Source organism: Pleurodeles waltl, chromosome 9 (genome assembly GCF_031143425.1).
Source record: "Pleurodeles waltl isolate 20211129_DDA chromosome 9, aPleWal1.hap1.20221129, whole genome shotgun sequence".
Lineage (NCBI taxonomy): Eukaryota > Metazoa > Chordata > Amphibia > Caudata > Salamandridae > Pleurodeles > Pleurodeles waltl.
In genome coordinates, this window is record NC_090448.1 from 617,091,713 (window position 1) to 617,163,801 (window position 72,089).

The window sequence follows — 72,089 nt, forward strand, 5'->3', positions numbered from 1 at the left end:
CTCTGTATGACAGCTGTACTGGAGTAGTTTGAATTGCGCATGTCGGTTTGGTCATAGTACGGTAGCCAGCCAAACCAACATGCACACTTCAAACTGAAGTTACCACTCCTCACTGCTGCCAATCAGCAGCAGTGACACACTGGCCCTGCCCTCACAGTCTGTTTGTTGATAAAGAGTAAAAAATTAAATAACAATAAAATAATTTTGTTGCTATTTGATTTTCACACTTTCTGTGCAGCAGTGTGGGGGTGCAATGCTCCTCCGTTCCTATGGCGGAACCGCAGCTGGTTAGTTAGCAATATTTCAGAAGGTTCAGTGTCACAAGGGCCCAGGGAAGGAAGAGCTCACTGCACTCTGACTGCTTATTTGCTTTTTTTATTACTGAAGCAGGGTTATTCGTAGAAGTTTTGTGTTACAAAACCAGGGATTTAGCCTCAATATCCATCCTTTCTGCTCAGCCCCTGAGTCACAGGCTATGGGCTGCACTGAACACCAGGCTCACTCAGCTTTAGACTCTATGCATACCTCCCAAAGTTTGTACCTCCAGGTGTGGTGAGATTTAGAGGGATTCTGGTAGATAGAAGCAGGGTTGGGAGCACACTGCCTAACATCCCAGCAGAGTTCGCCGTTCTGTGTTATGGTAAATGTGATACACAATTAGCGCTTACTTCAGATTTGTCTGTAGTTTTTCACCATGTTGGTGCAGGTAGTGCAGTATATATCAAGATGCATATGCATGTTCCTGGATTTCGTCCTTCATCCGTAGATGGCAGTGAAATTTAATGTTGGGTTGCTGGAAAAGCTTCCTAAATCTTCACAGGTCACAGTGCCACTCACAGGCACACAGGTGCATCTCCACAGCTCATCAGCTTCCTGGCTCAGGTGAGCCTTATAAACAGAATGGGGGGTCAGGGCACATTGCCTCACAAACCTTCACAGGGACCCTCAGTTGTAAAGACTTTGGCAGCATTTCCAGCAACCTCAGATGAAAGTTTGCTTCTCTCTACAGATGAAGGAAGAACTCCAGAAACATATGCACGTGTCCAGAGACATACAACATTATCTGCACCAACATTGGAAAAAAACTACAGTTATTATTGAAATGAGTGCTAATTTTGTACCACATTTACCATAATGCACTGGGGGAACTGTGCTGGGATGGGAGACAGTCTGCCCCCAAACCTTTCACTTTCTCGAACTGCACACCCTTCGTATACCAAGACCTTATTTAATTGAATTCTTGCCAAATATCACTATTTTGATTTTGTTTAAGTTGATCTTAATTGCATTGTTATTACAGTATTGTGCCAGGGCTTTGAGAAAACTCTGTAAGCCTACTTCAGTGCGAGCTAGGATAACCATGTCATCTGGTTATTGGAGTATTTGAACCTCCCGATTGACCAACCATGGTGGGCGTGATCTGGGGCTGATCAGGTTGCTTTCCAAATCTACCACAAAGAGGTTAAATTACAGGGATGCTAAGATATATCCTAACTTAAGACCTTTATCTATGGGGATTTTCTCTGAAGTGGACCAGCCTGCCCCTTGGAGCATTGTTGAAGCTGTTAATGAAATCAATAAATGCTGTGTACAGTAACCATGCTTTTGGGCAAACAGCATCCTAAGTTAAACAGGACAAGGTGAGCAAATTGTCCTCATTGTGGCAGTTTCTTTGGAACCATAGGATCAATTATTATTCATAGGCCCACGCTTCTAATTCCTAATTCAGAAGTTGTGCATAACATTTCCCCTGTACATCCATTAACACTATCATTTCATAGCTACTCTGATTGTTGGCACTCCTTGTTATGAATTGGAACCAATCTTGAGTGACTGACTATGCACAAAACTTGCATCTTCCCAGCCATTGAGTGATTGTCTGTTGATAATTGTTAGAAATGGGTTCTTTGGTTGGCAGTCAAGTTACCCCATGTCCAAGCAAGGACCCTCACTCTAGTCAGGGTAAGTCACACACAATCCAAATTATCCTGTGCCCACCCTCCTGTAGCTTGGCACTGAGCAGTCAGGCTTAACTTAGTAGGCAATGTGTAAAGTATTTGTGCAATACATCATGCAATATCACAGTAGAACACCATAGAAATACACCACACAGTGTTTAGAAAAATCTATAATATTTATCTGATAAGATGCAGGTCAAAATGATCAAGATTCAAAAAGTATACGTTGAGATATCACTGTAAAAAAATTATAGAAAGTGTCTTTAGTCTTTGAAAAAGCAACATGTGTCTCTTGCAAGCACAAAGCACCTGGTTTGCTTTCAAATCCTCTGCAAGGGACCGCAGAGGAGTTGCGTGGAAAACAGGGAGGTGTGCGTCAACTTTTCTGGTGAACACAGGCGATGCGTCGTTGAGTTTTCACGCAGGGCAGGGCGTTGAAGTCCTGGGTGTGCAGGACGAAGTCACAGGGGCTGCGTCCATCCGGTGGGCATTGCATGGAAATTTCTGCTCCGCAGCAGGAGCTGCATTGATTCCTCTCAGGAAGTCGGGCTGCGTCGTTCTGACTCGGCTTTGCGTTGATCCAGTGGGCCATGCGTTGAATTTCCTGTCGCAATGCTGGCGCTGTGTCGTTTTCCTCTTCGGGAAGTCGGACTGTGTTGATCCAGTTTCTCACAGCGATGCAGGCTGTGTATCGTTTTTTGCAGGCTGTGCATCGATTTTCGCCACACAAGGAGTTTTTTTGCAGGAATTAAGTATTTTTGGTCCTGAGACTTCAGGGAACAGGAGGCAAGCTCCATCCATGCCCTTGGAGAGCATTTCTCAGCACAGCCAGAGTGCAGCAAGGCAGCAGGGCAACAGCAAGGCAGCAGTCCTTCTCAGAAAAGCAGTCCAAGTGAGTCCTTTGGGCAGCCAGGCAGTTCTTCTTGGCAGGTTGCAGGTTCTGGTTCACAGATTCTTCACTAGTGGTATTTTGTCCATAAGCGTCTGAGTTGGTAGGGTCAGAGACCCTGCTTAAATACCCAAATGTGCCTTTGAAGTGGGGAAGACTTCAAAGAGTGGCTTGGAAGTGCACAAGGTCCCCTTTCAGTTCCATCCTGTCTGCCAAGGTCCCAATAGGGGGTGTGGCAGTCCTCTGTGTGAGGGCAGGCTACTGTCCTTTGACATGTAAGTGTCAGGCCCTCCACCCTCCCAGCCCAGAAAGACCCATTCAATATGCAGGTGTATGTAAGTGTGACTGAGCATCCTGTGTTTGGGGTTGTCTGAGTGAATGCACAAGGGTGTTTCAACTAAACCTAGCCACACGTGGATTGTAAGGCACGGAAGGATTTAAGTGCAGAGGAAGGCTCAATTTCTAAAAGTGGCATTTCTAAAATAGTAATATTAAATCCAACTTCACCAATCAGCAAGATTTGGTATTAGCATTTTGGCCATACTAAATATGACCTTGTTACTCTTTTCAGATCAGAATCTACCACTCAAACAGTATATGAGGGTAGGCCTATTGTTAACCTATGAAAGGAGCAGGCCTCACAGTAGTGTAAAAACGAATTTAGGAGTTTTACACTACCAGGACATATAAACTACACAGGTATATGTCCTGCCTTTTATCTACATAGCACCCTGCCCTATGGGTTACCTAGGGCCTACCTTAGGAGTGACATATATATAGATAAAGGGGAGTTTAAGGCTTGGCAAGTACTTTTAAATGCCAAGTCAAAGTGGCAGTGAAACTGCACACACAGGCCTTGCAATGGCAGGCCTGATGAATTGTTAAGAGGCCACTTATGTGGGTGGCACAATCAGTGCTGCAGGCCCACTAGTAGCATTTAATCTATAGGACCTGGGCACATGTAGTGCACTTTTCTGTGGACTTACAAGTAGATTAAATAAGACAACTGGGTATACACCAATGTGACCATGTTTTAAGGGAGAGAGCATATGCACTTTAGCACTGGCTAGCAGTGGTGAAGTGCGCAGTTCTAAAACCAGCAAAAACAGTGTCCAAAAAGTGTAGGGAGGCAGATAAAAAGTTAGGGGGGCTACCCTAAGGCTGTCAGGTCTAAAAGTAGTCCTCACCCTCTTTGACCAGCAGTAAGCAGACTCCAACACCCCAGTTTCTCAAGGGGCAAAGTAAGGATTTGCTTGAGCACATTTTTCCAATGAGTGACTACCTCATATTGACAACCCTCATTCCCACTAATAATGTTTGGATTCCCAATCCAATGGATAATTGGGTTGATAATAAGTTTTGGACAGTCTTCACTCAAGAGTGACACGCCAAAGGCAGAACTCATACCAAGGTGACAGGCTGTCGACCAACCTTCCAACCCTGGTAACAGGTTACAGCAGGCATCATGCCTGAGTGACATGATATGAGCAGGTCTCACAACTAAGTGGCAGACTATGGATAGGCCTTTTACACAACACATGGGGGGTGATTCTGACCGCGGCGGCTGGCGGGCGGACTTTCGGCGGTCGCCCGCCACGCGGTTCCCGCCGAAAGACCGCTCCGCGGTCAAAAGACCGCAGCGGTCATTCTGGCTTTCCCACTGGGCTGGCGGGCGACCGCCGAAAGTCCGCCCGCCAGCCCAGCGGGAAACACCCTTCCCACGAGGACGCCGGCTCAGAATTGAGCCGGCGGTGTGGGAAGGTGCGACGGGTGCAGTTGCACCCGTCGCGAATTTCAGTGTCTGCTAGGCAGACACTGAAATTCTTTTTAGGGCCCTCTTACGGGGGCCCCTGCAGTGCCCATGCCATTGGCATGGGCACTGCAGGGGCCCCCAGGGGCCCCGTGGCACCCCCTCCCGCCATCCTGTTCCCGGCGGGAGACCCGCCAGGAACTGGATGGCGGTAGGGGGTGTCAGAATCCCCATGGCGGCGGAGCGCGCTCCGCCGCCATGGTGGATTCACAAGGGCAGTGGAAAGTCGGCGGGACACCGCCGACTTTCCGTTTCTGGCCGCGGCTGAACCGCCGCGGTCAGAATGCCCAGCGGTGCACCGCCAGCCTGTTGGCGGTGCTACCGCCGACCTCCGCCATGGCGGTAATTACCGCCAGGTTCAGAATGACCCCCATAGCCTGTAGACAGGCATTGTTCCCTGTACAAGCCTCATACCCTTGTGACAGGCTAGGGATGAAGAAGAGGACTAGGATGAGGAAGAACAAGAGGAGGAGGATGATCAGGAAGAGTAGAACAAAGGGGAAAGAGGACCAGAATTAGATTCAGCAGAACTAGGAGGCGAATGAGGCAAACCATCAAAAAGAGGACCAGGATCCCAGGGAGGACCAGAACTGTCAGGGGGCGGAATCCAGGCAGAAGAGGACCAGAGGGACATTTAAAAAGACAAGAAAAACCAGCACGAGAAGTAAGAGGATAAGCAAGTCGAGTATTCCTAGGACCAGGAAGATGACCAACAGGTGGACCATAATGGAAGATGCACCCATTGCACAAGACTATAAATCAGCAGCAGTCCTGTTGCTGACTGTATTTCCCTATGGCCAACCCTGTAGTCTGGTAGTTGAGTCCTCGGGTCTGCCTGGTGGGTTGTGAGATCCCCACATGAGAGTCCTGAGGTCTAACACAGATCCTGAGGTCCAACAGGGGGTGCAGCAGACAACAATAATAAAAGTGTGGGTTATCTTCTGGGCTACAGTAACTAGCTAAAGCAATCTGTATTGCCCCAGGAGCAGACGCAAACAGTAGCAGTCACAGCTGCCCTTGAAGTAGTGTATGGTGACATAGGGACTGAAGATGTTAGCAATGGCAGTATTTGCTGAGATAAGGCCATTATCAAGTATCCATTAAAGCGGGTGCTGGCCAGGAGAAGTTACCAGCTGTTACGGTTGTGGCTGAAGGAGGAGCATAAATGGCAATAACATAAATAGCATAAAGAAAGGCATGCCCTAAAGACTTCAATGTCCAACTATAAAGTGTGTGTGTAACTGTTTACTGCCATGTGAACAGCAGTCACCAGCAATAGCACTGCATGCTGTTTTTGGGGCAGCAGTCCCCTTCAGCTGTTATGATAACTGTCCTGGGGGCAGTAGTCACCAGCACTGGCAATGGTCCTGGAGGCCGGAGTCTACAGCGATAGTATTATATGCTGCTTTGAGAGCAGTAGTGCGAGCCATTATTGCAGGTTCTGTCCTAAGAGAAGCAGTCGCCACACTTGGCAGAGGTAACTGCCCTGGGGGCAGTGGTTACCAACTATGGTTGTGATAGCTGCCCTGCAGGCAGCATCACCGACCACATCACTGCATGTTGCCCGGGGCACCAGACACCATTCCTGGTAATGGCCTTGGGGGTATAAATCATCAGTTATTGTTACAGGTTCTACCTGGAGCAAAATAGTTACCAACTACTATAACTTCCCTGCTTCTAAGGGCTGCCCTGGAGGCACTAGTCACAAACCATCACTAGGGGGAAGCTGTCACTAATCATTGCACTGCAGGCTGGTCTGCCGACAGCAGTCATCAATCATGGTTGTGGTAACTGCCCAGGGGCAGCAGTCCCCAGCTATAGCACGTTACCCGGGGGCCAGCAGCCACCAGCCATTGTTGCAAGTACTGACTGCCCTTGGGATAGAGTCAACACCCACAACACTGCACGCTGCTTTAGGGGGCTACAGTCACCAATTATTTTGGGGGTACATGCCCTTGGGGCAGCAATCAACAGCCATAGTACTGCATGCTGCCTTGGGGGCAGCAATCCATACGCACTGCTGAAGGGTCTGCCGAGGGAGCAGCAGTCACCAGCTTTGGTTGTAGTAATTGCTCTGGAGACAGTGGTTATCAGCCATGGCTGTGGTAGATGCCTCACCAGTCAGAGCACTGAATGATTCTTTGGGGGCAGTAGTCAGTACCCACTGTTATAGGTTCTGTCCTGGGTGCAGCAGTTACCAACAATGATTTTGGTAGTTGTGCTGGGAACAGCAGTCACCAATCATAGTGCTGCATGTTGCCCTGGGGGCAGCAGTCATCAGCCATTGTTATGGTAGCAGCCCTCAGGGCTGGGGTCACTGGGCTTTTCGTTGAATGCTGCCCTTGGGGCACCAGACAACAGCCATTATTGCAGGTTCTCCCATAAGGGCAGCAGACTCCAGTCATGGGTGTGATTACAACGTGAGGGCACCAATTATCAGCTGTAGTTGTGGTAACTGGCCTGAGAGCAGCAGTCACGAGCCATACAAATGCAGGCTCCCTCAGGGGCAGCAGTCACCAGCAATAGCAATGCATGCTGCCTCGGGCCAGCAGTCACCAACCATAGCGGTGGTAACTGCCCTTGGGGCAGCAGTCACCAACCATAGCGGTGGTAACTGCCCTTGGGGCAGCAGACCTCAGTTAATATTACCGGCTCTGCCAAGGGGCAGCAGTCTCCCCTATGGTCGCAGAAAATGTCCTGGATACCCCAGTAACCAACCAAGGTTAGATAGGTGCCCTGGGGGCAGAGGTCACCAGCAATAGCACTGGTTGCTACTGAGAGGCAGCTGTTACCAGCCCCTGTTGCAGGTCCTGTCCTGGGGCAAGAGTCACAGTTACAGAGCCGTGTGCTGCCCAGGGGGCACCACCCATTAGCCATTGTTATGTGAGCTTCAATAAGGACAGGGGTCATCATTCAATGTAAAGGTGCTGCTCTTAAATCGTAAGTTATTTACGGGCCTGTTGACAGCCCCTGCAGTCGCAATTGAATGCAAGAAAACAAGCTTTGGAAACGCGAATAGAAATGGAATTAGTCGTTAGACATTAGGCAATTCTTGTTATGTTTTTGAAAATTATTATTCAAGAAGCTGCCAGTCCTTCATCAATCTAAATAAATGGTTAAAGGCAAAAATGTTTTTGGTCTCAAAAAAGCACAAATTACCGTAGTACTCCCTAGCACTGAAGGGGTACTTTGTGTGAGGATGTGCTCCTTCTGAAAGGGCAGTATGCCGCAATTCATGGTGCAGTCAGCCAACGGCTAAAGTGGGTTGACGCAGTGCCCCCTGATGTATGCTGGAGTGGATGGAAGAGAAATCTAAATGAAACAACCACAGACGAATGAATGACATGTGACTGAAGCCCCCTATAAGTAATTGTGTTACATTTATAATTTTATTAAAATCCAAATGTTTTGGCTAACGCAGACCTAAAAAAGCCGATCATTCTATAGCCTCTTGGCTTTGAGAAAGAAAGACTGCAAGAGAAAGAAAGAACATGAAAAGAATTAAGGAAAAAAAAGAACTCAAAAGTAAAAGAAAGAGAAAGACAGGCAAAGCGTTACAAGTGCTGCAAATAAAACACAATGAAGGCTGTTTTCTCTGTGAGCAAAGTTTATTAAAGAACCTTTGGTGAAACTGTGCAGATTAAAAGTGTTCTGAAGAATTGTTCGCTTATGAATTCACGTGGTATAATATTGAAGCTTTCGGTTTATGTACTGCATAGGTAGTGAAAAGCGGATAAATTAATACAGAACAGTTTCAAGTGGCAGCAAACTGTTATTCATTGGCTTGAGAAAGAAACTGATAAAGATGTAATGTGCCCTGTGCTGTCATCTGGAAGAAAGTGTCCTGCTATCACATCAGGCTCTAAACACAATTGCAGCATTGAAGTAATTACAAAGTACAAACCAAAAACGTGCACTGAAGGGACCTACCGCGTCTGTGGATGTGCTCATTGGGAGAGAGCAAAATGCAGTCACTCAAAGTGGAGTTAACCAGTGACTTTATTAATCTGACCCACTGCCTCCTGCTGTATGCTGTACTGAGTATGAGTGACACAACAGACTAATGGATGAAGAGATGTGGCTGAAAGCCCCTTTAAGTAAGTATATTAGACATATAATTTTAGAAAAGTCAAAGGTTCTTGACTAATGCTAAAAAGTGAAACTTCAGTATCTCAGGCCTCAGCCTAGTGGCTCACCATACCTACGTGGCCCAATGACAGAAGGGCTGGGCGACTTTGCGAGGTTGCTCACATTTTTGGAACCAGTCAGTAAGAGACACCAGGCTGCAGCCAATCCGAGCCTGCGGTGCTCCCAGGGCACAAGTGAGGGAAAAAGACCCCAGCCCCTACCCTCACAGAGTCAAAGGGTTGGTGTAGGAGGCTGGCCTAGCTTGTAGTGGGTACCAAGGGGTACTTACACTCTGTACCAGGTCCAGTTATCCCTTATTAGTGTAGAAGAGGAGTTTCTAGCAGCTTAGGCTGATAGAAGGTAGCTATAGCAGAGCAGCTTAGGCTGAACTAGGAGACATGCAAAGCTCCTACTATACCACTGGTGTCATATGCACAATATCATAAGAAAACACAATACACAGATATACTAAAAATAAAGGTACTTTATTTTTATGACAATATGGCAAAAGTATCTCAGTGAGTACCCTCAGTATGAGGATGCCAAATATACACAAGATATATGTACACAATACCAAACATATGCAGTAATAGCAAAAGGAAGTAATGCAAGCAATGTATAGTTACAGTAGATTGCAATAGGAGCACATAGGTATAAGGGCAACACAAACCATATACTCCAAAAGTGGAATGCGAACCACAAATGGACCCCAAACCTATGTGAGCTTGTAGAGGGTCGCTGGGACTGTAAGAAAACAGTGAGGGTTAGAAAAATAGCCCACCCCAAGACCCTGAAACGTAGGTGTAAAGTGCACCTATATTCCCCAGAGAGCACAGAAGTCGTGATAGGGGAATTCTGCAAGGAAGGCCCACACCAGCAATGCAACCAAAGTGGATTTCCGGATGAGAGTACCTGTGGAACAAGGGGACCAAGTCCAAGAGTCGCTACAAAGTCGAGATTGGGCAGATGCCCAGGAAATGCCAGCTGAGGGTGCAAAGAAGCTGCCACCGGATGGTAGAAGCTGTGGATTCTGCAAGAACAAAGAGGGCTAGAAACTTCCCCTTTAGAGGATGGATGTCCCACGTCGTGAAGAAGCTTGCAGAGGTGTTCCCACGCAGAAAGACCGCAAACAAGCCTTGCTAGCTGCAAGGGTCGCGGTTAGGGTTTTTGGATGCTGCTGTGGCCCAGGAGGGACCAGGATGTTGCCACTTGGATGAGGAGACAGAGGGGGCGTCCAGCAAGTAAGGGAGCCCTCACAGAAGCAGGCAGCACCCGCAGAAGTGCCGGAACAGGCACTACGAAGAGGAGTAAACCGGAGCTCACCCGAAGACACAAAAGGGAGTCCCACAACGCCGGAGGACAACTCAGGAGGTTGTGCACTGCAGGTTAGAGTGTCGGGGACCCAGGCTTGGCTGTGCACAAAGGAAATCCTGGAAGAGTGCACAGGAGCCGGAGCAGCTGCAAATCATGCGGTACCCAGCAATGCAGTCTAGCGTGGGGAGGCAAGGACTTACCTCCACCAAACTTGGACTGAAGAGTCACTGGACTGTGGGAGTCACTTGGACAGAGTTGCTGAGTTCCAGGGACCACACTGGTCGTGCTGAGAGGGGATCCAGAGGACCGGTGATGCAGTCTTTTGTTGCCTGCGGTTGCAGGGGGAAGATTCCGTCGACCCACGGGAAATTTCTTCAGAGCTCCTGGTGCAAGAAGGAGGCAGGCTACCCCCAGAGCATGCACCACCAGGAAAACAGTAGAGAAGGTGGCAGGATCAGCGATACAAGGTTGCAGTAGTTGTCTTTGCTACTTTGTTGCGGTTTTGCAGGCGTCCTGAGCAGTCAGCGGTCAATCCTTTGGCAGAAGGTGAAGAGAGAGATGCAGAGGAACTCTGATGAGCTCTTGCATTCGTTATCTAAAGAATTCCCCAAAGCAGAGACCCTAAATAGCCAGAAAAGGAGGTTTGGCTAACTAGGAAGGAGGATAGGCTAGCAACACAGGTAAGAGCCTATCAGAAGGAGTCTCTGACGTCACCTCCTGGCACTGGCCACTCAGAGCAGTCCAGTGTGCCAGCAGCACCTCTGTTTCCAAGATGGCAGAGGTCTGGAGCACACTGGAGGGGCTCTGGGTACCTCCCCTGGGAGGTGCAGGTCAGGGGAGTGGTCACTCCCCTTTCCTTTGTCCAGTATTGCGCCAGAGCAGGGCTGGGGGATCCCTGAACCGGTGTAGACTGGCTTATGCAGAGATGGGCACCATCTCTGCCCATCAAAGCTTTTCCAGAGGCTGGGAGAGACTACTCCTCCCCAGCCCTGACACCTTTTTCCAAAGGGAGAGGGTGTAACACCTTCTCTCTGAGGAAATCCTTTGTTCTGCCTTCCTGGGCCAAGCCTGGCTGGACCCCAGGAGGGCAGAAACCTGTCTGAGGGGTTGGCAGCAGCAGCAGCTGCAGTGGAACCCCGGGAAAGGCAGTTTGGCAGTACCAATCGTGTGTGCAATTTTGATGTGCATTATATTGGGAACCTCACACACGGGACCAGGAGTCTTTTCTCCGAATATCCCTTTCTTTTGCCCCTCCTTTGTTGGTTTTTGATAGTTTGGCAGTACCCCAGTCTGTGCTAGAGACTCGGGGGATCATGGAATTGTCTCCCCAATGCCAGGATGGCATTGGGGTGACAATTCCATGATCTTAGACATGTTACATGGCCATGTTCGGAGTTACCATTGTGACGCGGTACATAGGTAGTGACCTATGTACAGTGCACGCGTGTAATGGTGTCCCCGCACTCACAAAGTCCAGGGAATTTGCCCTAAACGATGTGGGGGCACCTTGGCTAGTGCCAGGGTGCCCACACAATAAGTAACTTAGCACCCAACCTTTACCAGGTAAAGGTTAGAGATATAGGTGACTTATAAGTTACTTAAGTGCAGTGGTAAATGGCTTGGACGTTATTTCACTCAGGCTGCAGTGGCAGGCCTGTGTAAGAATTGTCAGAGCTCCCTATGGGTGGCAAAAGAAATGCTGCAGCCCATAGGGTTCTCCTGGAACCCCAATACCCTGGGTACCTCAGTACCATATACTAGGGAATTATAAGAGTGTTCCAGTATGCCAATGTGAATAGGTGAAATTGGTCACTAGCCTGTTAGTGACAATTTGGAAAGCAGAGAGAGCATAACCACTGAGGTTCTGGTTAGCAGAGCCTCAGTGAGACAGTTAGTCATCACACAGGGAACACATACAGGGCACACTTATGAGCACTGGGGCCCTGGCTGGCAGGGTCCCAGTGACACATACATCTAAAACAACATATATACAGTGAAATATGGGGGTAACATGCTAGGCAAGATGGTACTTTCCACCAGTTGGCAGGTCTATTTTATATTCTCAACTTTAACAAAATGTGTCTGAGAATAAATCATGATTTTAAACTTTAATATAATGTGTTAAATATATGAACTTTTTGCTTCCAGGGACACAGCAATGCCGCCCCCAGTGTCAGTGGAATGTGTCCCTTGGATGGAATGCTCACGGCTGCGTCACAAAGACGCCATGGCATTAGCCTCAAAACACATTCTGTTGTGAGGTCACCAGCTTCCTGCACACACTGAAGCCTCCCAGGGGGATGACGTCACAAGTGACATCACAATGGCTGCAGTTTTTGAAAGCGCTCAGAAGCAGCAGTTAGTTCTTGGCTTTTCCTGAGTGGAGCTGGTCAGGAGAGGCGACTCTTGTGGCTGGTGACCGGTTATTTCTGTTTCACGTAAGTTTTATGACCCTTGTCTTTCCTTTTCTGTGTCTTTTGAGTTGTAGGGTGAACTTCTACTTTTAGTCTTATTTTGATTTTGATTTCGCCTTCATTCCATCTCTTTCAGCTTTAAATCTCTAAAAGCAATAACCAAACCAGTGCAAAAGTAAGAGAACTCGACAGATAGTGCGAGGAGGAGAGAGAGGAAGGAAAGAGTGGGGTGGTCCCACGTGTGGGGCGGTCCCACATGTGGGGCCCACGGCTGAGTACAGAAGAGGAGCAGGCCAGTCAGAGCATGTGAGTGGAGGGTTTACTAGAAGCTGGTTAGTGCTTGGAGGGGAGAGGGTGTTGTTAGAGAGAGAGATGTACATTGTGCAAACAGCAGAAACGTGAACATGTATTTTATTTACACTTCTGATCAGTCCTGACTGTAACCTGCAATGTATTTCTTTTTAAAATATGAACTAATATGCAAAAGTGACGGAAGTGTTTCAACATTTAGTATTAATGAGAAAGGCCTTTGATAACCCGGCTCCTCTTGTCTGAAGCCTCGTGGGAGTGTTTGAGCCATTGTAACCCGGAGCAAGGCTGCCCCCTGGGCTGAGGAGTACTTGTGCTCCACACTAGAGGGGCTCCACTCATGCAGGGCCGGACTGGGACCCCAAAGCAGCCCTCACCAACCCCCATAGGGTGCATAGGGAGCGAACCTGACCAATACAATGGGGCGTGGGGGGGTTCTCCCCTCAAAAACAAATCGGGAAAAGTGGCAAAAATGGTGCCTTCTACAACATATTTTTCATTATATATTTAATTGTATTCGTTTTTAAAACATACTAAATGATGACCTTACAGGGTACCAGGGTATGGCAGTCTTTATTGGGGTTCTTTGATGGTTCCCTCACCATCACCCTGTGACGGTGCCCCTCATCTCTCCCTAGCCCCTCTCTCATGCATTTAATTTGTTTAATAGCACCTCTCTAACCAGCGTAGGGTGTGGGGCACTTTACTTCATTCACACATAGAGACAATGGATCCTACAGGTGTAAATCAGTGAATAGAACATGTTACATAAGACAAAGGGGCTGCAAGGTGTAGGATTCACGTCATCCTTTTAAGAGTGCTTGGTCTGGGGAAGCATAAACTCCGGATTCAGACCATCGCACAGTGGTTAGGGTTGACTTTACTAATAACCATTTATTTCTACACAAACAAACCCCTTTCAGCAAAATTAGGATAATCAAAGACTAGTAAAAACATAACCTGTATCACGCAGTTTGCACGCAGCTCTTTGTGGCAGTTCATAGCTCACTCTGCTATATTATGATTGTAACTTATAAACTGCACAGTAGCGAAAGGTGTGAGGGACAAGAGGTAAGACATGACGGGGAGGGGGTCACTGATGAGGCTTGTCTAAGGGGTAAGAGGGTCAGAGGAGACACTGTCAGTGAGGAGGGGGACAAAGATGGGGATTCTCTGGACCAGAGATGAGACGGGACAGTGGGGGGGGGGGGGGTTGTGCTGAGACGTGGCTCCTGAGGATGAGGAACCAGAGGCAGGGGCGTAGCTTCGGGGGCGGGGGCATTTAGGGTGTTACAACACTCTAATAAATGTATGTTCTGATAAATAGTTAGGCATTGTGCGATATCAGTGTGATCTGAGCAGGATTTTTTGCATACACACAGACAGAAACATGCACATAGTTTTTCAGTCTATGTCTTGAAACTCCTTAAAAATAAAGCTTATTTGACAAAATACAAAATATTGTGTTTTGTCTCTTGCGACTCCTACCAATCCGCATTCCTTTCCCTTTCCACTGCCCCTTAGGCCCCTCTCATGCACTTTGCTTGTCCTATAATTTATTTAAACATTTAATGCCAGCCTGTCAGAACATCTGAAGCCCCCCATATTACTGACCAAGCTACGCCCCTTACCTTACTAGAGGGGAGGCAGGGTTAAATGGGGTGGGCAACAGGAAGTGAGATGAAGCTACAGTATAAAGGTGTCAGACAGGAAGTGAGGTGGGCCCGCATTAGGAGCATGAGCTCAGGAGCCAATGAAACCCCTGGGATATATCACCCCAGAGTCTGGAGTAGGGGGGACTCAGGGGGCAGTATCCCTAGATGACGCTCTGAAGCTAAGCTGCACATCTCCAAGTCTTCCTGAAGCCTGTCCCAGAAGCTCTGGGGCCTCTGTGTTTTGTTAATGATTTCACTGCAGTCACTGGAACCTTGAGTTTCTCCTACAGTGGTCTTGGTTGTCAGGCCAGATGAGAAGGCCGGGGAAGCAGCGATGCCATTTTATGTTACTGGTACTTCTGGCTCACCTGAGTAAAGAAAGAGGATGATTTAGGAGAGGATCGACACCCCAATGGCTGCAATTAAATAATTGCCAAAAAGCAAAGAGGCCTTGCGGTCCCCACAGAGCTTCCTCCCTTGGGTACAGCTCTTCTCGGAGACCCAAGAGAAGTGCAAGATGGCTTCAGACCGACGAGCTCTGTCGCTGGGATTTATCTTCATTACAAATAGAAGAGCCCACCTTTCAGTCTCATGGCCGCTCGTATGGTTGTCTGTGAGTGTTTAGTGTCAGCTTGAGTTAAGATGTGATAAGTGTATTCATTGCACTCCATGTACTAACACACGTTTATGAAGTAACTGAATACAAATCCCGACCACTGGCGTTAAAGAAGAGAGACGGATGTTACCCTCCAGTGGCTGAAGTGTACAAAGTGCACCAGGATACCTTGTCTCAAATCCCAGCCTCGCACTGGACCATCTTGTGTGATGATCCGTCCATCACTTTATTACACTTTGCATCATTTCCCTTACTCAGTCAGTCTGAGAGCACACTGCGGTATTTCAGCCGAGGATCGGCGCTCTGGTAATAATTCTCTTGTATATGATTAACATAAAATAATCTTGCGTCACAATTAATAACTATATAGACTACATAAAAAGATAGAACAAACTGACCAAGTTTTAGGGTAACTCGTCTCAAAGATGATAGGGCATGTGGGTACTGAATGTTTCTTTTTAAAAAGAATATTACTTTCAATAGATGTTACTCAGTGCAGTAATATATAATGTATACTTAACAGATGAATGTTGATATTATAGTCTATCATATTTTGTTATGACATTTGTTGCCTGAGTTACCTCCTTTGATCTCGTGGCTCGTACTTTGAGTCTTAGCGCCAAGACCGGCCCTGACTCTCTCTCCCCAAGGCCTTCTGTCCCACCAGAAACGTAATCACTCCTTCTGCAGAGGATGGCAGTGGGTGGGAGAAGCTACAGGGACAGGGGGCAGAGGTGAGAGGAGACAGCGGGGTAGGAGGGCTGAGATGAGCAGGGGCAGCAGGGGAGGGGGCAGAATCAGGCTCAGGGCTGAGGAGGGTGGCAGCGGTGAGACTGCTCTATGGGGGAAGAGAGAGCAGAGGTGACAAGAGAGAGGGAGGCCAGAGATGAACTGTGACAGCACAGGGGGTGGGATGCGAGGTGAGTTGGGGGAGGATGACAGGTGGTAAAATAGGACAGTGGAGCAGGGGCCAGAAATGACACAGGGCAGAAGGGAGGGGCAGAGATGAGACTGGGCAGCAGGGGAGGGGGCAGTGATCAGCCGTTTGAGGTGGTGACAGGACCGTGGGGGCCGGAGGTGAGACGGGCAGTGGAAGGTGGGTTCAGGCGTGAGACAGGTCTACAGGGGTGATGGCCGAGGAGGTACAGGACTATGAAGGGAGGGGGTTCAGAGGTGGGACAAGGATATGTAGGGGGGGTCAGAGGAGACCGCTCGGGAGGGGTGGTCTGAGGTGAGGCGGGGCAGTGGGAAGAGAGGGGTGAGAGGGCAGACAGGGCACCAGGGCAGAGACAAGACAGGGCAGAATGACGAGTGGCAGAGGAGACAGAGGGCAGTGGGGGCAGTCAGACATAAGACAGCAAGGAAGATAGCGCCCAGAGGTGCGAGAGGAGCCAGAGGTGAGACAGAAGAGTGGGGTGATGAGGACTAGATGTGACAGGGGATGGGGTGGCGGGGAGGCCCGAGTTGAGATTGGGCTACTGGGGAGGGGGAACCACAGGAGACAGAGTCAGACTGAGAAGGGGTCAGAGGTGAGACAGGGCTGCAGGAGAGAGGATGGGCAAAGATGAGACACGGCGGCAGGGGTGTGGGCCCGGTCTGAGTCGGGGCAGCAGTGGAGTTGGTCAAGACCTTAGCTGGAGCAGTGGGTGGATGGGGTCAGAGGTTAGAGGGGAGGGCACAAGAGGGGAGTCAGGGCTACAGAGCGACGTGCAGAGGAGGCACAGGGCTACACGGAGGAGACCAGAGGCGTAACAGAGCGACATCAGGTTAAATAATACTGGGACAGTAGGTGGGGGCTCCAGTGACACAGGAGGCAGCGGGGGGAGGAGGACAGAGTGACAGGGAACAGAGAGAGGGGACCAGCGGTGAAACAATGTTACTGGGGTGGTCAGAGGAGACAGAGATGAGAGGAATTAGATGAGGGCAGGGTATGGGCAGAGAGCCGGAGGTGAGCGGGGACAAGGCGGGTGCAGAAGGGTAGCAGGGCAGTGGGGAGAAGGAGGTCAAAAGTGAGGGATCCAGAGATGAGTAAGGACAGTGGACTGAGGTGACAGAGGTGAGATGAGACAGCGAGGGGGGTGGACGACAGGAGGCTGTAGGGGGCGGGAGGTGATGTGGGACAGTGAGGAGGGGATCAGAAGTGAAACAGGCCTGCAGGGAAGGCGGCCAGATAAAAAGGTGAGACGGGGCAGTGGGAGTAGCGGGCTTGAGGTGTTATGAGCAACTGTGGAGGAGGAGTCGGAGGAGACAAGTGCTGAGTGGAGGAGGGGGACAGAGCAACTGTCTCCTACAGCCGGGTGTGGTGTGATGGGACCGCAGGGTGTGATGGGACAGTGGGTGTGATGGGACAGTGGGTGTGATGGGACAGTAGGGTGTGGTGTGATGGGACAGTGGGGTGTGATGGACAGTGGGGTGTGATGGGACAGTAGGGTGTGGTGGACAGTGGGGTGTGATGGGACAGTAGGGTGGGGTGTGATGGGACAGTAGGGTGTGGTGTGATGGGACAGTAGGGTGTGGTGTGATGGGACAGTATGGTGTGATGGACAGTGGGGTGTGATGGGACAGTAGGGTGTGGTGGACAGTGGGGTGTGATGGGACAGTAGGGTGTGGTGTGATGGGGCAGTGGGGTGTGATGGACAGTGGTGTGTGATGGGACAGTAGGGTGTGGTGTGATGGGACCGCAGGGTGTGATGGGACAGTAGGGTGTGATGGGACAGTAGGGTGTGGTGTGATGGGACCGCAGGGTGTGATGGGACAGTGGAGTGTGATGGGACAGTGGGTGTGATGGGACAGTAGGGTGTGGTGTGATGGGACAGTGGGGTGTGATGGACAGTGGGGTGTGATGGGACAGTAGGGTGTGGTGGACAGTGGGGTGTGATGGGACAGTAGGGTGGCGTGTGATGGGACAGTAGGGTGTGGTGTGATGGGACAGGGGGGTGTGATGGACAGTGGGGTGTGGTGGGACAGTAGGGTGTGGTGGACAGTGGGGTGTGATGGGACAGTAGGGTGTGGTGTGATGGGGCAGTGGGGTCTGATGGACAGTGGTGTGTGATGGGACAGTAGGGTGTGGTGTGATGGGACCGCAGGGTGTGATGGGACAGTAGGGTGTGATGGGACAGTGGGGTGTAGTGTGATGGGACAGTAGGGTGTGATGGGACAGTTGGGTGTGATGGGACAGTGGGGTTGTGGGGGCGGGGGGAGTCAGAGATGAACCATGAAAGCTTGGGGGTGGGGACCAGAGGTGACAAAGGTTGGGAGGTTGGGTAAGATGTGAGCTGGAGCAGCGGGGGGAGTACCAGAGCTGGGAAGGGGAACGGGGTGGTGAAGACTACAGGAGACAGGGGTCAAAGAGTAAATGGGGCCCGAGATGAGAAAGGGTGGCAGAGTGAGAGGGGCCAGAGGTGAGACTGGTCCATCAGTGTGAAGCTGTAGGAGACAGCTTCACGAGGGGAGACCATGAATAGTGCAGAGCTGTGGGGTGAGCGGGAGCAGTGGGCGGAGTATCTAGAAATAAGGTGGACAGTGCAGAGGGGGCAAGAGGAGGGTGGGGCAGAGAAGGAGGGGGCAGAGGTGAGTCAGGGCCCGGATCAGGGACAAGAGGAGACGTGGGAGAGCGGAGGGGCATCCAGTGGTGATCAGGGCTGCGGAGGACCAGAGCTGAGCTAGATGAGAGGGGGGCGAGAGGTAAGAAACGGCTGATGGCGGGAACCAGCCCCAAAGACCAGGATCTGTGGGTAGAGGAGGCGAGGCACAGAGGCAGAGGTGGTGCCTGGAAAGAGGGGCTCAGTGGTGAGGAGAGGAGAAACAGCAGGGACGGGGGCTACAGTGACACGGGACAGGGTAGAGGGGCTAGAGGGGAGAAAGGGCAGCAGGAAGTGGGGGTTCAGAAGGAAGACAGAGCAGTGCGGGGTCATAGACTAGAGGGGCAGATGAGAAGGGGCAGATGTGTGGCCGGGCAGCAGAGGGAGAGGCGCTGGAGTTGTGCGGGGCAGTCACGGGGAGAGGGGAAGAGGTTAGATGAGGCCACAGTCGAAGGTCAAAGGAGACACCAGGCGATGGCCGAGATGGACACGAAGTGGCAGAAAGGTCGGGGGTCTGGCGGCTAGCAGGGGGCGGGGGTGGGAGGGGGGGGGGGGTAGAGCAGAAATACTGCAATATCGGGAAATTCACCATCAAAACATATCTGAATCCGAATTCGAGGATGTAGAAGACACCGACGACAGCACCACCGCCGATCCCAGACCACAGCACAACCCCACGAGGATGGCGCCAGTTGAAAGACACTAAGTGCTCCACCCGATCAGAGGACACAACAACAAAGGACAACAAACAAGCGGGGGACAAATGTGAAGGTGGGGTGGACTCCGAGAGGAAGGCTGAAGGCACAAGAGAGGAAAGGCGGTCGTACGATAAGGGGTGGGCACGAACTGCACATGGAAAACTGTATTCTGAAGATCTCAGAGTGACGTCCCCATACCTGCTCAGTCTGGTGTTCAAGGTATCAGAGGTGGGGCAGTGAGGGGACCACACCGGTGTGATGGTGTAGCAGGGGGGGTGGTAAAGAGGTGCGATGGGACAGGGGACAGAGGGGAGAAGGAACAGTGAGGCAGACGAGGGCCAGGAGGCAGCAGGGCACAAGTCGGGGTACACGTGGGTGGGCAGCATTCACCCACTAATTTCACAGCGAAGATGCCGCCCACTGCGTGGCCAGTACTTAATTTGTGATTGTTATTTCCGGTGCTGAGCACCGGCTCTTATTTTTTAGGGCCGACGCTTATTCTTCTGCCTCAAGCATTTGCTGCGAGCAAAAGAGACATATGGCAAAGACGAGGAAGAGAAAAACTAAAAAGCGTCACAAAGGTGGAAAGCAGAAAGCTGCAAGAGTGAGCTGAAGGGGCAGGGAGTGGCTTTAAATGGACTGAAGAGGCCCGAGATGGCTTCAGGATTATGCTGCCTCAGTATTCCGTGTTCGCACATTTAAGTGCAGCAGCCACGTGTTTAACAGGAGGGCTTTGGGCACCGGCACGTTTTTATTTACAAATTAAGCACAGGTTGGGCCTCAGTAAAATAATTGTCCACGTGTAATTTGCGGACGCCGGACCCAGCAGCATCTGCACCTTGTCTGTTTTCCCTTCACAACAGCAACGTACTGGCAGGAAGGGGGCGCCCATGTTTAAAATTCCAGCTGGGCCCAAGCCAAAGATGGCATTTAATGGGCCATAAGCTCTGCTGCTGTTTCAGACTGATCCTGGATGGGAGCTACCGGGACCTCACACATAGGTGCCACTGCAATTTAGAGGAAACAGAGGCACAGGATATCTTTCACAAGTAGTTCAAGAAGCTGTGATTTGGTGGCAAGCTTTTGACTTTGTTCAATTGCTGTGCATATTGATGTGCATGCACCTTTAGAATGTGCAATGCATTCCACTGGACCAGTATTTACACACACACCAACATTTTTTAAATAGCACTATTTTTTTACATTATCTTTTTTACATCACTACTCATCCCACCGAGGGTGTCTGGCTGCTTTACTTCACACACACACACTTTAAATGATCAATAAATCATAGAAGTGTGTAATTCAATGTGTAGAATGTAATTGTAATTATATTTATATAATGCTTACTACTCCTGACAAGGCGTCAATGTGCTTTTCAGGGAGTAGCACGCTACTGTGGAACCCCAAAAGGATTAGTGGTGGATTAGTATGGGGAAATATCACAATGTTACAGACTCTAAGGATCACAATTTGAACGAGTCACATGTCATTCATAGACCATTGTGCTATATTAGAAGGGTTGCCATTTATGAACTGCAGGTAACATAAGGATCTTTGTTAAATTTAGTAACCCACTTACCTTTTTACATAAAATAAAAATCTGTCATCTGCATTTACAAGGTGTGCTTTGCAAAAAACACATGAACGCTATATGCTGCTTTGAGTCAAAACTGTGACTTGACAAACTTTGATCTCTCCAGCAAGTGCATTAACCACCAGAGTTATCTTACCATTACTATTATGCCATTAGATTTACCGGACACACAAAGATCTCTGCGCAGGTGCCTTAAACCCAGCAAGATATTTTAAAATGTAGTCTTTGCCACCAATTAAGCCAGAATTGATTTACTGTCACGTTTCTTCTTGTTGCCATTTTTGTTGTAGCAGTTTAAAAAAATAAAGTATAAGTTGAATGTTAGACTCCATACCATGACTCTGCCACTTGTGATTCTACCCCATTCCATTGCCACATCTTGATCCCAAACATATGGGTGTCCAAAGTAAAGATTTTCAAACTCCAGCTCTGCTGTAAGAATTGCACGCACAGCAGTCGCAAAGCTGCAAAGCCGTTTCAGCAGCGGGACGTAGCTTCAGGGGATGGAGTGGGGTACTCCTTTCATTAGTTTTTAGTCAGATCTTGGCCTGATAGTAAAAGTGGGATCCACCGTGCGCTGCAACAGTGACAACAGTGACCTCAAATTACTACAGACCGAGTATTGATGGGCGAGTCACTATATTAAAAGGGACAGCTGAGCAAAGAGTCTGGCTTGGCTCTTGGAGCCCAGCATGAGCAGAGCCATGAAAATATTTGCCATGTAAATAAAGCAATATAAAATTGTGACAAAGTTGCCTCAACATTTCAAAACAGTGCATTTTTGTAACATATGGAGGCTTTTCACCTTCATATTCAGATTAGATTAATGAAGTTCTTAACAGTAATAGTTTAAAAACTTGAACTTAGACATATTGAGTTCATCCCCACATGCTGATAATGCCATTAGTGAAATCACACTGAAGTTTACGAAAAAGTGATGGATGGAATGAATGCTTGTGGGTATTCTGGTGGTACAGATTACAGGGAGAGCTATCCTTGGGTGGATTAGTGAATGTGAGTTTGGTTTACCTATAGTTATGCCAAGAATAAGAACAAGATAAATATCTGCTCCTAGTTGTGGGTGACAACCTTTTGGGGGCAGTGTGTGTGCCTAGCTTTCAGCACTTAGTGGTTTATCTACTGTAGGTAGTGAGACACCAAATGTCATCCCAATGTGAGATGTTATTTCCTTTAGACAGGGAACTCAAGTCACAGGCTTAAGTAGTGATCAGCTTTCATTTGTTGCATCTTGTGGGGGACTCAAATGTACTCATGACATACCTGCTAAAGATATGTGCGAGGTCTTAAGCTCTGACGTCACTTCTTATGATATCACTTCCTCTGAGGTTATGGGTTGTGATGCCACTTCCTGTAATGTCATGCTCGATGTAGCAGGTCCAGAGGTGACACAGAAGAGCAGGGGAATGGTGAGACAGGGCTGGTGATGGGCGAGGGGCTAGAGGTGAGGCAGGACTACTAGGACCAGTGTGCAAAAGCCGCCTCAGACCTATTGGAGGAGCAGGGCCAGTAACAAGATGGAGCTATAGGGGCCTGAGAGTACATGGAGGGGTGGGGGTCAGAGGAGTGACGGCAGTGGTTGGAGGGTGGATGGGATAGGAAGCAGGGGAGGGGCCCTCACATGACATAGGACAGCACCGGAGGGGCCCAGAAGTGAGAGTGAGCAGCAGGAGTGGACGAGAGTTGTGATTGGGCATCAGATGTAGGAAGGCTACATAGAAATGGAGACAGTGTAAAGAGGGACCCGAGGTGAGACGGGCAAAAGGGTGAGTGGGGTCAGAGGTCTGACAGGTCTGTGGGTGTTCTGATCAGACAAGGCGGAAGGCTATGATGGGTGGGCAATAGAGGTGTGACAGGACTATCGGGCAAAAAGGGACCAGCGACGGAAAGGGACATTGGGGGAGGGGCACAAAGGTGAAATGGGTGGGAGAAGCTGGCAGGAAGGGAGGACAGTGGGGGAGAGGGCACTCATTGGTGACCAAGGACTGGAGCATTTCTGAGGTGAGAGAAGGCAATGGTGGGAGGGGCCTAGATGGGGGTGTAAGATACGAGGGGAAAAGAGGGCAGAGGAGACACAGCACTATGGAGGCGGGGTAAAGGTGTGATAGTTCCGCTGGGGCAGGTATGCAAGAGGTGACATAAGGGGAGGGGTCTCAGTTATGATTGGTCATTAAGGGGTGGGGCCAAGGTGAAATTGGTCAGTGGGGAGATGGGGACACCGGTGACAGGACAGAATTTTGAAGTGTCTAGACATGAGAGGGCAGGAGGAGGAGGAGCACAAGATTCAGAGTGCTGTTGGGGGGCAACACCAGTGGGGAGAAGGTGCTGGTATAGGAGTGGGGCAGGGGGAGGTGGACTAAAGGAGACAAGGGATGGAGGGACCAGAAGTTAGATGGGACAGAAGTGTGACGGGGCTCCAGGTGGATCGGTGCCTAAGGTGACGTGGGACTGTGAGTGGAGGGGTCAGAGGCAACACAGGCAGGGGATGGACTGGGACAGAGTTCAGAAGAGGCTTCAGGTGGAACACAAGCACTAAGGAGCAGATGGCACAATGGGGAGCTAGACGTGAGAAGGGACAGTGGTTGGAGGGTGAACAGGACTGGTATGGAAAGGTGGAGAGGGGGCTAAGAGAGGAGGTAGGGCAGAGCGGACGTGGTGGGGTGGATGCCAGTCAAGACAGGGTGCCAGTCCTTTTCCTTCTTGCCAGTGCAGGCTTGGGGTCACACCCACCTCAAGTTTCTTAGCATGAGCAAGGAACATCTATTCAGTAAATGGAGTAGTTGTGTGCTGTGTGCGACATAAATTATATTCATTCATGCATTCAATTATTCATTCATTAATTCAGTGAGAGGTTAAGACCAGAAGTGAAACAGGACGGTGTTGTAGGGGGGGCAAATATGAGAAAGGTTATTAGAGGGAGTGGGCCAGAGGGGGCATGGGGCAGTAGAAAATGGTAGCCAGTGGTGAGGTAGGGCAGTGGGGGATAACTATGAGACATGACAGCAAGGTAATGGGGAGTCTAGAGGTGAGGCAGTACTATGGGGGAGGGTAGATAGAGCAAGGTAGGGCTACTGGGGCAGGGGGGCAGAGGTGACATAAGGAGGGAGCTAGAACTTAGACAACACAGCAAGAGAGAGGGAACAGTCACAAGATGGGTCACCGAGGTGGGGACACCTTTGAGGGGGACCAGGAGATACACTGAGAGTAGCGGGGGAAAGTGGAGACATTCGATGTCGGACACTGGGGAAGGGAGAACGCATTTGAGACTGAACACCAGAGCAAGAGGAGCGATGGGGCAAAGGGAGTTGGAAGCAAAAGGTAAAATGGGACAGTGGGGAAATGCAGTGAAGATGTGGATTGGGGCTGCAGTGGGACAGGGTCCAGAGGAGAAACAGGGCTACAGGCTCCAGAGGTGAGACAAGGCACGGTGCACAATCACAGGTGACACTGCACAGCAGGGGGCAAAGGAGAGACAGATCAACAGAGCCGTGGGCTCTAGCGAAGAGATAGGGTGACAGGGGAAGGGCCACACTAGACACAGTGCTCCAGGGGAGGAGTCAGAGTGGGAGGGCAGGAGTTGGGAGAAAGATCCAATATGTGAAATGGGAGAGCAGGAAGAGCCAGAACTTGAGACAGTGCAGCGAGGGCTGGGGGGGGTCAGACATGAGGTGGCGCTGTGAGTGAGGTGGAGCCAGCGGTGGGGTGGGACAGCAGAGCAAGGGGTCCAGAGATGATGCAGGACGGCATGCAAGGAGATCGGATTGGTGGCAGCGTGCAGCATGGGTAGGGGCTGCAGGTAACAGGACAGTCGAACCGCCCAGAGAATAGATCATCCTATGTGAGAGATGCCCCAAGAAGGCGCAGTGTAAGAGGGAGAGGGGCCGGAGGTGCAACAGGGTTACTGGTAGGGCAGGACTAGAGGTGAGAAGGGGTTGAGAGAGGCCAAAAGTGAAATGGGACAATGGGGGATGGGCCAGATGTGAGAAGTGAAAGCGGAAGGAGGGGTCAGATGTGAAATGGCGCAGCGGGCAGGGGGAACCAGAGGCGAGCTGTGACTTCCAGGGGAGGGGACAGAGGTGTGACACAACAGTGGTTGCAAAGGGTGGTAGAAGTGACGCAGCCCACCAGGGAGGGGCCCAACATGAGATGAAACAGTGGGTAGAATGGAGCTGAGCTGGGAGAGGCTTCAGAGGGACAGTCAGAGCAGCGAGAAGTGGAGATGAGACATGGGATGCTTCTTTTGGGAGCCGGGGCTAGAAACATTTGTCATGAGAAGTGTACTCGATGTGAGAAGGCGCTACTGGGGGAGTGGGTCCAGAGATTTGACAAAGCTGTAAGAGTGGAGTGGGGGAGCTGAGAAGCGGGATATCAAATATGAGCTACAGTAGGGGAGCGGACATACCAACTTAATTAATAAAATATTTTGCTGTGGTGGGGTGGAGGGACCTTGGGGCTTGTAGCCTCAAGCTGAGAATTACCTAAGAAGCACTTCCTCCCCCTCTCCCTACTAACCAATCTCCTCTCCTAGAAAGAAAGCTTGCTGAGGTTGGCACTGATGTCTTGGGGTGTTTTCACACCACTTAATGGTCACTGACTTTTCAAAGATTATGAAGAGGAGCTGGAAACTCATTCTGTGCAGTGGTTTCCGGCTCATCCTCCCTGCCACCGTGTAATATCAGCTGTCCTCTGTTTTTCCACAGGTCACTCATGAAAGCAGGGAGGGAGCCCAAAGGTGAGGCCGGGCAGCTGGGCGAGGGGGATTTGAGATAACTTGAGACAGTCCGGGAGGTGGGCTGGAGGTGAGACATCTACTGGGAGAGGGGGCAGCGTTAGATGGCCTAAAGACCAAAAAAAGAGACATGGGACTGAACTGAGGGGGGCTGGTATCAGTGGTGAGACTGCACAGTGGAAACAGGTAGGCTAGAGGTGAAACAGGGCAGCGTGGGAAGAAGGGGCAGAGGTGAGACAGATAAGATGGGCAGGGGGCAGGAGTTCACATAGGGCTTCTGGGTGGACGGAGCCAGAATAGAAATGGAGGTACTGAGGGCACGAGAAGAGCAAAAGAGGGGACAATATTGACACCTATTTTAAGCATGGAGAGGGAATTCTAGGCTGTGGGTGGTGTGTGCAGAGGTGAGGGGGTTATAAGCTGAGGAGAGGGGCAGAAGTGAGAAAGGGTGAGAAGGAGCTGCTGGTAGGAAAAGAACCAGTGAAGTCACAGAGTTAGAGGGGTGAGAGGACAGATGGATCTACAGTGCTGGGTAATAGAGTTGAGGCTGTACAGCAGTGAAGGTTGTTTAGGGGTGAAGGATAGCAAGGAAAAGCAAGAGTTGGAATGGGGGCTAAGGGGAGAGGGACCATAGGAGTTACATGTCTCCTAGTGGGCTTGCCTGGTTGGGCGGTGGCCTGCCAATATGTGCATGGGTTGGTGTTGGGTAACTGTATATTGAGGCAGGGCCGACTGTTGAAAAATGGCCTCTCTGAAGGGTCACCCCAAACTTTTTGTCTTTCTCCTCTTCTTTTTGTCACCTCGATTTTGCTGGCTTTAGGATTCTGGATGCTTTACAACTGCTAACCACTGCTGAAGTCCATATGCTCCCTCCCTAAAAACATGGCAACATTGGATCACACCCAATTGGCATATTTAACTTAATTGTAAGTCATTACTAAAGCGCACTACATGTGCCCATGGCCTTTAAATTAAATGCTACCAGTGGGCCTGCAGCACTGATTGTCCCACCCATATAAGTAGCCCCTTAACCATGACTCAGGCCTGCCATTGCAAGGCCTGTGTGTGCAGTTTCACTGCCACTTCGACTTGGCATTTAAAACTACTTGCCAAGCCTTAAACGTACCTTTTTCTACATATAAGTCACTACCAATGTAAGCCCGAGGTAACCCATAGGGCAGGGTGCTAAGTAGGCAAAGATAGGACATGTACTTATGTGTTTTACATGTGATGGTAGTGAAAAACTCATAAATTGTCCACTACTGTGAGGCCTGCTCCTCTCATAGTCTAGCATTAGAACTGCCCTCATATACTTTTGAGTGGCAGTTTCTGATCTGGAAGAAGTGGCCCTGTCATGTTTGGTATTGCCAGAATGGTAATAGAAAATCCTACTTATTGGTGAATTTGGAATTAATATTGCTATTTTGGAAATGCCGCTTTTAGAAAGTGGGCATTTCTCTGCACTTACTACCATCTGTGCCTTACAGTCTGTCTCCAATCCACGTCTGGTCTGGGCTGGTTGACTGCCCCCCTTGTGCATTCCACCCAGACAACCATAGACACAGGACACTCAGTCACATCTGCATACTGAATGGGTTTTCCTGTGCAGGAAGGGTAGAGTGTCTCCCTCATACATTTTACAGGCCAGTGACTTGCCCTCACACAAAGGACTGATAACCCCCAACAGGGATCCTGGCAGGCAGGACTGGGCTGAAAGGGGAACTTATGCACTTCAAAACCACTCTTTGAAGTTTCCTGCACTTCAAATGCATTATTGGGTATGTAAACTGTGTTTCTGACCCCACCAAATCAGACACTTCTGGACCTACACTTGCAATCTGTCAGATGAACTGCCTTGCTGCCCAAAGGACTCTTCTGGACTGCTTTGCTGAGAAGGACTTTTACCTTTCTTGTTGTCCTGTTGCCTTGCTGTTCCTTTGACTTTGCTGGAAGGACTCTGCCTTCCTCCTGAAGTGCTCTCCAAGGGCTTGGATTGAGCTTCCCTCCTGTTTCGTAATTCTAAAGGGCCAACAATGACTTCACCTCTTCAAGAAAATCCTTGTGTGTCGAAAACCGGTGCAATGCCTGCAGAAATCAATGCAAAGCCTGAATCGTGGCTGGGAAATCGCTGCATCGCCGACCGGAACAACGCAGCATTGAATCCCCGATGGAAAAGTCAACACAGCTCCTACCTTGGAATGGAAAATTCTACACATCACCTACTGTAGCAATGCAGCACCTGCTCCTTTTACTAGCACGTGAAGGATTTTCAAGGCATTGTCCCTGGGCGTCAAAATATCCCTTCATCGCAGTGAGGAACCAAGCCTGCGTGCCTGAAAAATGACACAACCCCTTGCAGCGTAGAAAGAAATTACGTATCGTCTATGCCATGCCGGAAAAACCAACACAAAACCTTATTTTTCCACGCATCGCCTCCTCTGTGGTCTCCATGGGTTGTTATTATTGATGCCTTGCAGGTACTGTGTGTTACAAAGAAACAACTATAGATTTCTAAGGATTGAGACTCTTTTAAAACTTTTAAATGTGATATTTCAATTTGTGCTTATAGGATTTATGTCGTTTTCACCTTATTTTATTCAAATAAATATGATCTATTGCTCCAAATCTGTGGACTGTATTTTTGTGGTGTTTTCACTGTGTTATTCTATGGTTTATTGCACAAATACTTTACACATTGCCTTCTAAGTTAAGCCTGACTTCTCAGTGCCAAGTTATTAGAGGGTGGGCACAGGATAATTTGGATTGTGTTGTGACTGGCACTGACTAGGATTGTGGTCCCTACTTGGATAAGGGGGTACACTTCTGCCAACTAGAGACCCCATTTCTAACACCAACTAACACCTTAGAGGTCCCTGTCCCTGACAGCAAGTGAAGCGGAAGAGCAGCCGGTGGTTGCCAGCCCTGTCAGCCCTGTCAGGGCAGCGAATGCCCCAGGGCCCCTGCTCGGCTGATTGCGGCCTGTGGGGGGGCAATGAGATATTTTGAGCCTGCACGCAAGGTTGTGCTGTTCTGCAGGAGGAGCTGCCCAGATACACAGATGTGAACTGTTCCCTGATGGACAACTGGGGCCCTGAGGTGAGTGACTGGACCTGTCCTGCATTGCAGAGGAGTGGCCGACTGGTGCTGGTTGAACCTCTTGAGGGGGTGCTTGACTGTATTGAGGACTTTATTCCTTGGCGCACAAGGGGAAGAATAAGCAGCAGGGGACTCCTGAGTGCAATACAATGGAGCATTATGCGATTCTAGCCTCTGTATCGCAGAACACTAAGCGCCTTAGCTCTGGCCGGGGTGGCTCTCAGGAGGCACTTCGCGTTTCGTTGATATACCTGAGGATGTGTGGCAGTGGCTGGAGGCATGGGATAAAGTTCCTAATGAGTGCAATTCTACATGGAAAACTGGGTCACGCAAACCATCTGCACAGGAAGGTACTGACCTGAGGACAGGAGAAGCATCGGAGACGGCCCTCCGTCAGTACACTGGGAGGCCTGAACCTGGCAGAGTGGGTATACAGGTGGATGGTATCATGGCCCTTCCCTGCCACTTCATCGGAGGAGACTGCACTCCAGACAGAGTCCATTGCCAGAATACTTACAGACCCATAATACTTACAGTCGACTGGGCCTTTTCCTGGTGGGAGGATTTGATTGTCCCCGGATAGGTGCAGTGCTACACATGACAAGGTTTCTCTCAGATCATGCACCTGCTTTATTGACTTTGAATTGGAGTGGGAGGGTTGCCAGAACGTGGACATGGAGCATGCCATCGGACTTACTCTTTGAAGTGGCCTGTAAGGTGGACCTTGGAACTGCTATAGATAATTATATGGCCACAGATTGGGGAACCAGGGACACTAGAGCAGTGGAGTGGGAGACATTAAAGTAATCCGGGGAGAGTGCATAGGTACAGTCTGTGGAACGCGCAGACGACTCATAGGAGACCTGAAAAAACAAGAAGACCAGTTGGCTGATCTCCCCAAGACAGGAGCTCCATACGGCTGAGGTGTATGGGGAGATGTAAGGAAATGGCTCCCTGTTGCAGTTACCCCCCACTTTTTGCCTGATACTGATGCTGACTTGACTGAGAAGTGTGCTGGGACCCTGCTAACCAGGCCCCAGCATCAGTGTTCTTTCACCTAAAATGTACTATTGTCTCCACAATTGGCACAACCCTGGCACCCAGGTAAGTCCCTTGTAACTGGTACCCCTGGTACCAAGGGCCCTGATGCCAGGGAAGGTCCCTAAGGGCTGCAGCATGTCTTAGGCCACCCTAGGGACCCCTCACTCAGCACAGACACACTGCTTGCCAGCTTGTGTGTGCTGGTGGGGAGAAAATGACTAAGTCGACATGGCACTCCTCTCAGGGTGCCATGCCAACCTCACACTGCCTATGGCATAGGTAAGTCACCCCTCTAGCAGGCCTTACAGCCCTAAGGCAGGGTGCACTATACCACATGTGAGGGCATAGGTGCATGAGCACTATGCCCCTACAGTGTCTAAGCAAAACCTTAGACATTGTAAGTGCAGGGTAGCCATAAGAGTATATGGCCTGGGAGTCTGTCAAAAACGAACTCCACAGCTCCATAATGGCTACACTGAATACTGGGAAGTTTGGTATCAAACATCTCAGAATAATAAACCCACACTGATGCCAGTGTTGGATTTATTAAAAAATGCACACAGAGTGCATCTTAAAGATGCCCCCTGTATTTTACCCAATTGTTCAGTGCAGGACTGACTGGTCTGTTCCAGCCTGCTGTTGAGAGACGAGTTTCTGACCCCATGTGGTGAGGGCCTTTTTGCTCTCTGAGGACAGAAACAAAAGCCTGCTCTAGGTGGAGGTGCTTCACACCTCCCCCCTGCAGGAACTGTAACACCTAGCAGTGAGCTTCAAAGGCTCAGGCTTCGTGTTACAATGCCCCAGGGCACTCCAGATAGTGGAGATGCCCGCCCCCTGGACACAGCCCCCACTTTTGGCAGCAAGTCCAGGGGAGATAATGAGAAAAACAAGGAGGAGTCACCCACCAGTCAGGACAGCCCCTAAGGTGTCCTGAGCTGAGGTGACCCCTGCCTTTAGAAATCCTCCATCTTGATTTTGGAGGATTCCCCCAATAGGAATAGGGATGTGCCCCCCTCCCCTCAGGGAGGAGGCACAAAGAGGGTGTAGCCACCCTCAAGGACAGTAGCCATTGGCTACTTCCCTCCCAGACCTAAACACACCCCTAAATTCAGTATTTAGGGGTTCCGCATAACCTAGGAAACTAGATTCCTGCAACCTAAGACGAAGAAGGACTGCTGAGCTGAAAAACCTGCAGAGAAGATGGAGACACCAACTGCTTTGGCCCCAGCTCTACCGGCCTGTCTCCCCACTTCCAAAGAACTGCTACAGCGACGCGTTCCACAGGGTCCAGCGACCTCTGAAGCCTCAGAGGACTACCCTGCATCTAAAAGGACCAAGAACTCCCGAGGACAGCGGCTCTGCTCCAAAGAAGAAACATCTTTGCAACAAAGAAGCAACTTTGAAAGAACACACGTTTCCCGCCCGAAGCGTGAGACTTTGCACTCTGCATCCGACGCCCCCGGCTCGACTTGTGGAGAACCAACGCTACAGGAAGGACTCTCCGGTGACTGCGAGCCCGTGAGTAGCCAGAGTTGAACCCCCTGAGCCCCCACAGCGACACCTGCAGAGGGAATCCAGAGGCTCCCCCTGACTGCGACTGCCTACTTCTAAGAACCCGACGCCTGGTAAGGACACTGCACCCGCAGCCCCCAGGACCTGAAGGATCCGACCTCCAGTGCAGGAGCGACCCCCAGGTGGCCCTCTCCCTTGCCCAGGTGGTGGCTGCCCGAGGAGCCCCGCCTTGCCTGCCTGCATCGCTAAAGAGACTCCCATTGGACTACATTGCAAACCTGATGCCTGTTTGCACACTGCACCCGGCCGCCCCCGTGCCGCTGAGGGTGTACTTGTTGTGCTGACTTGTGTCCCCCCCGGTGCCCTACAAAACCCCCCTGGTCTGCCCTCCGAAGACACGGGTACTTACCTGCTGGCAGACTGGGACCGGGGCACCCCCTTCTCCATTGAAGCCTATGCGTTTTGGGCACCACTTTGACCTCTGCACCTGACCGGCCCTGAGCTGCTGGTGTGGTAACTTTGGGGTTGCTCAGAACCACCAATGGTGGGCTACCTTGGACCCAACTTTGAACCCTGTAGGTGGTTTACTTACCTGCAAAACTAACAAACACTTACCTCCCCCAGGAACTGTTGAAAATTGTACTACGTGTCTAGTTTTAAAATAGCTTATTGCCATTTGTGTGAAAACTGTATATGCTATTTTGCTAATTCAAAGTTCCTAAAGTTCCTAAGTGAAATACCTTTCATTTAAAGTATTGTTTGTAAATCTTGAACCTGTGGTTCTTAAAATAAAGTACGAAAATATTTTTTTCTATATAAAAACCTATTGGCCTGGAATTGTCTTTGAGTGTGTGTTCCCCATTTATTGCCTGTGTGTGTACAACAAATGCTTAACACTCCCCTCTGATAAGCTTACTGCTCGACCACACTACCACAAAATAGAGCATTAGAATGATCTCTTTTTGCCACTATCTTACCTCTAAGGGCAACCCTTGGACTCTGTGCATGCTATTTCTTACTTTGAAATAGTACATACAGAGCCAACTTCCTACAGGAGACCTTAGTATCTTCTAGAGATATCTATTCCCTTTGGGATACCCTAGACAAGACTGGCCTAAAATCGTATTGCCAAATGTTGCACAGGGATGGAGATAAATCAAGCAGGCTGCTAGTGTGGCTACTTTGACGGGAGATGGAGATAACCCCCATCTTGACCATATGTAATGCGCATATTGCTCTAGGCCCAGTTACTGGGTAGGTTTCCATGGGACAATGACATGACCTGTGGGGAGGGATCAGAGGGGGAGGGTTGATACCCCTGAGATTATTGACCTGGTGAGAAAACACTATGGTTAAAAGGAGGCCAGGGGACCCTCAGGGCAGTTATGAGAGTGGGCCAAGGTCACTCTGGAGAAAAGAAGCTAAAAGTGAGACAGGACAGCAGCTTGAGCAGTGCCAAAGGTGAGATTGGATTGCCGTGTGTGAGGGGGGCCAGAGGTGAGATGGGGCAGCGGGTGGAGTGGACTTGACGGGAGATGGGACAATGATGGTCCTAATATGAGATGAGTCAGTGGGGTTGGGGCCTAGAGGTAAGACAAACTAATTGGTGGCTGGGGGCAGAGGAGAAACAGGTTTGGGGGAATCGGGCCGACTATACAATGGGACTACTGGTGGAGGAGAGTGTCAGACCTCCGTTCATGGGCCACATGGCAGTCAGGGAATACTAGGCCTCAGCCACACTGGCTGGTGTCATTTGCGTCTTACATCCCAGAGCCTGTCATACTGTGGCTCTGCAAACGGGGACAACTACATCCCTTTCCACACTTGACTCTCAGGGTGTTAAAGGTGAGGAGTCACAGGCTTCTCAGGGAGGCAATGTGGGTGTGCTCAAGGTGAGAACTCAACAATCATTCAGCAACACCAGACTAACTTAGGACCATATGTACGAACACATTTTCCCATAGACACAGAATGGGCAAAACTGCTTGCTACATCTAGCCCTTAGTTCACATCTTTTCTAGAAAGAATGTACTTCATTTGCTCAATGGTACTCAATATTGCACTCTACTAGTAACAAAACCAAGTCAGAGTTTCACTACTCTGGAAGGTGCTGCACACTCCCTGCTCCCCTGCAGTCCCTCCACTGTGCACAGGCTCTTCTATCTCTATGGGAAAACAGGAGCAGCATGAATTTAGTGCAGTTGCAGTTTAGTCACTAACAGTTTGTGCGCTCAGTCATAGTCTCTTACCCTGTTACAGGTGAATTAGAGTCTTACTCAGGCTGCCCAGTAGCACACCCACATGCTCTGAGGAGTGGCAGTGTGCTGCCAGGCAGCTCCGGAGTACCTTTTGCCAAGGGCATTGGGCTGCTTTGGGCTATGTGCCCATTATTATTCTTTATCACTGGTGCCTGAGTTAGCAGTCCTGAGATGGTGAAGACCTGTCTGGAAGGGCAGTGAGTGCCATCATTCAGGCCGCTTTAGTTGACAGTTGAAGCCCATGCCAGGCCAGTTGGGACACAGAGTTTTGCAACATTTGGCAGGCGCACCCACCACAGTTTGCCCTGAATAAGGCCAATGCAGTCACCAATTGGGCTAGTCACAAATTCTGTAATTACAGCACTGCATGGGCTGAACGTAACCCGTAACCCGATCCCTGGGCTATAGAAATGATATCATTATGAAGTCATGGTACCTCCCTGGAACCATCAGGAAAGTCTGGGCAGACTTTCTGAAGCATGGATTAGCAAGATCACTCTCTTGCAACTGAACCTCCTACTGTCACTGGGGATGTTCTGAACCTTACTCTTTCCTGGACTGTCTCTCCTGCAGGATGGACAGGCTCCTTTCTTCTCTCAGCAGACTGCAGGCTTCTAGACACTGTAAGGTTTTCCTTTCACGTGTCATTTCCAGACTCTTCTCCCTACACAGCCCCTGTGCAGAGTGATGCTCCTCACAGCAGAACTGTCTCCATCCTGGTACACCAACAAGAGAGGCACAAATGAGATGTGAGGTTTCTTTACCTGGCTGTCATTAGCCCCATAGAATGGGTACTCTGGGAAGGAAAAAAGGGGCAGGCCACACCTAAAGGTTTAATCACCTTTGACAACATACTCTACTGTACCACCCTTGACCCTACCATTCAGAAACTGGCACTGTTCAGAGGACTATTCAACAGCTACTTGTTAACCAAAAGGTCTGATAGAATATCTAAAGGAGTCTTGTTGTCTCTATCCATGTGCCAATGTCGAGGTCATGTTAGTACAATTCATATGCAGGATGTTAGTGCAAAACTTTGGGCAAGCACATAGAAGCAGAATGTCGAAGGATTGGTTCAGTAGGCCTTCCCTCCAATGATTTAGATCTGGTCACACTATTAATTCTCAAAACAAGAATGCTGCCACCACCACTCTCTATGCAAAACCCACAACAAGGAGAGTAGCAATCTATCAGCTAATTAGGGGGTGCTTACTGAGCTCCTCCAGGTCACAAGAGACTTCCAGGGCCTACTTGTAGTCATAGAACAGGCCTGGGCATCTGCACCTATGGTAGATTAGCATGACTCCAAGGCCAAAAATCAATAGTCGGGATACCAGATACATGCAGTCAGGTACTGAGAGCTCAGGAATATACCCGTTTATCATGCAGGGATATTCCTTTCCCAAAAGAGGACCAGGATTGACATGGGGATACAAAGATGAGACCGTATAACTAGTGGAGGTCTCAGGGTATATGAGAAAGAAAGGGGAGGGTGGTCAGAATGGCTGGGTAGAGCAGGGTGCTAGAGGTGAAACAATGCTGCTGATGGGAGTGGGGCCAGCAGTGGCATGGGCAAGGAAGCCAGATGTGTGATTGGACAGCTGGGCGAGAGACCATAGATGAGATGTGAGACAGCTGGCAAGTGGTCCAAATGTTAGACAGGACAGCAGGGGAGGAACTAGAAGTTGGATGTGGCAGTGGGGCCCAAGGGAGGGTACATATGAGATAGGGCTGCAGATAAAGGGGAGATTGAGGTGGTATGCAACAACTGGAGGAAGGTGTTAAGGGGAAACAGAGGCTTATGGAAGGAGGGGTACAGAGGTGAGAACATGCTATGGGGAGATGGCAGCAAGAGGTGACACAGGGCAGGAGGAGTAGGGGGCCTCAGGTAAGACAAGACAGAAGGGGAGAATGCTGCCAGAGGTGAGATGGGATAACACAAAGAGGAGGCAAGATGACAGATGGGACCGCAAGGGGAAGGAGGGGTAGAGGAGGAGGCAAAGGTAATATTGGACTGCAGAGTAGGGGTTCAGTAATGAGAAACGTTTATAGGGGATAGTAGGAGACTGGGTGGGCACAGAGGTGAGATGGGCTAGCAGGGGCCAGGAGGGGTCAGAGAGGAGACAGTGTGAGAGAGGACCTGCATACGTGAGATTGGACTGAAGTTTCTTAGAGATGGGCAGGAGTGGAAGGAGGCCAGAAGTGAGATGGGCCATCAGGGGGAAGAGGTGGGACAGTGCACCTGTGGGTCAAGCTGCATAGAGGTGAGTTGGGGATTGTTTTAGAAATGAAATGGGACAATACAGCAAAGTGTGCCAGAGGTGACATTGACCAACGGGCACAGGAGGACTGTGGTGATAAGAGTTTACAGAGGAAGGGAGTTCAGAGTAGTTACAGTTCTAAAGAGGGTAAAGGGTGCAGAGATGAGAGTTGTCAGAGGTGTTCCTTGGTGTACAAGGAATAGCTCAGGATGGTGGCCTGAGATGAGACATGGCAGCAAGGAAAAGACCAGACAATACAATGGACTTGGAGAGGATTGTGTCCTGTGGTGATCCAAGACAGTGGGGGCAGTGGTGAGATATGACAGCAGAGGCTCTGTAGGTAATACTGTACTGTTAGAGAGGGTGGCCAGATATTACTCAGGGGAGGGGATGCAGTTGTGAGATGAAAATCCTGGGGAGGGGTGCAACAGGGGAGATGTGATAGTATGGGGATGAGGACCAAAATAGGTCAGGAAAGCAGTAGTAGTAGTTTGTTCCTGAAAGCCCAGGGGTGATAGCCACCTTCCTGGAACTCACGCCTTGTTAGCTGAGGTGGTATACATACCTTGCCTTACACTTTTTGGGCCAAGCAAGGGAGCAAGTTTCGTTAACTATCAAGCCCCCACAACGTGGATCCATGGATCCAGGGGGACCAACAAGTGGCATTTAGCTGTGACTTCTGGCCCTCCAGTCACCTGGCCCTCTACCCACTGACCAGATGGTTCGGGCCTGCCACCGACCATATAGACAAGTCCAACCAATGACCAGTTGGCCCATTCCAACAACTAATTTGGGGGCCCATGCAGCCTCTGATCAGAGTGCCCAGGGACATGGGCTTTACCAACCAGAGTTGAAATACACATTCCAGACAGTAATAGGAATCCCCCACCCGTTCAGGACCTTCTTCAAGCCAACAACTTGCTTCATGACCGTCATAACCCCTGCCAGAGGGCCATGGGGGCTTGCAGGGGTTTCTGGGCCCAACTGTGGTGGTTGAGGTCTTTTAGTCCTCATGTCCCAATGCCAAGCCTGCTATAGATCCTAAGCTGCGAGGCCAAGTATCTTTCTGCACTTGACTCTCAGTGATAGCTGTGGACAAGCAGTCAAAGGCTCCGTTGGGAAGGGGAGGAAGTGTAGATACAGATTAGTGAATAGGGCTCATAACTCCAAAAGAGCATAGGAGTATCAATAAAGCAATGTCCATTCAAATACTTATTTTTGTAATAAAAAATAAGTATTTTGTTTCTAACTCTGTGCGTTCAAAGAAAAATATGACATTCATAAGCAATAACACAAGTCCCCTTGAGGTTGGGGGTTATAGTGTTCCACTACAAATCCCTGTCCCATTGCTACTCGTTGTAATGTGGTTTGGGTTATTCCCGACTCACAGATGTCTGCATGGAGCGAGTGCTCACTAGCAGGCCTTTACTCAAGAGTCCACTCCAAAAGTGTCTTTGGCGCAGCAGCAATCTTAGCAGCAAGTTGCACCCCCTTCCACCCAGCCATCAGGGTCTGAAAGCCGGTAACTAGTCTGACGCACTCCAGAAGCAAGTATGTTTGCAGTGTCCCAGAGGGTGCCCTTTCCACAAGCACTCGCAAAGCTCCAGGCCAGCTTGGCCTGTATTAAGAAGAAACAGCAACACCTGGGAAATGCAGGCACTCCTTGAGCTTACGCAGCTGGCTCCAGCTGTGAATGGAGGTGCTCTGGTGCTTCTCCTACATGGTATGTTTTGTGTTCCCCATTGGGAGAGGATAGTAGATTCCAATACTCCCAGTGATATGAGGATGCACCTACACATTCCTCCTCAGTTCAAAGGGGCAGGCCGGGTGCAATCGGTGATGCCTCCTTTTACACATGGAAACAAACACAAATGATGGACGGAATGCGGAACTAATCAAACATTCACCCCCAGTCACAGATCTGGGTTTAATCCGTCAATTCTTTTGCTCACCATGCCACCCTAGTTTGGACCCAGCCATATGCAAATCAGTCTTGACCCTGTTCCCCATGGGAATAGTCCAGTGTGAACTGCCAAGCCAGGTCATCCCTGAACCAGAAAGAAGCATTCTGGGACCAGTTTCAGGGTATCACCCTTCATCAGCCAGGCTAGCTTGAATCCAGTGTTACAGTGAGCCCGGGACCCACGTCTGGGCGTACCCGGTGCACTTATGGCGACAAAAACAAATAAACATAAATGAAGGGTCACAGCTTTACAGTTCTCTGGAGACAATCTGATTCCCACAGCACATTAAATAGTGGCAACTCCTCCTGCCATTTGGGGTTGCTGCAGTATTTCCAAATGAGGCACGCGCCTTTACCGCATGGGAGGCAGGGTCGCTGAAATGGTGCTTCACAGGCTTCACTCTCCCTGAATGGCAATTAGTTCATGGCTATCTTTAGGATGCCCTCTCCTGGCATATGGGGCTTGCTGACTTGGATTTGCCCTTGTCCATTTACCAAATTGATTCAGCAGGCATCTACTCACACCTCACACCAGGAGAACTCTTAATAGGGCTCCCCACTGGACCTTGCTCCCTCCCACACTCTCCTCTTCCTCGCAGGGCACACTAGTGTTGGAAAATAGACACTGGTGCTCCAGAGCAGGTGGTCTTGGTTTCCCAGAGTGGTGTCCGCTCACCTACCAGGAATACTAGCAGGCCTTGGGCCCTTAGTCCTGGTATCAGGCAGAAGTCTTGCAGAGCTATCCCTCCTGACACAGCCCCTTTGGCTGCTTGGCAGATGGCCAATTCTTGGGGTCTCAACCTCCTGTTCTTATAGCCATTTCCAGACAATGGGCCTGATTCTAACTTTGGAGGACGGTGTTAAACCGTCCCAAAAGTGGCGGATATACCACCTACCGTATTACGAGTCCATTATATCCTATGGAACTCGTAATACGGTAGGTGGTATATCCGCCACTTTTGGGACGGTTTAACACCGTCCTCCAAAGTTAGAATCAGGCCCAATGTATTTTAGAGTCTGGGTCTATATAGGTTTATGTTGGGGTTCTGCTTCCTTTGAAGTGTACACGTCTCCTCTCCCTCTTAAAATGCCTTCTGCCACAGCAGGAGAGATTCTGAAGCTGATGGTCTCACAACACAGTCCATGGAAGTGACTAGAATTCACATCTGGATGTCAGCCACAGTGATATGTGCATCAAAAGGTTAATCCCGGGCTCCCAGCCCTACTCTTTACGATTCCCATATTACGCCAATCTTCTTCCTGAGATGTGTGCATGCAGCTTTCCTCAGTGAAGCAAAGAGCACCCTTTGAAGTGAAGGGACGTCTCTCTCTCCCTTCTCCAGTGTGCCCCACCGAGCTCACAAGAATCCAGCTATACACACACCTGTCTGGGGGATTCCTCTGCCTCCTCATGTTTTCATCAGGCAGGCTTGGGCTTCTCAAAATTGATCCCAGGGTCCTCCCTGTAATATACTATTACACGCACAATTGCAGTCTGTGTATGCACAAGGCATTCACAAAGTCCAGCACTGTTACCTTAATGTATTGTGCCACCTCATGCACATATAAATTTTACATACACACTCACTCTGCACACACTGCTCAGTACTGTAACCTTTCTGCATTGTGTCACTTGCAGGCACACATACAGTCAGCATGCACATTCCCCTTGAAGGCGCTGCACAACACTACACTCATCATGTATTTACTCCTCGCAAGTATACGTACACCTTTTACTAGCGCTCACCATGCATGCACCGCCTAGCTTTACATCTCACATGTCATGCACTTCTTGCAGGTTCACATACACCCAGTGCATGTCCTCACCATGCATGCACTGCACAGCAATATATCTCTCATGTATTGTACTTACCGCTGGTACACATACACCCAGAATGAGCACTCACTGCAAGGGACTGCTATAACTCTCTACTGTACAATACCTGGGCACACATACAACCACTGCAGAGCCACCTCTCCTGCACTGCAAAGCACTTCACATCTAACCAATGTAGACCTAGGGTGAGTTAAATACACAGCAGCAAAACTTTAAAAAGTTGAGTGAGCCCTTAGGCGGCACTTTAGTGACACAGGTTAAAAAGGACCTATTCACTTTACACTGTATGCTGCGTATGCTGCCACCTTTGCTCTTGTGCTGCTTAACTCCTGGTGAAGGTAGTGTCCTTCCACCACTTTTAGGGTAGAGCTTTGGGTGCCACTTGTGGTCCATTAAGACCACAATCCGTGAGACGAGCATATGTTATGGCTCACACGCACAATCCGTGTTAGCCAATGAAAACAAAAATCAGCATAAGGGATGCAGACAATAGTACACTGGGGCACTCAGGAAGGGTGAACAGGTCCAAAACCATGCAGAGGACTTTTCCATCCCAACACCTGGACCTCTGCTGTCCCTTGCTCAGGCTATGTGGTCAACCCACTGACCTGAAAAGAGGGGTGCCCCAACACTGTACCGGGCAATGCAGGGTGGGAGGAGAGGTGACACACCATAGATCACATGAAGGAATCCCTATCTTTGGGGCCATGTGTCCTCACCAGCAGCAACAAAGGGACTCCTGAACACAGATGCCCACTGATAGAGACAAAAGCTTGGCTCAGTTTGGTCGCCATGCCTGAACTGAGATCTTAATCAGATGCAAAAGCATGGGGAGCCAGGCTGATCCTCTGGACACAGGTGCTCCTGCGTGGCAGGCGGCAAAACCTTTTGCAGGTTAGAGGCCAAGGACCATGCCTGGCCCGAGCAGAAGCAGACACCTAAGACCTGTGCATTCAGGCAGTCCTGAGAAACTACATGTAGGAAGTTGGCTCTGTATGTACTATTTCAAAGTAAGAAATATCATGCACAGAGTCCGAGGGTTCCCCTTAGAGGTAAGATAGTGGCAAAAAGATATAATTCTAATGCTCTATTTTGTGGTAGTGTGGTTGAGAAGTAGGCTTATCAGAGGGTAGTGTTAAGCATTTGTTGTACACACACAGGCAATAAATGAGGAACACACAGTCAAAGACAATTCCAGGCCAATAGGTTTTCACACAGAAAAATATATTTTCTTAGTTTATTTTATGAACCACAGGTTCAAGATTTACAATCAATACTTCAAATGAAAGGTACTTCACTTAGGTATCATAGGAACTTTGAATCAACAAAATAGCATGTACAGTTTTGGCAAAAATGACAATAAGCTATTTTAAAACTAGACAGTACAAATTTCAACAGTTCCTTGGGGAGGTAAGTATTTGTTAGATTTGCAGGTAAGTAAACCACCTACAGGGTTCAAAGTTGGGTCCAAAGTAGCCCACCATTGGGGGTTCAGGGCAACCCCAAAGTTACGACACCAGCAGCACAGGGCCGGTCAGGTGCAGAGGTCAAAGTGGTGCCCAAAACGCATAGGCTTCAATAGAGAAGGGGGTGCCCCGGTTCCAGTTTGCCAGCAGGTAAGTACCCGCGACTTCGGAAGGCAGACCAGGGGGGTTTTGTAGAGCACCGGGGGGTACACAAGTCAGCACAAAAAGTACACCCTCAGCGGCACAGGGCGGCCGGGTGCAGAGTGCAAACAGGCGTCGGGTTTGCAATTGGTTTCAATGGGAGACCCAGGGGTCTCTTCAGCGAAGCAGGCAGGCAAGGGGGGGGGGGCTCCTCGGGGTAGCCACCACCTGGGCAAGGGAGAGTTCCACCTGGGGGACGCTCCTGCACTGGAGGTCGGATCCTTCAGGTCCTGGGGGCTGCGGGTGCAGTGTCTTTACCAGGCGTCGGGTTCTTGGAAGCAGGCAGTCGCGGACAGGGGGAGCCTCTGGATTCCCTCTGCAGGCGTCGCTGGGGGGATTCGGGGGGTCAACTCTGGCTACTCACAGGGTCGAGGTCGCCGGGGAGTCCTCCCTGTAGTGTTGTTTCTCCGCAGGTCGAGCCGGGGGTGTCGGGTGCAGAGTGGAAAGTCTCACGCTTCCGGCGGGAAACGTGCAGTCCTTTAAAAGTTGTTTCTTTGTTGCAAGTTGTAGTTTCTTTGGAACAGGGCCGCTGTCCTCTGGAGTTCTTGGTCCTTTTAGATGCAGGGTAGTCCTCTGAGGCTTCAGAGGTCGCTGGACCCTGGGGAGCGCGTTGCTGTTGCAGATTCTCTCGAAGTGGGGAGACAGGCCGGTAGGGCTGGGGCCAAAGCAGTTGATGTTTCCGTCTTCTCTGCAGGGCTTCAGGTCAGCAGTCCTTCTTCGTCTTAGGTTGCCGGAATCTATCTTCCTCGGTTCTGGGAGGCCCTAAATACTCAATTTAGGGGGGTGTTTAGGTCTGGGGGGTTAGTAGCCAATGGCTACTAGCCCTGAGGCTGGCTACACCCTCTTTGTGCCTCCTCCTTGAAGGGAGGGGGGCACATCCCTAATCCTATTGGGGGAATCCTCTATCTGCAAGATGGAGGATTTCTAAAAGTCAGAGTCACCTCAGCTCAGGACACCTTAGGTCTTGTCCTGACTGGCCAGTGACTCCTCCTTGTTTTTCTCATTATCTCCTCCGGCCTTGCCGCCAAAAGTGGGGCCGTGGCTGGAGGGGGCGGGCATCTCCACTAGCTGGGATGCCCTGTGGCGCTGCACAAAGGGGGTGAGCCTTTGAGTCTCACTGCCAGGTGTTACAGTTCCTGCAGGGGGAGGTGAGAAACACCTCCACCCAGTACAGGCTTTGTTCCTGGCTACAGAGTGACAAAGGCACTCTCCCCATGTGGCCAGCAACATGTCTGGTGTGTGGCAGGTTGGTAAAACTAGTCAGCCCACACTGGAAGTCGGGTATGTTTTCAGGGGGCATCTCTAAGATGCCCTCTGGGTGTATTTCACAATAAAATGTACACTGGCATCAGTGTGCATTTATTGTGCTGAGAAGTCTAATACCAAACTTCCCAGTTTTTAGTGTAGCCATTATGGAGCTATGGAGTTCGTGTTTGACAGACTCCCAGACCATATACTCTTATGGCTACCCTGCACTTACAATGTCTAAGGTTTTGCTTAGACACTGTAGGGGCATAGTGCTCATGCACTTATGCCATCACCTATGGTATAGTGCACCCTGCCTTAGGGCGGTAAGGTCTGCTAGAGGGGTGACTTATCTATGCCATGGGCAGTGTGAGGTTGGCATGGCACCCTGAGAGGAGTGCCATGTCGACTTAGTAATTTTCTCCTCACCAGCACACACAAGCTGGTAAGCAGTGTGTCTGCGCTGAGTGAGGGGTCCCCAGGGTGGCATAAGACATGCTGCAGCCCTTAGAGTCCTTCCCTGGCATCAGGGCCCTTGGTACCAGGGGTACCAGTTACAAGGGACTTACCTGGATGCCAGGGTGTGCTAATTGTGGAAACAAAGGTACAGTTTTAGGGAAAGAACATTGGTGGTGGGGCCTGGTTAGCAGGCCTCAGCACACTTTCAAATCATAACTTGGCATCACCAAAGGCAAAAAGTCAGGGGGTAACCATGCCAAGGAGGCATTTCCTTACACTACAGAAGTATGCTACTGATCCAGGCATACTTCTTTCAGACAGTGAAGCTTGAGCATCTGCTTGGTGCTCTGCAAGGTCCTCTGCGGACCCCTATTTGGGCTGATCTGAGGACCTCACTAAACTATCCAATTATTAGTAGCTATGGGAGGTGCATACAAACTGCAGTGACTTCATCAATGAGAGCTTATAACCCCCACACACTGGGAATTCTTTAGTCACAAGAAATAATTGTAATCCTCAAGCCCCTATCATGAATGGGGGTCAACAGGATACCCACACCTGTCTGTTAAGGGTAGACTTGTGTTAATCCATTCAATTAAGCCATTGCAGAGCCCTAACATGTAAGAGCATCATAAACCTATTATTCGTGATTACATATGGCTAAATGCCTCTTGTCCCTCTAAGACTTTCAACGTCAACCACTTTGGGGTCGCATAACTTGTTAGCTAGAGGTTTCTCACTTGTTATCGGAACTAACCGGACACATTTTTCCACCAACTATGAACAGCCATGCACACCTCCCACAGAACTGAGAAAGAAACACCAATCTGCCAACACTTCTATGTGCAAGCTCCAGGAAGCTGATTGATGGGTCATAAAAATAAGACCACTGGATTGCTTTGTTGTAGGAGGATGGCCTGGTTTATAGTGGGTACCTGATGGTACTTACACCTTGTGCCATGTCCAGTAATCCCTTATTAGTAGATTAGTAGTGTTCTAGCAGCTTAGGCTCATAGAGGTAGCTGTAGCAGAGCAGCTTAGGCTGGACTAGGAGACATGCAAAGCTCCTACTATACCACTTATATTATATAGGTACTATATCATAAGAAACATAATACGCAGGGTTACTAAAAATAAAGGTACTTTATTTTGGTGACAATGTGCCAAAAATATCTCAGAGGATATACTCCCTTAGGAGGTAAGTAAAATACACAAAATATGCACACAAACCAAAATCAGGTAAGTAAACAGTTAGAAAATAGTGCAAACACTGTAGAATACACTAGGATGCAACAGGCCTAGGGGCAACACAAACCATATATTCTGAAAGTGGAATGCGAACTACAAATGGACCCTAAGGCTAGTGTAGTGTGTAGAGGGTCGCTGGGAGTGTAAGAAAACACTAAGGGTGTCCAAGATACCCCACTCCAATACCCTGAAAAGTAGGAATAAAGTTACCCTACTTACCCAGAAAACCACTAAAGTCGTGATAGGAAGTTCTGCAAAGACAACAACTGACTACAAAGCACTGAAGATGGATTCCTGGACCTGAGGACCTGCAAAGTAAGGGGACCAAGTTCAAGAGTCGTAAAGGTGTCGGGGGGGGGCAGGAGCCCACTAAACCCCAGATGAAGGTGCAAAATGGCTGCCTCTAGATGGAAGAAGCTGAAGATTCTGCAACAATAAAAGGTGCTAGGAACTTCTCCTTCATGCACAAGATGTCCCATGGAGTGCTTGAGGATGCAGAGTTGTTTCTTTGGCAAAAGACTGCAAATAAGCCTTGCTTGCTGCAAGATTTGCAGTTGAAGAAAAAGGATGCTTCCCACGCCCAGGAATTACCAGGATGTCGCCACTTGGGAGAGGAGACAGAGGGGGCCCTCAGCAACATAGAGAGTCCACGCACAAGAAGGTAGCCCCCAAGGAAGCACTTGAACACAGGTTCAAGAAGTCTGAACATGGTGGTCACCTCAACGCTGCAAAAGAGGGTCCCACGAAGCCGGAGATCAACTCAGGGAGCTGACCATTGCAGGACAGAGTGCTGGGGACCTGGGCTTACCTGTGCACAGAGGATTTCATGGAACTGTGCACAGAAGCCCTAGTAGCTGCAGTTCACATGGTGCACGGGATTACTGTCTGGAGAGGGAAGGCAAGGACTTACCTCCTCCAAATTTGGACAGTTGGACCACTGGACAGTCTGGGTCACTTGGGTCCACCACCTGTGTTCCAGGGGCCACGCTCATCAGGACAAGAGGGGTCCCAGATTACCGGTGACGCTGAAGTTTGGTGCCTGCTGGAGCAGGGGGAAGATTCCGTCAACCCACGTGAGGGTTTCCAGTGCAGGATGAAGGCAGGCAGCCCCCAAAGCATGCACCACCAGGAAACAGTCGAGAAAGCCGGCAGGATTAGGCGCTACAATGTCACTGGTAGTTATCTTGCTACTTTTTTGCAGTTTTGCAGGCATCCTGGAGCAGTCAGCGGTCGATCCTTGGCAGAAGCGAAAAGAGAGGTACAGAAGAACTCTGATGAATTCTTGAATGTCGTTATCTGAGGAAAAGCCCACGGGAGAGACCCTAAATAGCCCTCAGAGGAGGATTGGCCACCTAGTCAGGTAAGCACCTCTCTGGCCAGTGCCAGCTGGTGACGTCAGAGAACTCTCCTATCAGAGGCCTCCATAGTGCCCTCACACCTCTGGATCCAAGATGGCAGAGGTCTGGGACACACTGGAGGAGCTCTGGGAACCACCCCTGTAGTGGTGATGGACAGGGAAGTGGTCACTCCCCTTTCCTTTGTCCAGTTTCGCGCCAGAGCAGGGACTAGGGATTCTCTGAACAAATGTAGACTGGCTTATGCAAGGAGGGCACCATCTGTGCCCTTCAAAGCATTTCCAGAGGCTGGGGGAGGCTACTCCTCCCCAGCCCTTAACACCTATGTCCAAAGGGAGAGGGTGTAACACCCTCTCTCAGAGGAACTTCTTTGTTCTGCCTTCCTGGGACTGGGCTGCCCAGATCCCAGGAGGGCAGAACCCTGTCTGTGGGGTGGCAGCAGCGATAGCTGCAGAGAAAACCCCAATGGACTGGTTTGGCAGTATTGGGGGTCCATAGTGGAGCCCCAGGGATGCATGGGATTGGCACCCCAATACCAGATTTGGCATGGGGGGACAATTCCATGATCTTAGCCATGTTACATGGCCATATTCGGAATTACCATTGTGAAGCTACAATGTAATGGTAAGCGTGTAATGGTGTCCCCGCACTCTAAAATACCGGGGAAATGGCCCTAAACTATGTGGGGGCATCTTTGGTAGTGCAAGGGTGCCCTAACACTTAGTAACTTTGTACCTAACCTTCAGCAAGTGAAGGCTAGACATATGGGTGACTTATAAGTTACTTAGGTGCAGTGAAAATGGCTGTGAAATAACATGCACGTTATTTCACTCAGGCTGCAGTGGCAGTCCTGTGTAAGGTTTGTCTGAGCTCCCTATGGGTGGCAAAAGAAATGCTGCAGCCCATAGGGATCTCCTGAAATCCCAATACAGTGGGTACCTAGGATCCATACACTAGGGAATTATAAGGGTGGTCCAGTGTGCCAATTAGAATTGGTAAAAATGGTCACTAGCCTATAGTGACAATTTTAAAGGCAGAAAGAGCATAAGCACTGAGGTTCTGGTTAGCAGAGCCTCAGTGACACAGTTAGTCACTACACAGATACACACATTCAGGCCACTAACTATGAGCACCGGGTCCTGGCTAGCAGGATCCCAGTGAGACAGGCAAAAAAAAACTTACATACAAGATAAAAATGGGGGTAACATGCCAGGCAAGATGGCACGTTCCTACACAACCACCCCCCAAACAAGGGACAATAAGGCTAACCTTGCCCAGATGAGTCTACACTGTTTAAGTGGAAATATCTGGAGAGTCCATCTGCATTGGAGTGGGTACTCCCATGTGCATGTTCCATGTGTAGTCCATTCCCTGTAGGGAGATGAACCACCTCAACAATTTAGGGTTTTCACCTTTTATTTGTTTAAGCCATAATAGAGGTTTGTGATCTGTCTGAACAATAAAGTGAGTACCAAACAGGTATGGTCTCAACTTTTTCAGGGCCCAGACCATGGCAAAGGCCTCCCTCTCTATGGCAGACCAACGCTTTTCTCTAGGGGTCAACCTCCTGCTGATAAAAGCAACATGTTGATCCTGACCCTCAGTGTTAAGCTGTGATAGAACTGCCCCTACCCCTAACTCAGAAGCATCAGTCTGGACTATTAATTTCTTGGAGTAACAAGGGCTTTTTAGGACAGGTGCGGAGCACATGGCCTGTTTAAGCTCATCAAAAGCCTTTTGACAGCTAGCTGTCCATAATACCTTTTTAGGCATCTTTTTGGATGTGAGGTCATTAAAAGGGGCAGCAATGGTGCCATAGTTCTTAATGAACCTCCTATAGTACCATGTGAGGCCTAAGAAGGCTCTCACCTGGTTTTGAGTTGTAAAGGGAGTCCATTCCATAATGGTCTGGATCTTCCCCTGCAGTGGTGCCCAGATAAACCACTTTCCCCTGCCCCATCTGGCACTTTGAAGCCTTGATAGTGAGGCCTATCTTTTGCAGGGCCTCCAAAACTTTCCATAGGTGGACCAGGTGATCATCCCAGGTGGAGTTAAAGACAGCTATATCATCTAGATATGCTGCACTAAAAGCTTCAAATCCTTGGAGGACTGTATTCGCCAACTTCTGAAAAGTGGCAGGTGCATTTTCCAATCCAAAGGGCATAACAGTGAACTGATAGTGCCCTCCAATGGTTGAAAATGCTGTTTTGGGTTTAGCATCTTCTGCCAACTTAATCTGCCAATACACTGCAGTTAAGTCAAAAGTGCTTAGATACTTGGCAGAAGCCAGTGTATCCATCAGCTCATCTGCCCTGGATAGGGTGAGCATCAGTTTTGGTTACTTGATTGAGACCTCTATAGTCCACACAAAACCTCATTTCTTTTTTACCATCTTTACTGTGAGGTTGGGGGACAAGCACCACTGGGCTAACCCAGGGACTTTCAGAAGGTTCAATCACTCCTAAATCTAACATTTTCTGAACCTATTGTTTAATGCAGCCCCTGACATGGTCAGGTTGCCTATAAATCTTACTTTTGACAGGTAGACTGTCACCAGTGTCGATTATGTGCTCACACCAGGTAGTTGTACCTGGAATTAGTGAGAAGAGGTCAGAGAAGTGATCTAAGATATTTATACAATTGTCCTTCTGCTCAGCATTGAGGCAATCTGCAAGCATGACTCCCTCCGCTAAGCAATCAGTTTCAGTGGTGGAGAAGAGGTCAGGGAGAGGGTCACTCTCTTATTCCTGCCCCTCATCAGTGGCCATGAGCAGGGTTAAGGCTGCCCTGTCATAATAAGGTTTCAGGCGGTTGACTTGAAGTACCCTAAGGGGTACCCAGGTCTACCAAATAGGTGATCTCAACTTTTTTCTCCACTATGAGATGGGGTCCACTCCATTTGTCCTGGAGTGCTCTTGGGGCTACAGGCTCCAATACCCACACCTTCTGTCCTGGGTGGTACTGAGTCGGGACAGCCTTCTGGTCATGCCATTGCTTTTGGAGCTCTTGGCTGGCCTGAAGATTTTTCCTGGCCTTTTTCATGTACTCAGCCATTCTAGATCTTAGGCCACGTATATAATCCACAATGTCTTGCTTGGGAGCTTTTAAAGGTTGTTCCCAACCCTCCTTTACAAGAGCAAGGGGACCTCTTAAAGGGTGCCCAAAAAGGAGTTCAAAGGGGCTAATGCCCACTCCTTTTTGGGGGTACTTCCCTATAAGCAAAAAGGAGGCATGTCAACAGGACATCCCATCTCCTTCTGAGCTTTTCAGGGAGTCCCATGATCATGCCTTTGAGAGTTTTATTAAACCTCTCAACCAGACCATATGTCTGTGGATGATAAGGAGTAGTGAACTTGTAAGTTACACCACACTCCTTCCACACAGCTTTGAGGTAGGCAGACATGAAGTTACTACCTCTGTCTGACACCACTTCCTTAGGGAAACCACTCTGGAAAATATTCCCAGGAGGGCTTTTGCCAAGGCAGGAGCTGTAGTGGTCCTTAAAGGTATAGCTTCAGGATACCTGGTGGCATGGTCCACTACCACAGGGATAAACCTATTGCCTGAAGCTGTTGGAGGGTCAAGGGGGCCGACAACGTCACTCCTACCCTCTCAAAGGGCACCCCAACCACTGGGAGTGGAATTATTGGCAGGTCACACAGGAGCGACAAAACTCCTTAGTGTCCTCTGACATATGAGGCCAGTGAAACAATGGAACAAGTCTGTCTCAAGTTTTACTCTGGCCCAAATGCCCAGCCAAAGGAATATCATGAGCCAAAGTCAGAAGAAACTCCCTATACTGCAAAGGGGTGACCAATCTCCTGGCAGCTCCAGGTTTAGGGTCCTTTGACTCAGTGTAGAGGAGGTTATCTTCCCAATCGACTTTATGGCTATCAGTGATATCCCCATTCTGCTGTTTGACAGCTTGCTGTCTTAAACTCTCTTGTGTGGGACAGGTCTGCTTTGCCACACTCAGCTCTTCCCTAGCAGGCCCCCCTGCACCCAAAAGCTCAGCAGTGTCTGCTGCCAGCTCATCTGGTATAGGTTCTGCACAGGGAGAGGATTCCTCTACCTCAAAAGGGGAATCTTCTGGCGAGGGAGGGATAGTGGGCAAGGATTTACCCTTTCTACCCCTATTTTTTGGGAGCACTTGGTCCATTTTTCCAGGATCCAAGTTTCCCTGTCCTCCTTGCTTCTGGGCCTGAGCCCTTGTGAGAGCAAAGATATGCCCTGGAATGCCCAGCAGCGCTGCATGAGCCTCCAACTCCACTTCAGCCCAAGCTAATGTCTCCAAATCATTGCTTAGTAAGCAGTCTACAGGTAAATCAGTGGCTACCACAACTTTCTTTTGACCACCCAGTTGAGATTCACAACAGCCATGGGGTGGCTAAGAGTGTTGTTATGAGCATCAGTCACTTGGTACTGCTGACCAAGTAGGTGTTGTTCAGGGTGAACCAGTTTCTCAATCACCATAGTGACAATGGCTCCTGTGTCCCTGTAGACCTCAACCTCAATACCATTTATTAGGGGTAGTTGCTTGTACTTACCCATATTAAGGGGACAAGCAACCAAGGTGGCAAAGTCAATACTACCATCAGGGACTAAAACAGCCTCTGTGGTCTCCCTAACAAGACCAACCCCAAATACATTACCAATGGTGAGCCCAGCTACACCCTTTGATTGGCTATTTGTAGTATTCTTCCCACCACCACTGCTATTACTAGGGGCACTAGAGGACGCAGTTGGGGTTGTGGTGGTGGGAGCCTTGATGTTTTTCTTTGGACAAGTGGAATCACTTGCGCAATGGCCCGATACTTTTACATAAATAACACCATGGCTTCTTTTGATTGTTTGAAGAGGATTTGGACCCACCTCCTCCAGAGGATTTTTGTGAGCCTGATGAAGACTCAGAATTATTTTTATCTTTGTCCCCAACCTTGTCAGAAAACTTACCATCCTTATTCTTGCCATCCTTGTCACCACCTGTATGAGCTTTTCTGCTCACTCTTGTTCTGACCCATTTGTCTGCCTTCTTTCCCAATTCTTGGGGAGAGGTCAGATCTGAGTCTACCAAGTACTGATGTAACAAGTCCGACACACAATTATTCAAAATATGCTCTCTCAAAATAAGATTATATAGGCTTTCATAGTCAGTCACCTTACTGCCGTCTAACCATCCCTCCAAGGCCTTCACTGAACAGTCTACAAAGTCTGTCCAGTCTTGAGAGGAAGGACTCTTTTCTGGTATCTCTGAACTTTATCCTTTATTGTTCAGTGGTTAAGTCACCTATATGTCTAACCTTTACCTGGTAAAGGTTGGGTGCTAAGTTACTTAGTGTGGGCACCCTGGCACTAGCCAAGGTGCCCCCACATCGTTCAGGGCAAATTCCCCGGACTTTGTGAGTGCGGGGACACCATTACACGCGTGCACTATACATAGGTCACTACCTATGTATAGCGTCACAATGGTAACTCCGAACATGGCCATGTAACATGTCTAAGATCATGGAATTGTCACCCCAATGCCATTCTGGCATTGGGGAGACAATTCCATGATCCCCCGAGTCTCTAGCAGAGACCCGGGTACTGCCAAACTACCTTTCCCGGGGTTTCACTGCAGCTGCTGCTGCTGCCAACCCCTCAGACAGGTTTCTGCCCTCCTGGGGTCCAGCCAGGCTTGGCCCAGGAAGGCAGAACAAAGGACTTCCTCAGAGAGAGGGTGTTACACCCTCTCCCTTTGGAAAAAGGTGTCAGGGCTGGGGAGGAGTAGCCTCCCCCAGCCTCTGGAATTGCTTTGATGGGCACAGATGGTGCCCATCTCTGCATAAGCCAGTCTACACCGGTTCAGGGATCTCCCAGCCCTTCTCTGGCGCTGGACAAAGGAAAGGGGAGTGACCACTCCCCTGACCTGCACCTCCCAGGGGAGTTGCCCAGAGCTCCTCCAGTGTGCTCCAGACCTCTGCCATCTTGGAAACAGAGGTGCTGCTGGCACACTGGACTGCTCTGAGTGGCCAGTGCCAGCAGGTGACATCAGAGACTCCTTCTGATAGGCTCTTACCTGTGTTGCTAGCCTATCCTCCTTCCTAGGTAGCCAAACCTCCTTTTCTGGCTATTTAGGGTCTCTGCTTTGGGGAATTCTTTAGATAACGAATGCAAGAGCTCATCAGAGTTCCTCTGCATCTCTCTCTTCACCTTCTGCCAAGGAATCGGCCGCTGACTGCTCAGGACGCCTGCAAAACTGCAACAAAGTAGCAAAGACGACTACTGCAACCTTGTATCGCTGATCCTGCCGCCTTCTCGACTGTTTTCCTGGTGGTGCATGCTGTGGGGGTAGTCTGCCTCCTCTCTGCACTAGAAGCTCAGAAGAAATCTCCCATGGGACGACGGAATCCTCCCCCTGCAACCGCAGGCACCAAAAGAACTGCATCACCGGTCCTCTGGGTCCCCTCTCATCACAACGAGCATGGTCCCTGGAACTCAGCAACTCTGTCCAAGTGACTCCCACAGTCCAGTGACTCCTCAGTCCAAGTTTGGTGGAGGGAAGTCCTTGCCTCCCCACGCTAGACTGCATTGCTGGGTACCGCATGATTTGCAGCTGCTCCGGCTCCTGTGCACTCTTCCAGGATTTCCTTTGTGCACAGCCAAGCCTGGGTCCCCGACACTCTAACCTGCAGTGCACAACCTCCTGAGTTGTCCTCCGGCGTTGTGGGATCTCCTTTTGTGACTTCGGGTGAGCTCCGGTTCACTCCTCTTCGTAGTGCCTGTTCCAGCACTTCTGCGGGTGCTGCCTGCTTCTGTGAGGGCTCCCTGTCTTGCTGGGCGCCCCCTCTGTCTCCTCACGCAATTGGCGACATCCTAGTCCCTCCTGGGCCACAGCAGCATCCAAAAACCCTAACCGCGACCCTTGCAGCTAGCAAGGCTTGTTTGTGGTCTTTCTGCGTGGGAACCCTTCTGCAAGCTTCTTCACGATGTGGGACATCCATCCTCCAAAGGGGAAGTTCCTAGTCCTCTTCGTTCTTGCAGAATCCACAGCTTCTACCATCCGGTGGCAGCTTCTTTGCACCCTCAGCTGGCATTTCCTGGGCATCTGCCCAATCTCTACTTTGTTGCGACTCTTGGACTTGGTCCCCTTGTTCTACAGGTACTCTCGTCCGGAAATCCACTTTGGTTGCATTGCTGGTGTTGGTCTTCCTTGCAGATTTCCCCTATCACAACTTCTGTGCTCTCTGCGGAATATAGGTGCACTTTACACCTACTTTTCAGGGTCTTGGGGTGGGCTATTTTTCTAACCCTCACTGTTTTCTTACAGTCCCAGCGACCCTCTACAAGCTCACATAGGTTTGGGGTCCATACGTTATTCGCATTCCACTTTTGGAGTATATGGTTTGTGTTGCCCCTATACCTATGTGCTCCTATTGCAATCTATTGTAACTATACACTGCTTGCATTACTTCCTTTTGCTATTACTGCATATTTTTGGTATTGTGTACATATATCTTATGTATATTTGCTATCCTCATACTGAGGGTACTCACTGAGATACTTTTGGCATATTGTCCTAAAAACAAAGTACCTTTATTTTTAGTATGTCTGTGTATTGTGTTTTCTTATGATATTGTGCATATGACACCAGTGTTATAGTAGGAGCTTTGCATGTCTCCTAGTTCAGCCTAAGCTGCTCAGCTATAGCTACCTTCTATCAGCCTAAGCTGCTAGAAACACCTCTTCTACACTAATAAGGGATAACTGGACCTGGTGCAGACTGTAAGTACCCCTTGGTACCCACTACTAACCAGGCCAGCCTCCTACAATACCCCACCCCAAGACCCTGGAAAGTAGGAGTAAAGTACTACTATTTCCCCAGAAACACACTAAACTCGTGATAGAGGATTCTGCAAAGATCACAACAGTCTGCAACGCACTGAAGATGGATTCCTGGACCCGAGGACCAGCAAAGGAAGGAGACTAAGTCCAAGAGTCAGAAAAGTGTCGGGGGGGGCAGGAGCCCACTAAACCCCGGATGAAGGTGTAAAATGTCTGCCTCCGGATGAAAGAAGCTGAAGATTTTGCAACAACAAAAGGTGCTAGGAACTTTTACTTCATGCTCAAGATGTCCCACAGAGTGCTGGGGGATGCAAGATTGTTTCTTTGGCAAAAGACCACAAACAAGCCTTGCTAGGTGCAACAGTTGTGGTTGAAGTAAAAGGGTGCTGCCCGGTCCCAGGAAGGACCAGTATATTGCCACTTGAGAGAGGAGACAGAAGAAGCTCTCAGCAATGTAGAGAGCCCATGCACAAGAAGATAGCACCCACAGAAGCACTTAAACACAGGTTCAAGAAGTCTGAACATGGCGGTTGTCTCAACACTGCAAAAGAGGGTCCCACGAAGCCGGAGATCAGCTCAGGGAGCTGAGCATTGCAGAACAGAGTGCTGGGGACCTGGGCTTGGCTGTGTACAAAGAGTTTCTTGAAAATGTGTACAGAAGCCCTAGTAGCTGCAGTTCGCGCAGTGCACAGGATTACTGTCTGGAGAGGGGGGGCAAGGACTTACCTCCTCCAAATTTGGACAGTTGGACCACTGGACAGTCTGGGTCACTTGGGTCTACCACCTGTGTTCCAGGGGCCACGCTCAACAGGATGAGAGGGGTCCCAGAGTACTGGTGACACTGAAGTTTGGTGCCTGCTGGAGCAGGGGGAAGATTCCGTCAACCCACTGGAGATGTCTTAGTGGCTTCCAGTGCAGGATGAAGGCAGGCAGACCTCAAAGCATGCACCACCAGGAAACAGTTGAGAAAGCTGGCAGGATTAGATGCTACAATGTCTTCTTGCTACTTTGTTGCAGTTTTGCAGGCGTCCTGGAGCAGTCAGCGGTCAATCCTTGGCAGAAATCGAAGAGAGAGGTACAGAGGAATTCTGAGGAATTCTTGCATGTCGTTATCTGAGGAAAAGCCCACTGGAGAGACCCTAAATAGCCCTCAGAGGAGGATTGGCCACCTAGTCAGGTAAGCACCTATCAAGAGGGGTCTCTGACGTCACCTGCTGCTACTGTCCACTCAGAGGCCTCCAGAGTGCCCTCACACCTCTGGATCCAAGATGGCAGAGGTCTGGGAAACACTGGAGGAACTCTGGGCACCACCCCTGTGGTGGTGATGGACAGGGGAGTGGTCACTCCCCTTTCCTTTGTCCAGTTTTGCCACAGAGTAGCGACTGGGGGTTCCCTGAACCTGTGTAAACGGGCTTATGCAAGGAGGGCACCATATGTGCCCTTCAAAGTATTTCCAGAGGCTGGGAGAGGCTACTCCTCCCCAGCCCTTAACATCGATTTCCAAAGGGAGAGGGTGTAACACCCTCTCTCAGAGGAAATTCTTTGTTCTGTCTTCCTGGGACTAGGCTGCCCACACTCCAGGAGGGCAGACCCCTGTCTGTGGGGTGGCAGAAGTGGTAGCTGCAGAGAAAACCACAGAGAGCTGGTTTGGCAGTACCCAGGGTACATAGTGGAGTCCCAGGGATGCATGGGATTGGCACCCCAATACCATATTTGGCATGGGGGGACAATTCCATGATCTTAGCCATGTTACATGGCCATATTCGGAATTACCATTTTGAAGCTACAATGTTATAGTAAGCGTATAATGGTGTCCCTGCACTCACAAAGTCCGGGGAAATGGCCCTGAACTATGTGGGGGCACCTTTGCTAGTGCAAGGGTGCCCTCACACTTAGTAGCTTTGCACCTAACCTTCAGCAAGTGAAGGCTAGACACATAGGTGACTTATAAGTTACTTAAGTGCAGTGAAAATGGCTGTGAAATAACATGCACGTTATTTCACTCAGGCTGCAGTGGCAGTCCTGTGTAAGGTTTATCTGAGCTCCCCATGGGTGGCAATTGAAATGCTGCAGCCCATAGGGATCTCCTGGAACCCCAATACTGTGGGTACCTAGGTACCATATACTAGGGAATTATAAGGGTGGTCCACTGTGCCAATAAGAATTGGTGAAAATGATCACTAGCCTATAGTGACAATTTTCAAGGCAGAGAGAGCCTAAGCACTGAGGTTCTGGTTAGCAGAGCCTCAGTGACACAGTTAATCACTACACAGATACACACATTCAGGCCACAAACTATGAGCACTGGGGTCCTGGCTAGCAGGATCCCAGCGAGACAGGCAAAACCAAACTTACATACATGTAAAAATGGGGGTAACATGCCAGGCAAGACGGTACTTTCTTACATTTGTTTATTGTTGAAACTGTGAAGGTATCTAATCATCTTCAAACCTTCAACTGTAATTCTTGATTTATGAACACATTCTAGGCACATGCTTTTGCTTTGGTCCATTTTGTGCCAATCGAAGAACTTCAATTTTAGCAGCCCAATACTAGAGGACTGAAAAACGTATATAGTTTGCTTTAGCGTATTTTTCAAAATTACCACAAAATTATGCAAAATTACACATAATTAGCAGAAATTCATCTTGTACTCAAGAACTGACCTGGATAGTTATTTTGGGTAAAAATTCTACAAAAAAATTTAATTTCAAATTTATTTCCAATCTCTTGTGTTTAAAACGCTGTATTCATTTTTAGATTTGTAGTTTTGCTCTCAAGAATAACCCGAACAGTGCACTCAGTTAAAAAAATGCCTCAAGTTTGTTGACCAACCAGAACTGCTCCTGATCAAAATATAGCAGCTCACATTCAGATTTGTAGTTTCACCCTCAGCATATCTTAGTTGTAGAATTAATATAGTTATGTATATAAAAGTTAGAGCCATCAAAAGAATCATATCTGATTTATTGAGCCATTTGGGGGCTCACTGTACTAGCTGTGCAAACTTACATGAGCACATGGATGTCATTTGGGGGTCTTCTAGAGTTGCAACTGTGTCACCTGGTACTACCTTTGTGACCCCTGGCTTAAAAGGGGACAAAGGTAGCATCAGTAACAAAGGAACAGAAACCTAGAGGCTCTGTGGCAGCGTTCCTTGAGGTTATAATACTTACAGTTTGCAAGTGTTATAATCGAGCCTGCTAAGCAGAAGTGTAGTTGAACAATGCCCCAGAAGACCTAAGCAGGCCTGGTGGGTTTCAGTTTTGCTTTGTTATGTTATACTAAACTGTACAGAAGACATTGGACTCAATTCACAAACTGCACTTTCTAGTACTTTTTGCAGCACTGCAAAGCAATTTACAAACTATGTGTGAAGTTTTACAACTCCTTCTCACAGGAGAAGCATTATGTTGATAAAAGGTTTTTGTTTTAAGCTGCAGTAAACCGCTCTGTAATCTGTAATGGGCAATCACTAACATGTTTAGTTATTTATATCCAAGCTGGGGTATGTGTCAAAAGTGAAGGGATTCTAAAGGTTCCCCAAAACACCTAACCCAACGCAATCCTAATAATCACACTGTGGATACTTTTAGACGGTAGTAGGGCCTGCCTGACCAGAATAGTAGGTTTGGCATCATGTATTTGATTGCATTTTTAAAACAGTAACATAACTTAATTGCAATGTGTTAGAAATTGGGTCTTTGGTTGGCAGTCAGGTTACCCCCTTTCTAAGCAAGGACCCTCACTCTAGTCAGGGTAAAAGAGAATCACCCTCAGCTAACCCCTGCTTTCCCCCTTGGCAGCTTGGCACGAGCAGTAGGCTTAACTTCAGAGTGGTAGGTGTAAAGTATGTGTACCAACACAAACAGTAACTTAATGAAAACACTACAAAATGACACAACACAGGATTAGGAAATTAGGAAATATTTATCTAAGCAAAACAAGACCAAAATGATAAAAATCCACAATACACAAGTCAAGTTATCAATTAAAAAGCAAAAATAGTCTTTATGTAGTTTAAAACACACACTAACACCGTTATCGTGAAAATGTACCTTGGGTGCGTCAAAAATAACCCAGCACGGGCGAGTGTACGTCAAAAAGGGCTTGCAATGCGCCGATTTCGCTCACGAGTGAGACCTTGCATCGTTTCTCTTTTCGTCGGGTCGGGTGCTTTGTTTCTTCTCTCTGCAGGAAAGCGATGTGTCGATCCAGTCAGCACTCTCGGGTCCGGGCAGGCCTTGTGTTGTTTTTACACACCCAGCAGTGTTTACATCGGAAATCCAGCTGCACGATGATCCAAAAACCATGCAGCGCAGGTTGCGATTTCACCAGCCTCCGTCAGAGATGCTGCGCTTTGTTTCTCCAGCTCCGTGTGGTGACTCTTTGGTTCCTTTACAGACGACCATCGATTTTTAGCCACGAGGCCGGTGGCGCGTCGATTTCCCAGCCGCAGATCGGAGTCGGGTCGATCTTTTCCCCGCACGGAAATTCTGTGCGTGGATTTCTTCCTCTTAGGCTGCCAGCTTCTCCTTTCAGCAGGAACTGGATGGGCACCACAGGGCAGAGGAGGAGTCTCCCCATAGACTCCAGGTGCCAGCAGAGAGAAGTCTTTGCTGTCCCTGAGACTTCAAACAACAGGAGGCAAGCTCTAAATCAAGCTCTTGGAGATCTTCACAAGATGGAAGGCACACAAAGTCCAGTCTTTGCCCTCTTACTCTGGCAGAAGCAGTAACTGCAGGATAGCTCCACAAAGCACAGTCACAGGCAGGGCAGCTCTTCTTCCTCAGCTCTTCAGCTCTTCTCCAGGCAGAGGTTCCTCTTGGTTTCCAGAAGTGTTCTAAAGTCTGTGGTTTTGGATGCCCTTCTTATACCCATTTTCTCCTTTGAAGTACGCCTACTTCAATGCAAAGTCTCTCTTGATTGTGAAATCCTGCCTTGCCCAGGCCAGGCCCCAGACACTCACCAGGGCGCTGGAGACTGCATTGTGTAAGGGCAGGCACAGCCCTTTGTTTGTGTGAGTGACCACTTCTCCCCTCCCTCCTAGCACAGATGGCTCAACAGGAAATGCAGACTACACCCCAGCTCCCTTTGTGTCACTGTCTAGAGAGAGGTGCAACCAGCCCAACTGTCAAACTGACCCAGACAGGGAATCCACAAACAGGCAGAGTCACAGAAATGGTATAAGCAAGAAAATGCTCACTTTCTAAAAGTGGCATTTTCAAACACACAATCTTAAAATCAACTTTATTAAAATATGTATTTTCAAATTGTGAGCTCAGAGACCCCAAACTCCACATGTCCATCCGCTCCCAAAGGGAATCTATACTTTAATCAGATTTAAAGGTAGCCCCCATGTGTAAGGAAATGCCTCCTTGGCATGGTTACCCCCTGACTTTTTGCCTTTGCTGATGCCAAGTTATGATTTGAAAGTGTGCTGAGGCCTGCTAACCAGGCCCCAGCACCAGTGTTCTTTCCCTAAAACTTTACCTTTGTCTCCACAATTGGCACACCCTGGCATCCAGGTAAGTCCCTTGTAACTGGTACCCCTGGTACCAAGGGTCCTGATGCCAGGGAGGTCTCTGAGGGCTGCAGCATGTCTTATGCCACCCTGGGGACCCCTCACTCAGCAACGACACACTGCTTACCAGCTTGTGTGTGCTGGTGGGGAGAAAATGACTAAGTAGACATGGCACTCCCCTCAGGGTGCCATGCTAACCTCATACTGCCCATGGCATAGATAAGTCACCCCTTTAGCAGGCCTTACAGCCCTAAGGCAGGGTACACTATACCATAGGTGAGGGCATAAGTGCATGAGCACTATGCCCCTACAGTGTCTAAGCAAAACCTTAGACATTGTAAGTGCAGGGTAGCCATAAGAGTATATGGTCTGGGAGTCTGTCATACACGAACTCCACAGCACCATAATGGCTACACTGAAAACTGGGAAGTTTGGTATCAAACTTCTCAGCACAATAAATGCACACTGATGCCAGTGTACATTTTATTGTGAAATACACCCCAGAGGGCATCTTAGAGATGCCCCCTGAAAACATACCGGACTTCCAGTGTGGGCTGACTAGTTTTGCCAGCCTGCCACACACCAGACATGTCGCTGGCTACATGGGGAGAGTGCCTTTGTCACTCTGTGGCTAGTAACAAAGCCTGTACTGGGTGGAGGTGCTTCTCACCTCCCCCTGCAGGAACTGTAACACCTGGCGGTGGGCCTCAAAGGCTCACCCCCTTTGTTACAGCGCCACAGGGCATCCCAGCTAGTGGACATGCCCGCCCCCTCCGGCCACGGCCCCACTTTTGGCAGCAAGGCCAGAGGAGATAATGAGAAAAACAAGGAGGAGTCACAGGCCAGTCAGGACAACCCCTAAGGTGTCCTGAGCTGAGGTGACTCTGACTTTTAGAAAGCCTCCATCTTGAGATGGAGGATTCCCCCAATAGGATTAGGGATGTGCCCCCCTCCCCTCAGGGAAGAGGCACAAAGAGGGTGTAGCCACCCTCAGGGCTAGTAGCCATTGGCTACTAACCCCCCAGACCTAAACACACCCCTAAATTGCGTATTTAGGAGCCCCCAGAACCTAGGAAAACAGATTCCTGCAACCTAAGATGAAGAAGGACTGCTGACCTGAAGCCCTGCAGAGAAGACGGAGACACCAACTGCTTTGGTCCCACTTTGAGAAAAACTGCAACAGTGACTCGTTCCCCAGGGTCCAGCGACCTCTGAAGCCTCAGAGGACTACCCTGCATCTAAAAGGACCAAGAACTCCTGAGGACAGCAGCCCTGTTCCAAAGAAACTACAACTTGCAATATAGAAACAACTTTTAAAGGACTCCACGTTTCCCGCCGGAAGCACGAGACTTTCCACTCTGCACTCGACACCCCCGGCTCGACCTGCGGAGAAACAATACTACAGGGGGGACTCCCCGGTGACTGCGAGCCAGTGAGTAGCCAGAGTTGACCCCCCTGAGCCCCCACAGCGACGCCTGCAGAGGGAATCCAGAGGCTCCCACTGACCGCGACTGCCTGCTTCCTAGAACCCGATGCCTGGTAAAGACCCTGCACCCGCAGCCCCCAGGACCTGAAGGATCCGACCTCCAGTGCAGAAGTGACCCCCAGGTGGCCCTCTCCCTTGCCCAGGTAGTGGCTACCGTAGGGGCCCCCCCTTGCATGCCTGCTTCACTGAAGAGACCCCTGGGTCTCCCTTTGAAACCTATTGCAAACCCGACGCCTGTTTGCACTCTGCACCTGGCTGCTCCTGTGCCGCTGAGGGTGTACTTTTTGTGCTGACTTGTGTCCCCCCTGGTGCCCTACAAAACCCTCCTGGTCTGCCCTCCGAAGTCGTGGGTACCTACCTGCTGGCAGACTGGAACCGGGGCACCCCCTTCTACATTGAAGCCTATGCGTTTCGGCCACCACTTTGACCTCTGCACCTGACCAGCCCTGAGCTGCTGGTGTGGTAACTTTGGGGTTGCCCTGAACCCCCAACGGTGGGCTACCTTGGACTCAACTTTGAACCCTGTAGGTGTTTTACTTACCTGCAAAACTAGCCAAAACTTACCTCCCCCAGGAACTGTTGAAAATTGCACTGTCTAGTTTTAAAATAGCTCATTGCCATTTTTGCTAAAACTGTACATGATATTGTGTTGATTCAAAGTTCCTATGATACCCGAGTGAAATACCTTTCATTTGAAGTATTGTTTGTAAATCTTGAACCTGTGGTTCTTAAAATAAACTAAGAAAATATATTTTTCTATATAAAAACCTATTGGCCTGGAATTGTCTTTGAGTGTGTGTGTTCCCCATTTATTGCCTGTGTGTGTACAACAAATGCTTAAAACTACCCTCTGATAAGCCTACTGCTCGACCACACTACCACAAAATAGAGCATTAGAATTATCTCTTTTTGTCACTATCTTACCTCTAAGGGGAACCCTTGGACTATGTGCATGCTATTTCTTACTTGAAATAGTAAATACAGAGCCAACTTTCTACACCATGTTAACATATGAGAGGGACAGGCCTTGTAACAGTGAAAAACAAATTTAGCAACATTACTATATGTCCTACCTTAACCATACACTGCACCCTGCCCTTGGGGCTACCTATGGCCTACCTTAGGGGTGCCTTACATGTAAGAAAAGGGAAGGTTTAGGCCTGGCAAGTGGGTACACTTGCCAAGTCGAATTTACAGTTAATACTGCACAAACAGACACTGCAGTGGCAGGTCTGAGACATGATTACAGAGCTACTTATGTGGGTGGCACAACCAGTGCTGCAAGCCCACTAGTAGGATTTGATTTACAGGCCCTGGGCACCTCTAGTGCACCTCTAGTGCACTGTACTAGGGACTTACTAATAAATTAAATATGCCAATCATGGATAAGCCAATGACATACACATTTCGTAAAGGACCACTTGCACTTTAGCATTGGTTAGCAGTGGTAAAGTGCCCAGAGTAACAAAAACAATAAAATCAGAGTCCAGCACACCTCAGCAACCTGGGAAATAGAGGCAAAAAGTTAAGGGAGACCACGCCAAGGACGAAAAGTCTAGCACAATGTGTTAATATGTCTAGACATATTTTAACATTGACAATTTTAGAAAATAATTGGAAATATTTTCACATGGGAGGCGCAACATTAAAAAGTTTTCAAGACGACTGCCCTACACTTATGTCTGTGGAGTTTTCCGCCCCAGCTGCAGAGTCTCCGTCATGCGGCATAAAGAGAGGGTGTAGTTATAAAACTCCGCACATAGTTTGTGAAATCCAAAAAAAGAGGTAAACTTACAAAAAAGTGTACATTTACCTTTTTGAATCAAGCCCAGTGCGTCTAAGTTCAGACCAACTTTGCTGTTATGAAATGCAACCAACGGAGTTCTCGTCATCCATCTGCACAGGAAATTACTTCACTGGTTTCCCTCCAAAGCTCTCTTTAAAAGAAGTAGCTAAGGAATAGGACTTAGGGGCTGATCCGCCAAGCGGGAACCGCCAGAAGACCGTACCGCGGTCAAAAGACCGCGGCGGTCATTCTGGGTTTCCCACTGGGCTGGCGGGCGACCGCCGAAAGTCCGCCCGCCAGCCCAGCGGGAAACACCCTTCCCACGAGGACGCCGGCTCAGAATTGAGCCGGCGGAGTGGGAAGGTGCGACGGGTGCAGTTGCACCCGTCGCGAATTTCAGTGTCTGCTAGGCAGACACTGAAATTCTTTTTGGGGCCCTCTTACGGGGGTCCCTGCAGTGCCCATGCCATTGGCATGGGCACTGCAGGGGCCCCCAGGGGCCCCGCGGCACCCCCTACCGCCATCCTGTTCCCGGCGGGAGAACCGCCAGGAACAGGATGGCGGTAGGGGGTGTCAGAATCCCCATGGCGGCGGAGCGCGCTCCGCCGCCATGGAGGATTCTCAAGGGCAGCGGAAAGTCGGCGGGACACCGCCGACTTTCCGTTTCTGGCCGCGGCTGAACCGCCGCGGTCAGAATGCCCAGCGGTGCACCGCCAGCCTGTTGGCGGTGCTACCGCGGTCGTTCGTCCTGGTGGTTTTTACCGCCAGGGTTAGAATGACCCCCTTAATTTCCCATCATCTATCTGCACAGGAAGTGACATCACTGCACTTCCCGTCATCCATCTGCAGAGAAAGTCACATCTCTGAACCTCCCACTGTCTACTTGCACAGGAAGTAACATCAACGGTTTCCCGCTGAAACTCTCTTCAAAAGAAGAAACTAAGCAAGAGCATTTTATTTCCCATCATTCATCTGCACTGGAACTAATATCACTGCATTTCACACATGATACTCTGGGGTCTGCCCTGCTCCCAGAACCTACTAAATGAAGGCTGCAGTGTGGATGCTCAGCTGTTGCACACAGTGGGTGCACTGCTGGTGTGCCAAAGGTAAGCCAGTCTGCACCTGTCTGGGCCTGGACTGCACCCACCATCAGGAACCCTGGTTCTCCCCCCTACCCACTGATGCCCTGCTGCTCTCCTCCATGCTTTTAACCCAGGCTTCTCCTCGCTGAACTACTGCCATACCGCATCACATAACACGGAAGGAGCATTTATTTGCACCACTTGCAAGTTTTCATGCTCTCTCTCACACCCGACACCCAAATTTGACTCACTCACAGCACCCAGCAACCTACTCTGCCATGCTTACACACACCGAACACCATCCAAACAAAATGCCACACTTGCATGCATGCTTCTCAAGATCCTCTCGTTCATCAAACATGCCACAGAGATATGGGTCCTACTGCATGACCACGCTACGGACCAGCTCTTTTTTACAGAAACATAGCTGAACCTAACCTCCGCACCAGACATTGCTACCAAAATCAATGCTGGCTATAAGATTAGGCAAAGCCGTCAGCACAAACCCAGAGGTGGAGTTACCATCATATTAAAAAACACCATCAGCTGCACCACCAACATGGACAACACCACCAGCTACATAGAATACCTCATGCTCGCGATCCACATCAGAGCCAACATCTCCAGGGGAAAAACCCTCATAAACAGACCACCTGGACCACGCATCGGTTTCACCAGCAGCATCATGAACGTTATCCACTACTGAATATCAAAGACAGCACCTTTGCCGTCCTGAAAATCTTAAATTTCACCTAGAAGACCACACTGACCCAAACTCTATGGCCCTTCTAGAAAACCTTGCTATCTTTGGCCTTACCAAGCATGTTACTGAACCCACGAACACCGCTGGACACATATTGGCCCCAATTTGTTCCTCAATCAGCAACATCTCACTCAACAGGCCAGCAACTATGACCTAGATAGACCACACCCTTGTGAGTTTCAGTATATCCATCCCACACCATCACAGACATTCCAACACAGGAATCGCCTGCCAGAGCTGGAAAAGCATCTTTGAAGAGGAGTGGATTTAACTGCCATCCAGTCCAAGCATCAGCCTGAGCACACTGGTAACTGGCTGAAAGCCCTCAAAAACCTCAATGCTTAAATCACTGAATGCACTGACAACTTTGCTCCCCTCAGGTGCAACCTAAAGGGAGGCCTGACCACAGACCAGCTGCTACACAGAAGAGCTCAGGCTGACAAAACATCACTACAAGCAACTTGAGTGCAAATGGAGAACAAGGCAAGACACTATAGATAAAGTAACCTTCAAATAAGTTCTAAGATGCCACCACCAGCGGATTCGGAACACCAGTCGCACAGCTCTAGTAGAGCTCATCAATGCCAGCACTGATAACAAGGAAATCTTCTCCATCATCAAAGATTTCACCACACCTCCTGCCACCTCTAGCAAGATCACCCCCCATAAGACCTTTCCAACATGCTCTCAGAATTCTAATGTAACTAAATTACCTCAATATGCAATTTCGACCCTCAACTGAACCCTGTTATTGTTGCAACTTAACTTACCATCAGGACGATTAACAAATCTTGACCTCGTGGACTGCCGTCACCACTACTGAAATCACTGCTACCATGAAGACCATTCGCTTGTGGGGCTCCATCTGACCCTTGCCCCACCACGTCTTCACCAAAGGACCTCCAGCAATCAGTGAAGCACTAACAGTTACATTCATAAACCCTGGAAACATGCCATCACCATACTTCTGCTGAAAAAAACATCTGCTTACCTAGACATGCTTTCCAACTACAGACTTTCTCCACCCAACCGCACCCAGCAAATGTCTGAGAGAAATGAATGAACCAACGCTCACCGGACCACATTGATGCTATGCATTCTGGATTCAGGCCCAACCACAGTACAGAAACAGCACTCACTGCTGCCATAGATAGCATCTGCATGATCCTTGACAGAGGAGACATGGCAACCCTCATTTTCATTACTGCTGCATTTGACATGGTCTCACTCCCCATTGTCATCAGGGACCTGCACAAGATTGGCATCAGAGAACTCCCTCTCAAGAGGATCTGCTTGTTCCTTCTTAACGGTTACAACACAAACTGTCAGCCTAACACCTTACTGCCCAGAGGCCTTCAACCCACCTATTAGCTGTTCTGCCCCAGCCTCTTCATTGCCTATATGATCCCTCTGGTCAGTGTCATCTGTGCACACAACATCAACATCCTCTCCTATACAGACAAGACGCAACTCCTACTCTACCTTCTGGACATGACCCATGTTCACTGCCAGCATGACCAAAGTCGCTAAATGGAAGAATGCCACTTGTCTCACCCTCAACACTGACAAGGCAGAAGTAGTGATCTTCGTCAAGGACACCTCACCATGGGACTTCAAATGGTGGGCGGCTGAACTCGAACTCACAACACAACCCACACCAGGAACCTTGGAATAACCCTCAATAGAAAACTGGGCACAATTGCACAATTCAATGCTGCCACTGCATCCTGTTTCCACACCCTGAACTTGCTGAGGAAGATCTTCAAATGGCTCCCAGGCAACAAAAGAAAAACTGTCACATATGCCCTAGTCACCAGCAAGTTGGACTATGGATACACCCTCTATGCCGGGATCACCAAGCAACTCACTAGAAGACTACAGACCATCCAGATCTCAGCAGGCAGAATCATTCTCAACCTCCCACATAGAACCCATATTACACCACACCTCACAGATCTACACTGGCTTCCAATCCATAAGCACGCTCAATTTAAACTCCTCACATACACATTCAAGACAGTCCATAACTCAGGCCCCACCTACCTGAACAGTTGCATCTCCTTTAACAGACGATCCATAGAGCTCTGCTATGCAGAATTCCTACTCCGCAACATCCCACACATACACAGAACCAGATCAGGAGGATGAGTGTTCAAACCCCCACCCACTCTGGTCAGTCCCCTGTGGGAAAACTGACAGGCAGCTTGGCCTCTGCTTTGCTGGGTGGAGATGACTTCTCCAGGAGGCACATTCTCCAGTCAGATAATCCCAGGCAGAGTTGAAGCTGCTTACTTGAAACAAAGGCTAAGCAGTCTTTCCCCAGATGGACCAAACATGCCTAGTTATTTATATAATAGTACTGACTAGACCATAAATAAGAGGGCCTCCTTCTCTTGGATGTTTATTTCAAGTCAGTGCTTACTGTCCAGGAAGGCTGACTCCTGGGTAGGATCCAGATGAAGCCCATTTGTTTTTCTAGTGATACCTGCACCCAGGGTGACAATGGGGGTACTTTCAAGCAATGTATCCAATCTCCAGCTTGACACTTGAAATTAGGCTTTATGAGGACTTCCATGCATCACCAAGCAGGCTGCTTCAGCCTGGGAGATGTATTTTTCAAAACTCTGAGAAGCCTGGCCCTCATAGGTTCCCCAGGCAGGGTTAGAAGGCAGTTGGAGACTCAAGCCCTGATGGCCTGGGGCAGGCTGGTCAGTGTCATCATATCACTCATGGCCAGACAACTGAAGGGTCCAAAAAACCTTGTCCCTACTGATGTGGAGGAAGGTCACTAGTCTTTCTTGTAGTCCTTGCACACCGGGTAACAGAGGGAGACATATGAGCGAATATGTCCAACCTCCTTGAGCCCTAGATTATCTTCAAATGCAGCTTCAAATGAACCCTCATTGTTACTTCTGGAAAATAACGGTCATCTCGTTGCACTGTGCCTTCTATAAAGCATTTCTGCTTAAACTGGGGCAGGGGTATAGAGACTCAGCATCATTTTACTTGTGCGATGGGCCTGTCCTGAGGCCCTACCAGTCACAGAGCCCCTATGAAGCCCCCACCCATGTCCACTCAGTGCTTTTCACCCAAGCAAAGCAGGGGAGCTCCACCAGAACACTGATCTGAGGCCACGTCAGGGCTTTTCACACCAGTGAAGCACAACACCCATACCAGGACCCACAGACAGCAGTCCTACGCACTCTGCAGCACAATGCCCTGGTTCATGTACCCTAGTTCCTGGGGGTCTTTTAACAGTATCTGTTAGAGCTATGACCTGCACCCTTTAAGGGCTTTTCAACCTTGCGAACGTCCTGTGGGACAAGATGGTCTGGTGCAAAACCTAAGTTCCTTGGGTCTTCTCTTGATGCCCTCCTAAGCACTGACCTAGTCAGAACCTCTTAACCCAGCAAAGTAGTCGGGCCATCTCCGGGCCTACAGTAGCCCTTTCAGGGCAATTTGTGAATCCGAGGGCTGATAAATGCAGCCCATGGCCAGGGGCTTGCACTCTGGGGCCACGGGGTTCTGAACTGGGGCCAGTCAGAGCTTTTTATCTTGGTGAAGCAGGGGAAAACCCCCTCGGGCTCCAGGACCCTATCCCGATCACTATGTAACAGAATGGGCTGGAAAATGGAACCAAGAACTTCAAGCTTGCACCTTTGGCCAGCTGAAGCTCTGACCCTGGGCCCGGTCAGAGCTTCTTATTCCAACAAAGCTTGGGGGCCCTCTCTGGGCCTGCAGGACCCTGTCCTGGGCACTTTGTGATATAGTGGGCTAGAGAATAGAGTCCAGGCCTGGAGCCTTTCATCCCATGGGTTAGCTGGAGCTCTGAAAGGGGGCCTGGTCAAAGCTATTAAGCCAAGTGCCAGGACCCTCCTTGGGCCTGTGGAACCCCATATTGGGCACTCTTTGACATAGCAAGTTGCAGATTGAAGCCTGGGGCTTGCATCCCCTGGTCATTTGGAGCTCTGACAGACCCCTTCTGCACTTCACTAGCTGGACATCCAGAGGAGTCCTTTCCAGGTCTACAGATGCCCATCCTAGGCACTCTGAAACATTGTCGGCTGGTGCAGGTAACCCAGGTCTCAGGCCGTCAAGTCAGGTCAGTCCGTGGACTGACCTGGGACCTAGTCAGAGTTTGGTAGGTCAGGAAAGCAGGGGAGCCCTTCCTGAGCCTGCGGGACCTGATCCAGGCAAGTTGTGGCACTGAAGGCTAGAGAGTGGAGCCCTGGGCTTTCGTCTTGCACCATCACGGGCCTCTGACCCAAGGCCTGCTAAGAGCTTCTCATCCCAGCAGAGCATTGAGCTCTCTGCAGGTCTGTGGAAGACCGGTTTGGGCACTGTAAGACAGTGCATGCCAGCACCCATACTCTAGGTCCTAGAGGCCCTCATACGGGGCCCTTCAGAGCAGAGCTCTGACCATGTTCTTTTTACCCCAACGAAGCCTGGGGGCAGAACCCAGGCCTGTGGAAGCCATCCTGCGCACCCTTATAATGCTCGCCTAGCTCATGTTCCCCATAGCCCTCTCCCAGACTTCGCTAGAGCCCTGACCTTGGGCCCTGTCAGGTCTTTTCATCTCCGCTGTTTACCCTGGCAAATGGGAGATCCCGTCTTCAGGCCAAAAGAAGCTAATCTTGAATGTTCTGAGACATGGTGTGTCAAATGCAATGACCCCAGGTCAGAGATTCCCAAACAGGCAAACTAGGGAAGCCCTCCCCAGGTCCTGCAGGACCCAATCCCAGGGAAGTTGCAACACAGAGAGCCAGAGAATGGGGCCCAGTGCTGGAAGCTTGCACCCTTGGGCCAACTGGAGCTCCTCTGACCTGGGACCCGATCAGAGCTTCTTGTTCCTGTGAAGCAGGGGAGTCAACCACAGGCCCTTGGAAGTCCATCCTAGGCATTCCGAGAAATGGTGGGCAGGTGCACCAACCAAAGACCCTGGGGCGCTCACCCCCAGGTTCAGTAAAACGATGGTCCAGTACATAGACCGCAGGCACACCAACTGGTGCTCTGGCCTAGGGCCTTGGCAGAGCTTTCCCAGTCATTCATATAATAGTGCTGGCTGAGAGAAAAGTCTGGCTATCTTATCATTTGCACCATCTCAGGAGAGCAACAAGAGAGACAGCAGGTCACCTACACCCTTGTGTGAGAAAGTAGCCTCTTTCTAGCATGGTTACCCCCATTTTGGGCATGTTTGTGAGTGTTTGTCAGTGTGTTTTTTTACTTTCTCTCTGGGGTCTTGCTAGTCAGGACCCCAGTGCTCATAATTAAAACCCTATTTGTCAGTGTGCTTTGCCTGTCTCACTGGGATCCTGCTCGCCAGGACCCCAGTGCTCATAGTTTGTGGCCTATGTGTGTTGTCAGTATGCTTAACTGTGTCTCTGAAGTTCTGCTAACCAGAACTCCAGTGCTTATGCTCTCTCTACTTACCAAATTTGTCACTACACTTTAGTGACTCCATATTCCAATTCTGATTGGCACACTGGATCCCCCTTATAAGTGTCTAGTGTATGGTACCTAGGTACCCAGGGCATTGGAGTTCCAGGAAATCCTTATGGGCTGCAGCATTTCTTTTGCCATCCATAAGGAACTCCTACAAACCTTTCATCAGGACTGCCACGGCAGCCTGAGTGAAATAGTGCACACACTGTTTCACAGCCATTTTTACTGCACTAATGTAACTTATAATTCACCTCTATGTCTAACCTTCATTTACTGAAGGCCAGGTGCAAAGTTACTGGTGTGTGAGGGCATCTTTGCTAGTGCCCAGGGCCAATTCCCCGGATTTTGGGCGTTCGCGGATACCATTATAAGTGTGCACTACATATATGTCAATACATATCTGTAGCTTCACAATGGTAACTTCGAACATGGCCATGTGAGGTGTCTAAGATCATGGAATTGTCCCTCCAATCCAAATCTGGTTTTGGGGGGGCAATCCCATGCACCCTGGGGGCTCCACCATGGACCCCCAGTACAGCCAAACCACCTCTCTGAGGTTTCCACTGCAGCCCCAGCTGCCTCCACCTCACAGGCAGGTTTCTGCCCCCCTGGGGACTGAGCAGCTCAATCCCAGGAAGGCAGAACAATGCATTTCCTTTGGGAGGAGGGTGTTACACCCTCTCCCTTTGGAAATAGGTGTTACAGGCTTGGGAGGGGTAGCTTCCCAGAGCATCTGGAAATGCTTTGAAGGGCACAAACAGTGCCCTCCTTGCATAATCCAGTCTACACCAATTCAGGGACCCCCAGTCCCTGCTCTGATGTGAAACTCAACAAAGAAAAGGGGAGTGACCACTCCCCAGTCCATCACCACCCCAGGGGTGGTGCCTAGAGCTCCTTCAGAGTGTCCCTGGTGCTAGCTATCTTGGATTCCAAGGTGTGGGGACCCTCTGGAGACCTCTGAGTGGCCAGTGCCAGCAAGTTTCGTCAGAGACCCCTACTGAAAGGTGCATAGCTGGGCAGGTAGCCAATCCCTCTCTCAGGGCTATTTAGGGTCTCTTCTCTGGGTGTTTCCTCAGATTCGGTTTGCAAGATTCCTCCAGGACTCCTCTGCATCCTGTGCTTCAGCTTCTGACCATCAGATCAAATGCAGACTGCTCCAGGAACTGCTGTAACTGCAATAAAGTATCCAGGAAGACTCCTGTCACCTGCAACTTCAGCTCCAGCCAGCTTTTGCAACATTTTCCAAGGTGTGAACACTCTGAGGACTGCTTGTCTTCACCCTGTACCAGAAGAACCAAAGGAATCACCCATGGAGTGATTGAGTCACTTCCCTGCTTCTACATGCACCCTTCTGCGATGACGACCGCCTCTCCTGACGACGAGCGTGCCCCCTGGAACACAGGTAGTGTAGCGAAGTGACCCAGACCTTCCAAAGGTCCAGATGTCCAAATTTGGTGGAGGTAAGAGCTTGCCTCCCCGTGCTGCGACAGTACCCATGAGCACCATATCTTCTGCAGCTTCTTGGGCTTCTGTGAACCTCTTCCAAGAATCCTTTGTGCACAGTGTAGCCCATGTCCCCAGCACTCCATCCTGCAACGTCCAGCTCCCAGAGTTGTTCTCCGGCGGCGTGGGACCTTCCAGTGTAGAGCTATGACTACTGCACTTTGCATCTTCTTTGTCCCCGTGTTCTGGACGTCTGTGGGTGCTGCCTGGTCTTCTGAAGGCTCTCTAAAGTGCTGAGACCCCCCTCTGTCTCCTCAGTCAGAGCTGAGACCCCCAGGTCCCTCCTGGGTCCAGGCAGCTCTTTTTTGACACAAGCCACGTACTTGCGTGAGCCAAGGGTTGTTGGCGGAATCCAGCGACACAAACAGCCTGCATCCAACAACTTGATGTGGGACATCACCTGCACAAAGCAGGAACCTGCAGCAATCTTCATTGGTGCTCTTCTGTACTTTTTTCTGATGGGAGAATCCACTTTTGCACCATCTTCTCGGTTGGCAGGGGCTCCTGTCCTTCCTGGACTCTTCTTGGACTTCTGGACTTGGTCTCCTCTCTCCACAGGTCTTCAGGCCCAGGAATCCATTGTTTGTTGCTTGCAGTCTTGCTTGGTTCTTGCACAATCTCTTATCATGACTTGTAGTGTGTCCTGAGGAAACTTGCTGCACTTTACTCCTGCTTTCCTCGGCTCTGGGGTGGGGTACTTTAGTTTTGCTGGTGTTTTCCTACACTCCCAGCGCCCCTCTACACGCTACACTTGCCTATGGGGAAATTCGTTATTCGCATTCCACTACTTTAGTATATGGTTTGTGTTGCCCCAGGCCCATTGCATTCTATTGTATTTTCTACTGTTTGCACTATTCTATGACTGTTTACTTACCTAATTTTGGTTACTAGTATATATATTATGTATACTACTTACCTCCAGAAAGAATATTATCTCTAAGATATTTTTGGCCTCGTGTCACTAAAATAAAGTACCTTTATTTTCTGATGGATACAACTACCTGTGGATTCCTCACCT